Source organism: Cornus florida, unplaced genomic scaffold (genome assembly GCF_030987335.1).
Source record: "Cornus florida cultivar Cherokee Brave unplaced genomic scaffold, ASM3098733v1 CherokeeBrave_3.0.0_Hap2_Chr08, whole genome shotgun sequence".
NCBI classification, from domain to species: Eukaryota; Viridiplantae; Streptophyta; class Magnoliopsida; order Cornales; family Cornaceae; genus Cornus; species Cornus florida.
This window is the reverse complement of record NW_026775578.1, coordinates 80,929,003-81,001,091: the sequence shown is the minus strand read 5'-3', so window position 1 is coordinate 81,001,091 and position 72,089 is coordinate 80,929,003. Positions and strand designations below refer to the sequence as shown.

Below are 72,089 nucleotides of genomic sequence, written 5' to 3'. Positions count from 1 at the left end.
ATTCGTCTTTATGCCATATCCATTGTAATGAGTTACTTTGATTTTTGGGAGTGTGAGCCATTCTAGGTGATTGGGATTGATGATTATTGTGTTGATGGGCCCACAAACATGTTTGTGTGGGTCCTGTGCTCCCACAGTCACAGATCTATGACTTCTCATTTTTCACAGAACACAGTTCGATCTATCAAACTTGTGTCTCAGATCGATCGAAATTATGAGATCGATCTCACTTATTTTCGATCGATCCAACTTTTGTGATCGATCTCACTTCTTTTTCTGATCAATCGAATTTCACAGATCTCATACACACACTTCATTCATCATGTATTCACTTCATGCTATCATATCTATGCCCAATGCCTGTGATATTCCATATTGGTTGCCTTTCATCCTTATATTGCTTAGCATACTTCACATCCTATCACTTGTATAGATTCATGTCATATATGTTTTGTTTATCCTATTTAACAAACATGTTTCTATTGTGCCTTCAATTCATTATTCTAGCACTTAATCCCATTGCAAGATTTCCTTTTTGCAGACCATGACTAAGAATGACAGTTCTTCTACTTCAACCACACCTGAGGCTCATGATCAGATATGTCTCTTAGAGGAGCACCTTCAGAGTTTGGAGGATATGCTGGTTGCCCATAGAGCTGACATTAGTACCCTTCGTCTGAATATGATGGCTGCCATTAGAGCTGACATTGCTCACCTCCGTACGGAGATCTTGACTGCCATTGATGACTTAGCTAGGGAGATCTGCGGAGTTCCCTCTGCCTAAGACTCCCAGTCTCTTTATCTTTTTATGCTCTCTATCTATGTTATGTGTCTGCTACACTTGTGATACTATTATTTTTGCAGCTGGCTCTATCGGCTTTGACACTGGATGTATTGCACTTTATTGTTATTTTTATCTATGATGGATGTCCTATGCTTTTATTAATACATCTGTCCTTTTAACTCCATCAGGTGCATCGCAGTCACTTCAGTGACAGAGTGCTACCCGATTTTCAGGACCACCCTTATACCTCTCTCATCTCTTTATTAGTTTATCCCATTTACACTTGCATGCCCACTGTGCACTACTTATCCCAATTTGTTATCTTCTGAGTTTACCCACGTGCCACTTTTTAGGATCACAGTTCATCCCAAGTTTGGGGGGGCCATGCCACCCACTTCAGATACTTCAGTCCCGATCATTCTATGCCTTAGTTGCACTGGTATACTCTTTCCTTTGTTCTCTTTGCACATTAAGGACATTGTGCCATTTAAGTTTGGAGGGAATGGTGTTTTACAGTGTTAGTTTTAAATTTAAAATTTTGAGCATGACTTGTGTATTTGAGGGATATTTCTATGATTGGTCCATATCTAGCTATGATTTTGATCTTTTGAGGACTATATTGCTTAAAATTTAAAAATTGCTTGACTTGAGAGTCCAATACTCCTTGTATGCCTTATGAATGCCATTTAGGAGTAAATTTTTCGAAAGATTGATATCTTGCTTGCACTTGTGGTCCACATCATCTTGATTTTGTGATTATTTTGAGCTTCATTCTACGATTCTACACTAGCACCGGTGCACACTAGCATTCATTTATGGGGTACATGCTTTGTTGATTATTGAATTGGTTATATCCCAATTGAGCTAGTAGTGCATTGAAAGCTTTCATTCTTAATAAAGGTGGATAACAACCCCTTTTCACTAAGTAGCCGGGATTCTAGCCTCATCAAGAACTGAACTTCTCACGCCGAAAGGTGGAGGGCCCAAACTCTAGGTTAATAATTGAACTTATTTATTAAAAAAAAAAAAAGTTGCAAAAGCAATAAAAAGTGAGGACTTCTCCTAAAAGGTGAGAAGTGGGAAATGATTAGATGGTTGTTGTCTTGATTTGTAGCCTAGTTGATTTGAGCTTGTAAGTCCGTAGGGGAATTTGAATGCCTAATGCCCTAAAGCCATCTGGTTTGGGAGTCATTGACCTAACGCTCGACCTCATAAATCGCTAGAAAGCTTAATAGATCAACACATTGCACTATGCTTCCATCTTTGATCCTCAATAAAAAAAAATAAGAATAAAAAATTCGAGTGAAAAGAATAAGCGCACCTAGAACAATAAAGCTTTAATAAAAGGTCCACTTTTTGTCTTGATGATCGATACTAGATTTGTGCGCTAGTTTGAGGGTAAGGATGTGATTAATTCTTTAGTTGGCTTAGATAGCAACACATTTGATGCCGGTCCACTCAAAAAAGGATTCTAGAGTTGTTTTGATTTGCATGATCATTTTCTTGATGTGTGGAGGACCATACTTGCTTGCTTGATGTTGAAATTTTGGGAGATTGCTCGGAAATGTTTGAAAAATTGCATACTTGAGGTAGTTTTCTCCCAATGCTTGTTTGACATCTCTCACATGATTTGCAAAAATTGTAGACTTGACCCTCTATGTAAGGTTTCAACCTTTGACCATTAACTTTGAAAATGTTCCCCTTCTTCAAGTTTTTTATTTCAACCACCCCATGAGGTGCAACAGAGATGATTTCATAAGGACCCTCCCATTTGGTTCTCAGTTTCCGAGGAAAGAGTTTCATAAGGACCCTCCCATTTGGTTCCCATTCGTTCTTTGTAGATTTTGGCATTATCATAAGCATTGTGTCTCAACTCTTTTAACTCACCCAATTGAAGTAGCCTATTCTCTCCGGCTTTATCAAGGTCAAAATTGAGTTTTTTAACTGCCCATAAGGCTTTATGCTCTAGCTCAACCGGAAGATGACAAGGCTTTCCATATATAAGTCTATAAGGAGACATGCCAATGGGAGTCTTGTATGCCGTCCGATAAGCCCACAAAGCATCATTTAGCTTTCTTGACCAATCCTTACGGGTGTTGTTAACCGTTTTCTCAAGAATATGCTTAATTTCCCGGTTAAACACTTCAACTTGCCCACTTGTTTGAGGATGGTAGGGAGTGGCTACCTTGTAAGTGACGGAGTACTTAAGAAATAAGTGCCTCAAGAATTGATTGCAAAAATGTTTTCTTCCACCACTTATTATAGCCCTTGGCATACCAAAATGAGCAAAGATATTGGATTTGATGAATTGAATGACCACGGAAAACGAGCAAAGATATTGGATTTGATGAATTAAATGACCACGAAGTGGTCATTCATTTTGGTAGCACATGCTTCCACCCGCTTGGAAACATAATCGACGGCAAAAAGAATGTATTGAAAACCATAGGACATAAAAAATGGACCCATAAAATCAATGCCCCATATATCAAAGATCTCAACGACAAGTATATTGGTTAAGGGCATCATACCTCTTCTAGACATTGTCTCTATCTTTTGACATCTCTCACATGATTTGCAAAAATTGTAGGCATCTCTATGAATAGTGGGCCAAAAGAGCCCACTTTGAAAAACCTTCAAGGCGATCTTCTTTGCACTAAAATGCCCACCACATACAAGAATGTGGCAAAACACTAGGACACTTGGAATTTCACTCTCTGGAATACATCTTCTCACAATTTGATCTGGACAATATCGGTATAAGACAGGGTCTTCCCAATAGTAATTCCGGATGTTGGCAAAGAAACGATTCTTTTCGTTCTTCGACCAAGAAGTCGGTAGCTTGCCTACTGCCAAATAATTCACAATGTCGGCAAACCAAGGCATTTTTCCATTAGAAATTTGAAAGAGTTGTTCATCCGAAAAAGAGTCACAAATTGGTAGACTAGGGAAAGGCTCTATTGATAATCTAAAAAGATGATCGGCAACCACATTTTCGGTGCCTTTCTTGTCCTTGATTTCAAAATCGAATTCCTGAAGAAGCAAAATCCATCTAATTAGCCTAGGTTTTGTTTCCCTTTTTGTCAATAGATGCCTCAAGGCGGCATGATCAGAATAAACAACAACCTTGGACCCTAAGAGATAGGAACGAAATTTATCAAGAGCATATACTACGGCAAGTAATTCTCTCTCGGTAGTAGAGTAATTCAATTGAGCTCCCGAGAAGGTTTTACTTGCATAGTATATGGCATAAGGAAGCTTACCCACTCTTTGTCCCAAAACTGCCCCCATGGCATAATTAGAAACATCACACATAATTTCAAATGGCAATGACCAATTGGGAGGTTGCATGATAGGAGCAGATGATAATAATTCATGCAATTTATGAAAAACGTCTAGGCATGCTTGGTCAAAGACAAAAGGAGTTTCCTTGGCGAGAAGATTACACAAGGGTCGAGCAATTTTGCTAAAGTCTTTGATAAAACGATGGTAAAAACCAGCATGACCAAGAAAAGAGCGAACCTCTCTCACCGTTGAAGGTGGAGGCAATTCAGAAATAAGCACGACCTTCGCTTTATCAACCTCTATTCCTCTTCTTGAGATAATGTGACCCAAAACAATTCCCTGTTGAACCATGAAATGGCTATTTTCCCAGCTAAGTACAAGGTTGGTTTCACGACATCTCTTAAGCACTAGATCTAAGTTTTTGAGGCATGTATCAAATGAGGACCCAAAAACAAAAAAATCATCCATGAAGACCTCTAGATACTCTTCCACCATATCCGAGAAAATTAACATCATACACCTTTGGAATGTGGCTGGTGCATTGCACAAACCAAAAGGCATTCGTCTATAAGCAAATGTGCCAAATGGACATGTAAATGTGGTTTTCTCTTGGTCTAATGGGTCGAGGGCTACTTGATTGTACCCCGAATAGCCATCAAGGAAGCAATAATATTGTTGCCCGGCCAATTTCTCTAGAATTTGATCAATGAATGGCAAAGGGAAGTGATCCTTTCTAATTGCGACATTCAATTTGCGGTAATCAATGCATACACGCCACGAATTGGTGGTACGCTTAGAGATTTCCTCACCCTTTGCATTCTCAACCACCGTAATCCATGATTTTTTGGGAACTACTTGAGTTGGACTCACCCATTTGCTATCGGAGATTGGGTAAATGATTCTGGCATCTAAGAGTTTGACAACTTCCTTCTTAACTACCTCCTTCATGTTTGGATTAAGTCTCCTTTGGGCATCCCTAAAGGGTTTTGTATCATCTTCCATAAGTATGTGATGCATACAAATAGAAGGGTTAATTCCCTTAAGATCCACCACACTCCATCCTATGGCTTCCTTATTTTCTTTAAGCATACTTAAGAGAGTATCTTCTTGGTCTTTTTCAAGACTTGAAGAAATGATAACCGGAAGAGTCTCTTTTGGTCCTAAGAATGCATACTTGAGATTAGAAGGTAGAGTTTTAAGCTCAAGAATTGGTGGGGAGACTAAAGATGAGACCGGTGGAGTGCTAGAGAATGGAGGAAGAGGTTTTATTGGAGTTTTCCAAGATGGAAAATCTTGCTTACTTCATTTATTGAATTTTCATCATCAAATCCACAACTTCTATACATTTCAAGAACACAAGAAGCTAGAGGATCATTGGATAAAAGAGATGAAAGACTATCCTCAATTGGTTGTTTCATTAGCATCGTTAGAATCAATTCCTCAACAACCTCATTTAACACATCTACAAGGCAACACTGATCTTCATCTATGGGATGTCGACTTACATGGAAAACATTAAGTTTGATCATCATATTGCCAAAAGAGAGGTCCATTATCCCAGATCTACAATTAATTGTTGCATTTGCGGTGGCAAGGAATGGTCTTCCCAAGATGATTGGGATGTGGTTGGAGGGATTAGCAATCGGTTCGGTATCAAGAACTACGAAATCAACCGAAAAGTAGAATTTATCCACCTTGACAAGAATGTCTTCAACCATGCCCCTAGGTGTTTTGACGGATCTATTAGCCATTTGAAACACCACTGAGGTTGGCTTCAATTCATTCAACCCTAATTGGACATATATGGAGTAAGCAATCAAGTTGACACTTGCACCTAAGTCAAGAAGAGCTCTACGAATTTCATGAGTTCCAATTACACAAGAAATAGTCGGAGCACCGGGATCTTTGAACTTAAGTGGAGTGTTTTATTGAAGAATGTAGCTCACTTGCTTCGTGGGGAACACTTTTTTAGGGCTTGGTCCCTTGCTCTTCCTCTTTTGTGTGCAAAGATCTTTCAAGAAATTTGCATAAGGTGGAATTTGCTTAATGGCATACAAAAGAGGAAGATTGATGTTGACTTGCTTAAAAACTTCCATCATGCCATGTGTTTTCCCTTCTTACCTATCATAAGGCGAAGTTTCTTTTAAAGCATAAGGTAATGGAGCTTTTGGCTCACAAGACTTTGTAATTTAAGAGGATGATAGAGAAGATTGAGAATTCCGGTTAGGAACATTTTTATTCAAAGGAGTAGGAGTGGAATTGGGAATTAGATGGGTGACAACTTTAGGTTGCACCGGTTCACTATCTTCCTTTGGTAGTTCAACCCTATTGTCCACTTACTTGTCACTTTTCAAGGTGGTGATGGCTTACGCTTGAGCTTGGGATGAATACCCCGATGTAGGGTTTGCTTCCACACAAATTTAGGTCTTTGGATTCCTCTCATGTTGACTAGGTAATTTCCCAATTTCTCTTGCATTCAATGCATTAGCTATGGTCCCAATTTGGGATTCAAGCTTGGATATCGATTGAGAGTGGGAATGCAACAAGCTGGTATCCTTTTCTAAGCTACCCAAGGCCATCAAAACCTTGTCTTCAAATGTGGAATTACTAGAAAGTGCTTGAGGATAATGGAACCCAACTTGGGAATCATACATTTGAGGATGTGAGAAGTCATTCATTCTTTGATGACTGAAAGAAGAAGAGGCGAACCCTTGAGGACCTCTATTTCTTTTATGAGGTGGAATGTATTTTCTTTGAAGATTTTTAGCTTGATAAGGGCTTTCATTCCACAATGGAACATACGTTTTTGAATTAGGGTGAGTAAATGTGGCATTAACTTGTTCAAAGTGTTCATTAACAACATGTCCATGGGGACAATTGAAAGTAATATGCAAAACACTTGAACATGTCATGCAAGGCTCACAAAGATGAGTTGTATGATGAAAAGGAGATGCATTGATAGCTGGTTTTTGATTCAACAAAAATTGATCAAGTTTTTTAGAAAGAGTTTTAACCTCAGCTACAAATTCCCTTGAATTTTTAATTTGACACACTATTACACTTTTCTCCTTTTTAGTAAAACCATGATTAAGCCGAGAAGTGTAATATTTGTGTAAAGAGTTTTCACTCATTTTTTCAAAAAGGTGCCAAATGTCATCTTCATGTTTTCCAAAATATGAACCTCCACATGAGGTATCAACTATATCCTTTTGCATGTCGGATAGGCTTTCATAGAAGTATTGGACAACTTGCCATTTTGGAATACCATGGTGTGGACACTTTCTTAGCAAGTCATTCAATCTCTCCTAAGCCTCATGCAACAACTCTCCTTCCCTTTGAGAAAATTCTCTAATTGAAACACACATTACATTGGTCAAACTTACGGGGTAAAATTTTTTTAAAAACTCATTTTGCATTTGTGCCCAAGATGTTATTGAATTTACCCCTAAAGTGTTGAACCAATGCTTTGCTTTATTTTTAAGTGTGAAAGGGAAGAGGAGTAATTTAAGAACTTCCTCCGAAACATCCATGTACCTTATGGTGGAATATAGTTCAAGAAATTCATTAAAATGCCTATATGGTTCCTCTTCATCCAAGCCATAAAAGAGTGGACACATTTGAATGGTCTCAGGCTTTATTTCATATTGATTAGCCTCAAAATTAGGTAACACAATGTAAGTAGGTGCATGGTATGCATGAAGATTATAATGATCACGAAGGACCATTGGAGGAATTGGAGCCTGAACTCTGGGGTCATGTTGATTAAGAGGTAGGTTATGCATGAAACGTGGGCCTAAGTAGCCAAGATTACCCTCTAGATTTTCCATGCGAATGCCTAGAATGTATGATATGACAAGGTCTATACAAGACTACAAATGACACACAAATCACCACAAAAAAAGCAAGCACTTCTCCTTCGCAACAAACTTCCTCCACATACAATGTTCCCATACTCCCATGTTTTGATAACAGTGCAAAGAAAAGTAAATAGCCTCCACGCGGGCTCACGATTTATCTAAGAAATTAAAAACTAGCCTCCACGCGGGCCGACGATTAACTAAGGGATTGAGTAAGAAAGTCTCACAAAGGTCCTTTAGCACTTCAACTCCAAATTTAAAGCTTAGCTTAGCAAAAAAAAAAATTAAAATTTTAGCACTTTTCCTTGCTTGCTTAGCTCCTTTACTTGATGGCTCCTTTGCTTGATTCCTAGCTCAATGCTCCTTATCAAAGATGAACAAACACAATAAGTAATCTAAAAAAAAATAAAAATAAAGTAAAGACATGATCAAAAGAGTACTAATTCCTAATGAATTCCATAAATACGACGTTACCTAATCCCCTGCAACGGCGCCAAAAACTGATGGTGTTTAGCCGTCCTACACCATAAGCTTAAGACTGTGCATTAAGGCGAGGGCCAATAGTTTTACATTTATAGAAGCCACTACTACCTTTCACTATAAATATAGCTAGGGCGAGTAGGGATCGTCCCAAGGGATTGGAGTCGTACTTGATTGTGGAATCGCAATTAGGGTTAGTAGGTCGAGTGATCAAACAAATGGTTGGTTGGTTAATTAAAATAGAGAGCAACTAAATTAAACTAAGTAGTTGAATATAACAAAGAGTAAGTAAGAGAGAGAGAAATCTTGGGGTTTAGAGGTCACCACCAAGCAATGATTTTCTACACTTCTAACTAATGACTAATGAGGGTAACGTATGTTGCAATATTGGTGAGTGTGTGTGTTTGGTTGATTCAATTAGCAAAGGTGACCAATTAAGCATGCATTGTCTAATCAACATGTGAAAAACACAATATATCTCGCAATTAAGTATATATTGTCTAAATAGCATGTGAAAAGCACAACATATCTAGCAAGTCATTAATCCTTTCATTAAGCTCACAAGCCAAATACACCATAAGGTTAGAGACATATGTTAATTGCATTTAAAAGTATGGAACATCAAACAACTAGCATGGATTGTCCTCTCATCTAACAACTATGCTATCACTACACTACAATTAAGCTAATGACATGAAATTAAACTAATTAAGCTAAGGGAGAGGCATAATCTATCAGGAAATGAGTATGGACCATCTAGAAAATCACAAGAGCATTCTTTTAAGCACAGTGTTTTGACAATCTCTAAATCTATAGTATTAATACACATAGACATGCATCAATAATATAAGAAATAGAGGCAAACACATGAACATCTATTCTAGCATACATAGACATATGGATATAATGAAATGATCAATTAGAAACATTAAACCACATAAATCATTGAATAAACAAGATCTATATATATAGAAATGTCAAAACATGTATTACAACACTAATCCCTCAATAATACACAAGATTAAGACATATAAAGCATTGTTGGGGCTAACTCTAGCCCCAAGAGGATGTCTAGCCACTCATGGTGATGTTGCTCCAACCCTCAAGGGCTAACTCCATGGAAGAAATCTACTCCTTGTTGATGAAGAACTCCAATGGTGTCTCTAGCCTCCTCCTCCTCTAAACTTGCTCTCCAGGAGACGATACGAAAATGATATTGGCTCCCTTTGTAAAAAGTAATCCTTATCCTTATATTAGTAGGTCAAAATGACAACCAAAATGAGCTAGGGTCGTACACACAATATTCCCTAATGATTGGATAAAGGATAACTTTCAATGAGATAGAAATTTAAATTTTTCGTAGTAGAGGAAGTTCGATCAATCGAACCTTAGACTTGGATCGATTGAACTTGCTGAGATCCATCGAACTTAGGCTGGATCGATCCAACTGGTTGAGCTTTTTGGGAAAAGACAAATCCGAGATATTTTGAGAGATATTTTTGGGAAAAAGACAAAAGTGGTTAGTGGGTGGTACAGTTGTGGATAGGATCGATCATTTGAATAAGGACAAAAGTGTTCAATCGATCGAAGGGTGGTGTTAGATCGATTGAACTTTTGGACTTTATGCTTTTGGGCCAAGGCTTGGATCTATCTTGAAGTGCTGAGATCGATCATCGTTCGATCGATCGAACCTTGAAGTTGGATCGATTGAACTTTGCTGCTTCCCACCTTTGGCTTCATTTGCTTCTTTCTTTCTCCACTTTGCTCCTTTCTTTGTTTAATCCCAGAATTGCTTCAATTAAGCTCTTATTTAGCTGAGTTAGCTTATTTTCAGGATAAGTGCCTGAAAATGGAAATAATGCGAAATCAGTCAAAAATGGTAAAGTAAGATAGATAAAGGTACTAGAATGCCTAAACTTAAGGGGTTAAAATACTCACTTTTCAGCACTCATCACACCCCTAAACTTAAATATTGCTAGTCCCTAGCAATGAACTAGAAAGTAAAGGAATGAAATGAATAACTATACAACTACGAGCTAGAAAACAATAAATGGATAATGCCACTTTCGTAAGAAACACGATTGTACTTAGCATATGCAACAGCCTTTTAAACCCCTAGGTTACCCCTAGTGGACGAGTGAAGTCTCGTGAGGGTTTCCAGAAATGGTACCCACAAACATTAAGCTCATTCTTTCTAAAGAGGCACCAATATTGTAAATAAGTATTAGGAGAAAACTATCTCAAGTATGCAATTTTTTAAACATTTTTGAGCAATCTCCCAAAATCTCAACATCAAGTAAGCAAGTATGGTCCTCCACACATCAAGAAAATGATCATGAAAATCAAAACAACTCTAGAATCCTTTTTGAGTGGACCGGCATCAAATGTGTTGCTATCTAAGCCAACTAAAGAATTAATCACATCCTTACCCTCAAACTAGCACACAAATCTAGTACCGATCATTAAGATAAAAAGTGGACCTTTTATTAAAACTTTATTGTTCTAGGTGCGCTTATTCTTTTCACTCATTTATTTATTTATTTTTTTATTTATTGAGGATCAAAGATGGAAGCATAGTACAATGTGTTGATCTATTAAGCTTTCTAGCAATTCATGAGGTCGAGCATTAAGTCAATGACTCCCAAACCAGACGGTTTTAGGGCATTAGGCATTTAAATACCCCTACGGACTTACAAGCTTAAATCAACTAGGCTACAAATTAAGACAACAACCATCTAATCATTTCCCACTTCTCACCTTTTGGGAGAAGTCCTCACTTTTTATTGCTTTTTTTTATATATATATATATATTCAATTATTAACCTAGAGTTTGGGCCCTCTACCTTTCGGCGCGAGAAGTTCAGTGCTTGATGAGGCTAGAATCCCGGCTACTTAGTGAAAAGGGGTTGTTATCTACCTTTATCAAGAATGAAAGCTTTCAATGCACTACTAACCCAATTGGGATATAACCAATTCAATAATCAACAAAGCATGTACCCCATAAATGAATGCTAATGTGCACCGGTGCTAGTGTACAATCCTAGAATGAATCTCAAAGCAATTACAAAATCAAGATAATGTGGACCACTAGTGCAAACAAGATATCAATCTTTCGAAAAATTTACTCCTAAATGGCATTCATAAGGCATACAAGGAGTATTGGGCTCTCAAGTCAAGCAATTTTTAAATTTTAAGCAATATAGATTCAAAGTGTAAATGGCCCCCCTAAACTTGAGCAATTTTTAAGCAATTTTAAGCAATAAATTTTAAGCAATTTTAAGCAATTTTTAAATTTTTAAATTTTGACCGGGACTGAAGTATCCGAAGTGGGTGGCATGGCCCCCCTAAACTTGGGTTGAACTGTGGTCCTGAAAATTGGTACTTGGATAAACTTATCAGATAACAAAATGAGATAATTAGTGCACAGTGGACATGCAAGTGTAAATGGGATAAACAGATAAATAGATGAGAGAGGTATAAGGGTGGTCCTGAAAATTGGGTAGCACTCTCTCACTGAAGTTACTGTGATGCACCTAATAGATTCAAACATACAGATATGAGAATATAATCATATGACATCTATAGCAAAAACAAATATATATAAAACAAATAAAGTGCAGGTACAACAAAAATATCAAAGCCGACAGACCAACTGTAAAAATAATATTGTACAGTGACAAAAGTAAAGTGTCAATAGGAGAGAGGGATCATGAGATAGAAGGAACTGGGAACTCAGGAGGATGAGGTAGGACGGGCAGGTCGGGCTCCGTGGGTATCTCTGGATAGATCTTGGAACATAGTCGCGATATCCGTGTGGAAGGTAGCAAAATCAGCTCTATGGGCTGTGAGATCAGCTCATACGGCAACAACAGCATCCTCAAGTGTCTGCAGACGTACTCCAAAGCCGGGGGTCAGATCTGGAGCCTCAGGCATAGATGAATCAGAAGAAAGCTCTTGAGTTTGCTCCTGCTCGTGAATGGGCAACCTAGCTGGAGAGTACTACTTTGCGTCGTCTGCAGGGCACTCTAAGTCTATATCTATATGCTCGACAGCTAGATCGACTGGTTCGTCATCCGCTATGGGATCTGCTGCTGCTGCCTGTGCCTCTGCCTGGGCCTTTGCTTGTGCCTCATCCTCCTCTAACTCCGCTGTAGCCACTACTGCGTGGTCCTACAGGCGAGTAATGATGGCTCGGTAGCTCTTGTTCCAGTCCTTCTTCAGGAAGTGACAGGAACCTCTCTCGGGGTGCTCTCGAGGGTGAATAGGGTAGCACTGGTCTATGAGAATCTAGGTGATGAGGTGGCCGAAAGGGAGAGACTTAGCCCATCTGGGTGTCTCCTTGTTAATGTACTCGTCATAAAACTTCCTCATCACGCTCTAGATGAGCGCGGGAATGGACACCCAGTGCTCGGTGTAGAAGGCGTAGAGGGCTGTCAAATAATCGCCCCTCCTCTGAATCTTATGCCCGGCCATGTATATATTCCGGAAGAGCACGAAATCGATGAACCAAAGGTTATCTGGAAGGAATGTCCGAGTGGCGAAGGCCTCGCCACTAGCATGGTGACCTGTAAGAAAGACTGCCATGTCGGCGTATGAAGGCCTATATAGCCTCGGATATGTGTCCTGAAACTTCGTAGGACATCTGTATGGATAGCGGCAAGAGTGGGCTAGTGAGTCCACTGTGATGGTGATCGGATGGCCATCTACAGAAGTGACCAGCTCGGCTATGGTACGCAGGGATGGTCGGAGGTTCTGGTAGAACAACCGTACCAGCCGCGGGTAGACCGACTCTGTAATAGGGGCAAGAATAGTGGTCAGGCCCCTCTGAATGATGTCATAGTAAGCGAATCAGGTCAGCACCGATCTAGAGAAGAAGGCCATGTCGAACACTGACTCATAGTCGACCGTCATATGCACATATTTAGGCGCGGGCCTATCACGCTCTAGATGAGCTGGCTGAGTTGGCTGAGCTAGTATAGGTGAATGCTCAGCTCCAGTATGTGGTGGAGATGGTGATGGAGTGAATGCAGGATGAGCCGCAGAGGTGGATGGTATATGGTCATCCTCAGCCTCATGAGATGGTGACTGAGGTGGGGTAGCCTATACTGGCTCCTCCTGTACATAAGAGGGCTCTACTGGCTCCTCTGTCTGTGGTCTAATGTGTCGATGGGGCCCATGTTGCCTGTTGGCAATGGTCTTCCTCTTAACCATGGTCTGCAAAAAAAAAAAGAAAAACTTGCAATGGGAGTTAGTGCCAGAATAAGAAATTTGAAGCTCAATATAGAAACATGTATGTCAAATAAAAATAGACAAAATAGATATGACATGAATCTATACAAGTGGCAGGATATGAAATATGCTAAACAATGTAAGTATGAAATGCATCCAATGTGGAAAATCATAAGCATTGGGTATATATAAGATATCATGAACATAAGATATGATGAATGAAGTGTGTGTGTGAGATCTGTGAAGTTCGATCGATTAGAAAAAGAAGTGAGATCGATCACAAAAGTTGGATTGATCGAAAATAAGTGAGATTGATCTCACAACTTCGATCGATCTGAGATATGAGTTCGATCGATCTCTCAAGATCGATCTGAGATACAAGTTCGATCGATCGAACTGTGCGACGATGAAAACTCAAAGGTCACAGATCTGTGACTTTGGAAGCATGGGGCCCACATGAATGTGTTCGTGGGCCCTTCAACACAACAAATCAATCAATCCTAGCCACTGTTCAAAGCCCATACTCCCAAATCGAATCAAATCATCAAAAATATATACACATTTATATATATATAGACACAAATGCTTCAAGCTTCAACAATGGAGGATTTTGTCATGTACATAGCATGTATTCAACATATAAAGCATGTATGCACAAGATTGAAGGTTAAATCATGAGGGACATTCTCAGATCTTACCTCAAACGATGAGAGAAGTGGAGATGTGGAAGAGTGAAGATGAATTCGAGAAGGGAGAGAGAGATTAATGCTTAGATGCTCGCCGGAAAGTTCACCGGAGGTGGGAGAGGTGATGGCACAATGGCGATGGAGAAGGGGGTTAGGGTTTGCAGAGATGGTGAGATTGATCTAAGGTATCGATCTAGAAAACCCTCGGTTCTATTTTTAAAAACATTCCTGACAGAGTTCGATCGATCGAACTTCAACTGAGATTGATCGAATTTTGATGAACACTCTTCAAAGAATTTTTGGATTTTTGAAATTTTTGAAAATTGCAAAATTAAAATTAAAAATTGGAATTAAAATTAAAGATTGTAAAATAAAAATAAAGTAGAATAAATTTTTTTTTTTTAATTTAATTGAATAAACAATAATAATTAAAAACTAATTAAAATATTTTTGAATTGTTGAAAACTTTTTGAATTATAAAATGAAATAAAAATAAAATAAAAGTGAAAATATTTTTGGATTTTTGAAATTTTGAAAAGTCAAAACAAAGTCAAAATAATGAAATGAAGAACTGAGATCGATCGAAACAAGAGTTCGATCGATCAGACAGAGAGCAAAACTATGCAGGTTTTTGGCTTAGAAAATTGGCTAAGTGTTGGAACTTGAAGATCGATCGAACTTGGAAGTTGGATCGATCGAAGAACTTCAGATCGATCTTGGAATGTTTCGATCGATGAGACAGAGAGGTGAAATATGCAGGTTGATGCAGGCTCGAAATTTTTCCAAGTGTTGAATCATGAGATCGATCGAACTTGGAAGTTGGATCGATCGAAGGTCTCTTGATCGATCTAAGAGTTAGTTCGAACGATGAGACAGAGAGGTGATTTAGATGCAAGTTTCTGCAGGTCGAAATTTTTTCTAAGTGTTGAATGCAGAATGGAGTTCGATCGATCAAACTCAGGTTTGAGATCGATCGAACTACACAGAATGCTCAATAATGACATGAAAGCTCATGTAATCCTCACCAAAGTTCATTTCAATGCATTTGAGAACCAAAAACAAGTATCTAGACTTCGCAAGAAATGAAATTTAAAATAGAAATGAGGGAGGAATAGGGTTTTGACACCCTACGAATGCTTTTGCTAGTCTTTAACGTCTCTAGCAAGATATTGGGCTCTTTTAGCCTGGATCAAAGATCTTATAATGCATTCCCTCCTTGTTGGGGTGATAGATGCTTTGAACTCCACCCAATAAATGGTTCTTTGAAGAACTTGTTGGATTAAGCTCAAAAGAAACCTTTGGTCCCTTGTCTATGCAATCATAACCTTTGGGCTTCCATGCCCTTTCAAAGCAAGAATTTGAAACAAGATTTTGAGAATACAAGGTTGAAGATGATCCTTTGGAAGTTTTGGTCTTACATAAAAGCTCATTTCCTTGACATTGATGATCATGACATTTATCTACAACATTAACCTCTCCTTCATATCTATCAAATGAATTGGGTGGGCAATTAAAGATATTCAACTTCACCTTCATGTGGCCAAATGAGATCTTCATTATCCCCGTCCTACAATTGATGTTGGCATTAACGGTTGCCAAGAAAGGACGGCTAAGGATAATGGGAATTTGGCTCTTAGGATTGGGAACTAGTTCCGTGTCTATGATAACAAAATCAACGGGAAAGAAGAATTTGTCAATCTTAATCAATACATCCTCAATTATACCCCTAGGCTTCTTAATGGATCGGTCGGCAAGTTGCAAAACCTCAAGGGGTCCTTAAACTTTGGAAGAGTGTTATGTTACAAAATCGAGCTTACTTGCTTGGTCAAAACCACTTTTCCTGATGCTTGGCTCTTGTTCTTCCGTTTTTGGGTGCACAAGTCTTTCAAGAATTTGGTATAAGCTGAAATCTGCTTGATTGCATCCAATATTGGAAGATTAACTTTCACTTGCCTAAACATTTCCATAATTTCATTGGTTTTTGCCTTTTGCTTGTCTTTTGAAATGGATCATTTTAAGGCATCCGGAAATGGAACTTTTGGTTCAAACACTTTTTCAAAGTTTTCTTTTTAACTCTCTTCAACACAAGAAGTTTTTAAATCATTTTGTTCCAAATCATTTTTCAACAAAACCTTTTCAATATCATTTTTCAAAACTTCTTTTTCAAACACATTTTTCAAAACTTTCTCATTCACAAGATCATGTACATGCAATGAAGGAGGAATGGGATGTGAAACGGGACGGGTGACAACTTGAGATTGCACCAGTTCACTCTCTTTATTGAACATTCCAACTTGATTGTCCACAATCCTACCACTCCGCAAGGTAGTCACAGCAATTACATGTTCAATGGTGTGGCCTTCCGATGAGGAATGGGTTTCCACAACACATTGTTGCTTAGGTGGGGCATTAATAGGCATCTTTCCTTTCTCTCTTGCATTGAGAGTGCTTGCTATTTGCCCTACTTTGGTTTCTAGCTTCGCAATAGATTGAGAGTGAGAATAAGCAATTGAGTGTTAGCCTCTAAAGTGCCCAAAGTATTTAAAACTTTTTCTTCAAAGGTGGGACTTCTAGTATTACCTTGGGAATACGATTGGTTGGGAAAATGAGAATTAGCAAATTGATTTCCTTATGATTGATAAGGTCTGTAACCTTGGGATCCTTGGTTTTAAAGTGGAGGTGGAATGTACTTTCCTTGAAAACTGCCTTGGGAAGGGTTTGAGCCCTCTCATTGGTTTTTCCAAGAGAAATTCGGATGATTCCTCTAACTTGGATTATAGTGAGTACCATAAGGATTGTTCCCTTGGTTCACAAAAGCTGCATTGACTTATTCATTAGGTTCATTTTGCACTTGTCCGTGAGAAGGATGAGAAGTAGAATGAAGAACACTAGAATAAGTCATACATGTTTCATTTGATGCACGATGAGAATGGTTAGAGAAGGAAGATACTTGGTTCGCCGAGTTTTAGTTAATCAAAAATTGATCAAACCTTTGAGATAAAGACTTCAGGTCTACTTGATGTAAGCCAACACTCTTCCTACCTTGTGAATTTCTACCATTCTTGGATGATAGTGTTCTATGTAAAGAATTTTCACTCAAGCTCTCATAAAGACGCCACACGTCATCCTCATGCCTATCAATGTATGAGCCACCCATGGAAGCATTAACCATACCCTTATAGTTGTCCGTTAAGCTCTCAAAGAAATATTGAACTAATTGCCATTTGGGCATGTCATGATGTGGACACTTCCTAAGCAACTCATTGAAGCGTTCCCATGCCTCATGAAATGTTTCTCTATCCCCATGTGAAAATTCTCGAATTGAGGTTCTCATGGCATTGGTATTTGAAACCGGATAGTACTTCTTCAAGAATTCTTGTTGCATTTTTGCCCAAAAAGTGATTGAAAAAGGCCTAAGATTGTTAAACCAATACTTTGCCTTATCTTTTAAGGTGAATGGAAAAAGTTTGAGTCTTAAAACCTCTTCCGGCATGTCCGTATATTTTACGGTGGAACATACTTCAAGAAACTCATCCAAATGCTTGTAAGGTTCTTCACTTGGAAGTCCATGATAGTTAGGAAGCATTTGAATGGTTTGTGGCTTAATTTCATATTGATGTGCTCTAAATGGAGGCAATTGGATGCATGTAGGTGCATTATATTCATTAGGCACATAATGGTCTCTTAAAGCAAGAGGTAGATTAGCTACTTGAGGTGCAACATGAACACCTTGGTTTTGAATTCCTTGATTGATGATGGGAGGTTGTGGAGCATATATTGGCCTTGGCATTCCATATGGAACTTAGCCTTGTTGTTGTGGTGGTTGGTGAATGAATGGCCTAGGCATGCCTAATGGTACTTGTATGTTCTCATTGTGCACATTGGGATGAAGGATACCTTGTTGGTCTATGTGACCAAGGTCCTTAACATGATTATTATTATGGTCATCCATTGATAGATTGGTTCTATTTGACCTTCCTCTTCCCCTAAGATTTCTAATGATGGATTCAAGATGCAAATCAAGAAGGACAAGAGTTGGTCTCAATGAACGACGTCCACGCATGCACAATGTAAAATACAACAAACACAAAGAATGACAAACACTATGCCTTCACAATAATGCAATTAGACTTCTTCCACAAACACTTAATTCATACTCCCATGCTTTTACAACAATGATATAAGAACAATTAAAAATAAGCCTCCACGCGGGCCGACGATTTAACTAAGGGATTGAGTAAAGAAAATCTCACAAAGGTCCTTTAGCACTTCAACTCCAAATTTAAAGTTTAGCTTAGCAAATTTTTAGTTTTTTTCCTTGCTTGCTTAGCTTGAATGCTCCTTTGGTTGCTTCCTATCCAACAATGCACCTAGTTAAGTAAGAACAACATAATAAGTAACCAAAAAGAAAAATAAAAGTAAAGTAAATACACGATCAAAAGAGTACTAATCCTAATATATTTCACAAATCCGACGTTGCCTAATCAAATCAATCAAATCCCCGGCAACGGCGCCAAAAACTGATGGTGGTTAGCCGTCCTACACCATAAGCTTAAGAGTGTGCATTAAGGAGAGGGCCAAGAGTTTTACATTTATAGAAGCCACTACTACCTTTCACTATAAATATAGCTAGGGTGAGTAAGGATCATCCCAAGGGATTGTGAGGATCGAGCAATGTCGTGGAATAGTTATTAGGGCTAGTAGGTCGAGTGATCAAACAATTGGTTGGTTGGTTGATTAGAGAACAACTAAATTAAACTAAGTAATAACAAAATAATGCAATTAAGAGTAAGTAAGAGAGAGAGATCTTGGGGTTTAGAGATCACCACCAAGTAATGCACTTCTATACCATTAACAAGTGATTAATGAGGGCAAATGGTGTGTTGCAATATTGGTGTGTGTGTGTGTGTGTGTGTGTGTGTGTGTTTGGTTGATTAAACAAGCAAGGATGACTAGTTAAGCATGTATTGTCTAAACATCATGTGAAAGGCACAATATATCTAAGTAATGAAGTATATATTGTCTAAACAACATGTGAAAGGCACAATAGATCAAAATAAGTCATTAATCCTTTCATTAAGCTCACAGTCCAAATACAACACAAGGTTAGAGACATATGCTACTTGCATTCAAAAGCTTAGATCATCAAACAACAAGCATGGATTGTCCTCCCATTTAACACTACACTACAACTACATTACATCAACACTACTAGCATGAAAATAAACTAGGAGAGAGGCACAATCCATCAAGGAATAAGTATGAACCATCAAGAGAATCACAAGACCATTCCTTTAAGCACTATGTTTTGACAATCTCCAAATCTATAGCATCAATACACATAGACATGCATCAATAACACAAAATCTAGAGACAAGCATATGAACATCTACTCTAGCATATATACACATATGGATAGAATGAAATGATCAGTTAGAAGCATTAAACCTCATAAATCATTGAATAAATAAGATCTATATATATCAAAGTATCAAAACATCAATTACAACACTAATCCCTCAATAATACACAAGATTAAGATATAAAAAGCATGCTTGGGGCTAACTCTAGCCCTAAGAGGATGTCTACCCACTCATGGTGATGTTGCTCCAACCCTCAAGGGCTAACTCCATGGAAGAAATCTGCTCCTTGTTGATGAAGAACTCCAATGGTATCTCTAGCCTCCTCCTCCTCTAAGCTTGCTCTCCAAGAGATGATATGAAAATGATATTGGCTTCTTTTGTAAAAATTAATCCTTATCCTTATATAGGTAGGTCAAAATGACACCCAAAATGAACTGGCGTCGTGCACACAATCTTCCTAAATGATTGGATAAAGGACAATTTTCAATGAGATGGAAATTTAACTTTTTCACACTGGAGGAAGTTCGATCGATCGAACCTTGGACTTGGATCGATCGAACTGGCTGAGATCCACCAAACTTAGGCTGGATCGATCCAACTGGTTGAGCTTTTTGGGAAAAGACAAATCTGAGATATTTTGAGAGATATTTTTGGGAAAAGGACATAAGTGGTTAGTGGGTGGTACAGCTGTGGATAGGATCAATCATTTGAATAAGGACAAAAGTGTTCGATCGATTGAAGGGTGGTGTTAGATCGATTGAACTTTTGGACTTTATGCTTTTGGGCCAAGGCTTGGATTTATCTTGAAGTGCTGAGATCGATCATCGTTCGATCGATCGAACCTTGAAGTTGGATCGATCGAACTTTGCTGCTTCCCACCTTTGGCTTCATTTGCTTCTTTCTTTCTCCACTTTGTTCCTTTCTTTGTTTAATCCCAGAATTGCTTCAATTAAGCTCTTATTTGGCTGAGTTAGCTTATTTTCGGGATAAGCGCCTGAAAATGGAAATAATACGAAATCAATCTAAAATGGTAAAGTAAGATAGATAAAGGTACTAGAATGCCTAAGCTTAAGGGGTTAAAATACGCACTTTTCATCGCTCATCACCTTCTTGCATAGTGATGCCAAACATCGATGCAGCCCAATATGAGATCAAATCTAGTACAATTCAAATGCTTCCTTCCTTTCATAACTTAGAACATGAGGACCCCTGTAAGCACCTTGATGAATTCCTTGAAATATATTCTACCATCAAGCTGAGGGGCTTCCCTGAAAATGCTCTCCATTTGCATCTCTTCCCATTTGCGTTAAAAGATAGGGCAAAATATTGGTTGAACTCCCTTGTTGCAAATTCCATCACTACATGGGCTCAATTACAACAAGAATTTTTAAAAAAGTACTCTCCAGTGAGTAAAACCAACCTAATGAGGCGTTCCATTCTTAGCTTTTCACAAAGCGATGGGTAACAACTCCATGAGATTTGGGAAAACTACAAGATCTCCTTAGGAAATGTCCGCACCACCTAATTCCAAAATGGCAATTGGTGCAAGCTTTCTATGCTGCATTAACTGACCCACATAGATTCATGGTTGACTCGTCATGTGTAGGGATGTTCATATCTAAAAGTGCGGATGAGGCGTGGACCTTAATTAAGAATTTGAGTGAAAACTCATTGCAACATAATTCTCGTAGTGCTCCAACCTCAACCAACGCAAAGAACACCAACCTATGTTAACCGAAGACAATGAGGGAAGAGTCTTCTCAAGTGGATGCCATAGCTCATAAATTCTATCAACTGATGACACCACATCTCTCTCCTTCCTTGCCTCAAAATTCAGCCAGTGCGGTGTGTGCATCATGCACTATTCCTTTCCATCTCTCAGAAGATTGCCCCACACCAGAGCAATTTCCTAGTCCCAATCAAGAGCAAGCAAATGCGATGTTTTCCAGGCCTGGAAACAATCCTTAATCTAATACCTATAATCCGGATGGAGAGATCATCAAAATTTCTCGTGGAGGCAATAAGCCCCACAAATTTCGCAATTTCAAAATCAAGGGCAGCAAAATCAGCCTTCTTCTCAATTTCAAAATAGGCAATTTCAGGCCTCTTCGAGTTACTGTCCACTTTATAATCCAAATGTCTCTAATCAACCTTCTGTGTTTCCAACTGATGAGATTGTCGCTGCAAATAAGAAAATGATGGAATCTCTAAACAAGCAAATGTTGGAATCTAACAAGCAACTCTTGACATCATTGCAGCCCACTCTCCAAATGGTTCATTCTCACACTCAGTCTATAGCTAAACTTGAGAATCAAGTAGGACAAATAGCTACTTCAATGAACCAACTTCTTCAAAGAGATAAGGGAAAGCTTCCCGCTCAACCGTTTGAGAATCCTAGAGGGATGCATGTGATTGACGAAGCTCCTCCTCCGAGTGGGCCTACTCATGAACAAGTCCAAGCAATCACCACCCTTTGGAGTGGTCGAGTTGTGGGCAACAAGATTGATGGAAGAAACAATGACAAAGTTCTTCCTCCCAAAAATCCAAATCTCCTTTCTTCTAATCCAAAGTTCACTCTTGAAAATCCACGTTCTAGCACTGAAAATTCCAAGCTTGTCAACCCAAATGTGGAGACTTCTTATGAGCCTAAGGCTCTGTTTCCCCAATGTCTCCAAGAGTCGACACATTTTAGGAATAAAAATTGTAAAATTCAAGACATGTGGAAAGTCTTCAAGCAAGTAAAAATCAACTTGCCTCTCTTGGATGTTATCAAATAAATCCCTCCCTATGTAAAATTTCTCAAGGATTTGTGCACTCAAAAGCGCACTTCCAAAAATCATTTGCCAAAGAAGGTAAGATTAACTGAAATATGAGTACAATCATTCAACACAGTGCTCCTCCAAAGTATAAGGATCCGGTCGCCTCAACAATCTCGTGTGTCATTGGCGACAACAAGATAGAGATGGCCCTCCTTAACTTAGGAGCTAGTATAAATTTGATTCCATATTCAGTTTACTTACAACTAGGGTTGGGAGATTTAAAGCCAACCTTCGTGGTCTTACAGCTTTCCCACAGATCGGTCAAGCACCCACGAGGCATTCTTGAAGATGTCATAATCAAAGTGGACAAATTCTACTTCCCTGTAGACTTTGTGGTTCTTGATACAGAACCGGTCCATGACCCAAAGAAACATATTCTCGTGATCCTCGGTCGGCCTTTCTTAGCTACGGCTAATGCTTCGATAAATTGCCGAACCGGGGTGATGGATATCACCTTTGGAAATATGCAAGTCAAACTTCACATTTTCCATGCAACTCAACATCCTTCCGAAGAGGATGATTGTTTCCTTATCAATGTGGTAGATGAAGTGGTCAAAAAATCTCTCCCCTTCATTCTAAGCAAAGATCCTTTGGAAACTTTCATGTCCCACTTTGACTTCTCGAACTTTGATATTGACCAAGCCATCCAAGAAGTGAATTCGTTGCTCGACATTGGTGCTATCATGGACTTTCCTCCTTGGAAGGTGCCAAGAGAACCACTTCCTCAACTTTCCACTACTCCTCCAGTCCCTTCCTTGAAATCTCCACCACAACTTGAGTTAAAGCAAATCAAACTCTTCCCGTCATCATTGCATCGGACCTTTTAAAGGACCAAGAAAACAGCCTTTTAGCGGTGCTACAGGAGCACAAAGAAGCTATTGGCTGGGCAGTGGTTGATTTAAAAGGAATCGACCCTTCTATTTATATGCATAGCATTCATATGGAGGATGACGTTAAACCTCCTAGAGAGGTGCAGCGTCGGTTGAATCCCAACATGAAGGAAGTGGTCATGAAAGAAGTGATCAATCTACTAGATGTGGGAATCATCTACCCCGTCTTTGATAGCAAGTGGGTAAGCCCCACTCAAGTTGTTCCTAAGAAATCCAGTCTCATCGTTGTTGAAAATTCAGTGGGCGAGCTCGTGCCACAACGCATAACCACTGGGTGGCATGTGTGCATTGACTACCGAAAGCTAAATTCTACCACTAGGAAAGATCATTTCCCATTCCCATTCATTGATCAAATCCTAGAGAGGTTAGCCCGCCAAAGCTACTACTATTTCCTTGATGGTTATTCTGGCTATAACTAAGTGGCAATTGATCCATAAGATCAAAAGAATACCACATTCACGTGTCCCTTTGGAACATTTGCATATAGGCGCATGCCCTTTGGGCTATGTAATGCACCGGCAACTTTCCAAAGGTGCATGATGTCCATATTTTCCGATATGGTTGAAAAGTTTTTAGAAGTATTCATGGATGATTTTTCCGTCTTTGGATCTTCCTTTGACTCCTATATCCACAATCTATCCCTTGTGCTTCAAAGATGCAAGGAGACAAATTTGATTCTAAGTTGGGAAAAGAGTCATTTTATGGTCCAAGAAAGCATTGTCTTGGGACATGTCATTTCTAAAAGGGGAATCGAGGTTGGCCAAAGTCAAATTGATCTCTAATCTTCCTCCTCCAAATTCTGTCCGACAAATCCGTTCCTTTCTTGATCATGCCGTCTTTTATTGCCGCTTTATCAAAGATTTTAGCAAAATATCCCGGCCTTTGTGTAATCTACTTGCCAAGGATATTCCCTTTAATTTTGATGAAGCCTATTTGGAAGCTTTCAAGAAGCTCCGTACTCTTCTCTCATCAGCCCCAATCATGAAACCGCCCAATTGGTTTCTTCCATTTGAGATCATATGTGATGCATCCGATTATACATTGGGTGTACTTTTGGGCCAGTATGTAGACAAGCTACCGCATGCTATCTATTATACTAGCAAGACTCTTTGAGATACTCAGTTAAATTATACCACCATTGAAAAAGAATTGCTAGCTATGGTGTATGCCTTGGATAAATTCCGCTCTTACCTTCTTGGATCCAAGGTCATTGTCTTTTCAGACCATGCCGCTCTAAGGCATTTGCTGGCTAAAAAAGAGAACAAACCTTGCATAATTCGATGGATACTTTTAATCCAAGAGTTTGAAATTGAAATCCAGGACAAAAAAGGGACAGACAATGTTGTTGCAGACTATCTCTCTCGCTTACTCATAGAGAAATCTTCTGAATTTGCTGCAGTTCGTGATTCCTTTCCGGATGAGCAATTGTTTCAGATTTCTCATTCAAATCTCCCATGGTTTGCTGATATTGTCAATTACCTTGTAGTAGGAAAAATCCCGTCCAAATGGTCCAAACAAGAGAAAAACCGTTTCTTCTCCCAAGTCAAAAATTTCTTTTGGAAAGATCCGGAGTTGTTCAAGTATTGCCCAGATCAAATCATCCAGCGATACATTCTCGAATCTGAATTCACAAGTGTCCTAAATTTCTGCCACACTCTTGCTTGTGGGGGTCACTTCAGTGCCAAAAAAACCGCTGACAAAGTCCTTCAAAGCGGATTCTATTAGCCTTTTTTTGTTTCGGGATACTTACAACTTCTGCAAATCTTGTGAGCGTTGCCAAAAGCTCAGGTCCATGTCGAGAAGAGACATGATGCCCCTTACTCCCATCTTAATCATATAAATTTTTGATGTGTGAGGGATTGACTTCATGGGACCATTTCTATCTTTTTATGGCTATGAGTATATTCTTGTAACGGTGGATTATGTGTCTAAATGGGTTGAGGCCGAGGCTACCAAAACCAATGATCATAAAGTTATGGTCAAGTTCATTCAATCAAACATTTTCAGTCGTTCTGGTACACCCCGAGCACTCATCAGTGACGACGGATCTCATTTTCGAAATTGCTACCTCAAATCCGTCCTTCTTAAATACTCTGTCATTCATAAGGTTGCCACACCTTACCACCCTCAAACGAGTGGTCAAGTGGAAGTATATAATCATGAGATTAAGCATATTCTGGAAAAGACGATTCGTTCGGACCGCAAAGATTGGTCATTAAGACTAAACGATGTACTTTGGGCCTACCGGACAGCGTATAAGACGCCCATTGGCATGTCGCTATATTAACTTGTCTTTGGCAAAGCTTGTCATCTCCCAATCAAATTAGAGCACCGCACTTATTGGCCATAAAAAGGTTCAACTTTGATCTTAAACAAGCCGGCTCTAATCGCAAATTGCAGCTCAATGAGCTTGAGGAAATTCGCAATGATACATATGAAAGCGCCAAAATCTATAAGGCAAAGACTAAAGCATTCCATGACAAGCACATTGTCAATAAGTCTTTTGCCCCTGGACAGAAGGTTTGGCTTTTCAATTCTAGATTGAGACTCTTTCCCGGTAAACTCCGTTTACAGTGGGATGGTCCATATGTCATCACCTCCGTCTTTCCTCATGGTGCAATCGAACTCCAAGATCCTACCGATGGATCTCTCTTTAAGGTTAATGGCCAACAGCTTAAGCCTTATGTTGATGGCATAGTCCCGATCCGAAAAGTCAAGAAAGTCCTATTGATAGACCCAATTTATGAAGACTAACGCAAAATTATGGTTCGTCTAGCTATCGACGTTAAATTTAGCACTAATGGAAAGCAATTCTTCCAATTTCCAAGCTTTCCTCCTTCAAGTTGCCTTAGCCAAGAATTTTTCGGAAATTAGCTAAGTATAACCAAAATGTGACCTCTTTCAGAATTGTCTCGAATTGCATTCCAAAAGTCACATGCAGTTTTCTTAGTCATTTTAAGTTCTCGGTACCATTTTCGAAATTTTTCAAGGTCCTTACTGCAATTTTCTCGTCTAATCCAACAATCATGGGAAATTCGGGCATCAACAATACCGCTTTGGTAATTGAGCGTCGATTCTCATTCCAGGGGTCTTATATGGTATCTAGGATCCATAAAAGCCTGAGTTTTAAAATTTAAGGATTTTTCGATCCTGTCCCGGCCCCCGTTTGGCCATAAACAATCATTGAAGGAATTTGCCTAAGTTTTTGAGGGCACCCGCCCAGAAGCCGCGGGCGCCCACCCAAATGGGCAGTGGAGGTTTAAATATTCGTGGGGCCCCGCCTTACAGCCACGGGCCCCTGCCAGTTGTTTTCGTCCAAGCCGCGGGCGCCCGCTAATTTCCTGAGCCAGTGGGTTTGTGAACCGCGGGCGCCCACCCCCCTCCGCGGCATCTTTAAAATAGGCTTACAAGCCCATGTTTTCATTCTAAACCTCTCTCTCCCTCTCTCTCCTGCGACCCCAATCCTTTCCTTCACCTCTCAACCTTTCACTCTCACTTCAATCTCTCTATTATACATCCATCTCCATCCTTCATCCATCTTCATCATCCTCATCTTCTCATCTCATCTTCCATCACCAAGTTCAAGGGGCTTTTGGGTTCCTCTATTGTTGATAAGTTCTCTACTCTCTTTTTCTCTAAATTCTTGATCAATGGAGGACGGGATTGCATATTTGGAGTATTGGTGATTATTTTAAGGTTGTAGATTGTCATTTACAGGGTCAAAATTTTGGGGTTTTCACATCTCTAATCCACTCTTGTCTCTCTTCCTAATTTTTGTGCATGCCAGGTGTTCGATAAATTGCCCGAACCAACTTTTTCACTCAAATGGCGCCCAAAGTCTCTTCCAAGCGTGCTCGCTCATCAGAGGGACCTTCCAATGAACCTCCCATGCCAAATTAGGCTGATTGGCCCATCGAAACCAAGGCCAAATTTGACATCGAAGATGGCTTCAAAAATAATCCAGAAACAGCGTGGGCAGTCAGAGAATTGACAGAGTGTGGCCTCGAATCTCTATTTAGGCCACACGCTAGTGCTTACTATCCGCGTGTGGTCCACCTGTTTTACGCGAACATGTTTCATTCATGTAAAAACCCAGACATCATTAAGTCCAATATTGATGGCGTCACTTTTAAGTTCAAACTTAAGGACCTTGCCATGGCCTTGGCATGTCCATTGGCATCTCCAGTGGATGAAGTAGGCCTGCCTCTGTACATTGATCCTCCAGCTGGGCTAACATTGTCTGACATTATGGAAGAAATATGTCACAACCAGTATACCGGCAATCACACAACAAGCACAAATAAGTCATTCCTCCCATGCTGGCTCTGGTTCGTGGACTCTGTCCTTGCGAAGAATGTCCTCCCCATCCCTAAGCATTCTGAACGTAAAGGGGCTTTTTTGAGCACCCTTTATGCCGCTGAGACGGAACAGTGGTTTTGCGTCCCACAACTTGTCTAGACCAATTTCTCAAGGTCTACAATAACCTAATTGTGATGCAGAAGAGCAATGCCACCACCTGGGCACTTCCTTTTCCATACTTGATCACCAGGTTGCTCAAGAACATGGGGTTCAAAGCACCCCGTAATGAGGAGAAGTTGACGGATGTGTTTCTTTTTGACCTTGGGACGTGCAAGTCGAGCACCATCCATCTCAAGATGTCTCGGCAGGCACGCATTGGTGATGTGCTAGATTAGGGAGCTCCGGCTATCCCTGCTACCCCAGCCCCTATTGCTCCTGGTGCACCGCCTCTATATGCTATGCCCGAGGCCGCTTATGACTCGCTTAGCACTCGTCTTGATACAATCCAACTGCGAGTTGAGGCATCAAGGGCACCCTTACGGACTTCCGTAAAGAGACTCTGGAGAGGCTGAAAGCTACTCAGGATATACAGCAGACACTGTAGGCTATGCTCCAGACTCTGATTGACCGCGCCCCAGGCGGCGCCGGTGGTTCATCCTCCACTCCGATGGAGTGATTTTATGCTTTCCTTATCTATTTTGCTTCTAGTAGTACTATTTGGATTTATTTTGGGCCGCGTTTGGTATTTACTTTCTAGTTCCTATTTTGAACTTATAACTACAATTCTTTTACTGCTTTGCATGGATATTTGGTTTTTAGATAAATAAAATTACAGTTATTTCTATACATCTTTGTTTGGATTTATTTGATACTTGCTATGTATAGATGTCTTTTGACAGGTTTTTGAAATCAAGTTTGAGGGCATGCTCTTGGAATTCACAAGGTGGCTTATTTTTGCACTGCCACTGAATTTCCTCCTACACTTGGTATTATTGCACTTTGTACCCTCTTTTCATTTCCCTTTTCATTCTTTGTCTTTTCCCATTGAGGACAATGTGACATTCAAGTTTGGGGGTGCATTTTTGGTATTATTATATTTTTGCTTGCATGTTTAACTTGATTCAATTAAGTTAATAAAAATCACTTTTGAGAAGCAATGATCTTGTAATCTTGGAATTTGTTGGAGATTGAAGCATGTGTTTAAGACTTTGTGTATAGAGGTAAATGATAGTTTTGAAAAAAAAAAAAAAAAATTCTGAAATGATCATGTTGATTCAAATTGGTTTGTATAAATGCTTCAATTAGATTTTCGTCGGATTTCATACTCTTCTATGCTTCGCACTGCATAGATGCACACCGGAAACTCAATTGTGAAACATGCAACTTGATTGACCTTGACTTTGACTCAGTTGATTTGAATTAATGACCCTAATGAATGGATATATTTGGCATTTAATCTAAAAAAAAAAAATGATGAAAAAAATGAATAAGGATAATGACTAATTTAAGTTCGTAGCCTTGCTAACTCGAGTTACTAAGCCTTTGGAGTGTCTTTACACTTAGCACCCTAAAGCCATCCGGTTTGGGAGTTACTGGCCTAACGCTTGTTACATGAGTTGGTTAGAAAGCTTGAAGGACTTCAGCATTGCACGACCATAATATGTATCATAGTTAAAAAAAAAAAAAAAAAAAAAAAAAAAAAAAAAAAAAAAGGCTATGTTCTAAATAAATTCATGCCTTAGAGACCTTATTTAGAAAGGAAATTCAACGATTTGAAGACTTGTGTTTTGAAATTGGAAAAAGAAGGTAAAAGCCACATATTGGGAATCCGGTTCACTTTCACTGAAGTTAGAGTTGATTTCTATTAAGGAGATGATAATTGAAGTATTTATATAGACTATGATGTTGATGCATGAGAGATGAAATATGTTTAGCTATTTTGTATATCAAGGCTTCATATACGCAAGGTAGTCTGCAATATGATTCCATCTCCAATATTCTATCTGTTCCAAGTTACTAGTAAGTTGTGTGTGTTTTTTCTTGTACCATGATTGATGCATGTTGATAGCATTTCAAATGTTGTTATTTTGTCAAGAGTTTCATTTTTGGTTTTGCTATGTGACTAGCAAAATGTAAGTTTAGGGGTGTGATAAGCGCCGAATATTGCATATTCAAGCGCCCTTATTTGCATTAGTTAAGTCCATTAGTTGGTTATACTACATATATTAGTTTTATTTGCATGCTTTTGTCTATTTTCAAGTTGGTTCCCTAAAGAAAGTTAAAAGTGATGCTTTGATAAGTGTTTGAAGATCAAAGTACGCCGTTGCCGGGGACCGTCATTTTGGCCAAGTCAAATGATCTATGGAATCCATGACGCTATTTGCACAATGTTCTAGGAAGAAGAGTTGTGTCATCAATCCGCGTAAAGGAGGTTCAAAAGCAAAAATTTCAGAGTAGAAGCCCAGACATCGCGGGTGCCCGCCCAAAAGCTACTAGCGCCCGCCCATTTGACCAGTGAGCACAAGGCATCGCGGGCGCCCGCCCAGAATCTGCTGTCACCCGCCAAAAAGGGTAGTGCCCTCATGCACCGCAGGCGTTCTCCAATCTGCAGATAGCAGATCAACCACTCCATGGATTTGCTGAAAGTTGTCCCCTTTGACCCTATTATGTGGTTCTGCTGCTTCTAGGCCTTTAGGACCACGAATTTGGAGTAGATGAAAGGCTAAGGTTGATATATTAAGAGACTTAAAGCATGTATTAGGATCTCTCACATTTTTACAAGTTCTAGAGAGAGAAATATTGTGAGGAAGAGGGTTTGTGTGTCTTGTAGCCTTGAGGTGCGAAAATGGTGGGGATGATCATCTCTTCTCCTTCCTTCATTACTCCTATGGGTAACTAACTCCCTTTCTAAGGAGGTGATGAAGCCCTTCTTTGTAAGCATGCCTTAGTTTCATTTAATTTGGGGAATGATTCATGTATATGGTAGTTTCATGATTTAGAGCACTTACATTTGTTGTAATGGACTTTAATGCCTATAAATGATCATGTTGAGTTCATTATCTTGTCTTAGATTTTATCCTCTTATGATTATATAACTTGCATCTTCATATAGTGAGAATGGAAATAAAATTGTGAAATGGGTTTAATCGCACGTTGTATGAGAAACTTAATATTCCATAGCTTAGGGCTTTCCTTTGATGGATTACTCTTGATTTTTGACTTCATGTGCTATTATCATTTGATTGAGGGTTTGATAATCCCTAGCTTAGTGAGCATGTCATGGCTACACCCTAGTTTAGGTAGTTTAAGCATGTGGAACTTTGAGGGGTTATACTTAAGTCTTAATCCTATGAACTTCTTGAAGATAATGTAGCAATCAAGTATTGCTACATATGATTGCCATACATTGACATTGTTTCCCAAGTTAATTGCAATCTAGCATGTTTATGTGGAAGGTAGTGGATTCACTTCCCTAGTCCCCTCTACATTATTTTTATCTCTTCAATTCCTTGCAAGTATTGTTTTATGCAATCTTTAATCCCTGGTTATAAGTGGCAAATCAAACAAAACTCTATACCTCTTTCATCAAGCTAAAAGTGATTTTAAAGACCTTGGTTGCCATAAACTAGCAATCTCTGTGGTTCGACTTACCCAAACAATAGCCCTATTTTACAATGATTTGTGCTATTGCAAAGGGTTGATTATTGTTGATAGTCGACGAGACCCATCAAGAGGCTATTATTCTGACTTGGTGCCTACTCCAAGAGTTTTGTATATAAAGGGAATTTAACCATTTTTTGTAGGAGAGCTTTTTATCATTTTATTTTTAAATTGTAATTTTTATTTTCTCTCTCTAGAAAAGTTAGAGATTGGGGTTAGAAGAAAAGAGAAGAGTGGAGGCACCAAGAACACATCTCTAGATCTACACACACTCTCTCTCTAGAATTCAACAAAGAAGAAGAGGAAAAAGATGGAGCCATGTTTGGGGATTGCCCTTGATGGTTCCAAGATCACACCCAACTCCTCCATGATTGGCTAGACTTCTGCTTGGGGTTTGGATGAACCCCAAGCTTATAAATTAAACCCTTTCTCTTGACTTTTTGGGGAATTTATCTTGTGACTAGTGCTATAGCCTTGTGAATAAAATGAATCTTGGTATATTTCTATTATTTCTATGGCTTAATTCTTCCTATTAATTCTCTAGTTTATTTACATGTCTATGTGTGATTAAATTGGGAATTATATCTTACATGATTCATATGGTTTAATTCTTCCTATTGATTCTCTTTGTGATTACATGTTGTCTTATGTGTGATTATTTGGAAATTGATCTCTACACTAGTTTCTCTATGTTGGTTGCATGTCTGTGTGTGATTAATTAAGGATCTAGTGATGGCTATGCATGGTATTCATTGAATGGGTTTGTCAATTAATTTGATGAATTATTGTTATGCTTGATGTGTTGTTCTACAATTTAATTCATGTTTGTAGGTAGGTAGACAATCTATACTTGATTTGATATTCCATGGCTTATTATTGCAAATTCCATGATTCTCTAGATTGATGTGTACTACAATTGTAACTAGTTTGATGGGTCATGCTTAGAATTGATGGGTTGTTCTACACTTAGTTTATTTGTCGGTTAGGTAGACGATTCATACATGAATTTGATGGTCCATACTTAATATTGCAATTGGTAACGCATTTTGTTCACAAAAAGGTTTTCCCCAAATTAGTTGAAAGTGTGTGGTTTAGTGAACAAGCTTGGTGGCAATTCCAATACACCCCAAGACCTCACTTCTCATCTCTTAAATCCCTAACTCAACTTAGTTTATTTTAATTGCATTTTAGTTAATTGAATTTTAGTGTAATCAAACAATCAATCTCTCCTTTGCACTCTTATGATCCACTAGAGTCGAAGTTAAATTCCGACACGTGTAATCCCTTGGGACAATCCTTACTCACTCTTGCTACGTTAGTAGTAGTGGTTTTTATAAATTTAAACTTGAAGTAAGATTTTTTTCTTGAACCACACATTCACTATATTATTTTGGCATATACAAGCGGCCATCGTCATTCCTCGTCATACTCTTTGGAAGATGACTCTATTGCCGTGTTGATTCAATAGGATTAAGATGAATGATTATGAATTCAGTGTGGCCGAAGATAGTTGAGCAAGTATTTCAAGTCCGTAATAAGAAATGATACATTTATCGTGACCGAGAGGGAAGTCACTGTCAGCTAATGAAAGATGACTTCGACGAGAATTGCACATATCCACCGAAGTACTTCATAGACAATTTAAGATGCGACGAGAACTTTTTCTTCATATATATCCTTAATGATGTTAAAGGTTATGATGACTACTTTGTCCAAAAAAAGGATACGACTGGTCGTTTGGGGTTGTCTTCTATACAGAAGATGACAACTATTGTTCGTATACTCACATATTGTTGTGTAACCGATCACTATTATAAGTACATTAAAATCGGCAAGAGCACTGCCATTAAATTCTTGAAGGCATTTTGTAATGCTATTGTTGCTGTGTATGCAGAGGAGTATATGTGCCCACCCAATAAAGCCGACATAGCACGGCTACTTGAAGAAGGGGAGCATAGAGGATTCCAGGGTATGCTTGGTTCTATCGACTGTATGCACTGGGAGTGAAAGAATTGCCCAGTGGAGTGGCACGACACACATAGGGGACGCTTTAGTAAGAATACTCTCATATTAGAAGCAGTTGTCTCACAAGATTTGTGAATCTGGCATGTATTCTTTGGAATAACGGGTTCACATAATGATATAAATGTGTTGGATCATTCCCCTGTATTCAACGGTATCGTCAATGGCCAATTACCTCTGGTTAATTATATAGTGACTGGACATCACTATAGAATGGGGTATTACCTATCTGATAATATATACCCTAAGTGGGAAACTTTGATGCAGATCATCCCGTACCCAACAACTGGAAAAGAAAAATTATTTGCTCAGTGACAAGAGGCATATAGGAAAGATGTGGAACGGGCTTTTGGGGTATTACAACTCAAGTGGGCAATAACGCAAGGACCAGTGCGTTACTAGGAGAAAGATAACTTGTACCTCATAATGAAAACGTGCATCATCCTTCACAATATGATCGTTGAAGATGAGCGTCATGCAAATGTTGGAAGATGGAGTGTACCACTGGAAGATGCAATCCCGATTCCCACTTTAAGTCAATGCCCATCAGTTTTAGCGGTGTACATATTCTCTCACCAACTTCAGATTCGCAATAGAGAGACAAATGCGCAGTTGAGAAATGATTTGATGGAAAATTTGTGGAACCGCTATGGTGATGAAGATGTTTAATTTATGTTGCATTTTGTTTGCTTTTAGGATGTTATGACATTTCGTGTACTAGAATTTTTATTATGTAATGATTTTTTAAGATTAAAAATAACGAATTGGAATAAGAAAATAAGGAATACAAAATCCTATGGTAATAAGTAAATGAATTTTTAATTTTAATTGTTTTTTTTAAAAAAAAAAAGTTTTATAAAATTGAATTTTTAAACATTTTTTTAAAAAAATTATAGCCGTTAAGGCACTATTTGTGTCAGCTAAACAGTGCCTTAACGGCCAAATGCATTATTTGTGGCAGAAAATTTAAATTTAAAGCAATTTTTTAAATTAAAAAAAAAAAAAAAAAAAAAAACAAATTTTAAGGGAAAAAAAAGTTTTTAAATTTATTTTTAGCCCAAATAATTTTTTTTAAACAAACAGTGCCTAAACAATATATTTTTTATTTAATGAATTTTATTTTATTTATTTTTAAATAAATGAGCTCAAAATAACTTATTTTTGGATTTGAAAAAAAAAAAAAAAAATACGTTCACGCAAAAAGTCGCCTTTTTGCAAAAGGAAAAAAAAAAAAAATCACGATCAAGCTTGGGCTCGTGGTATTCCGCAGGCTGATATGGGCCCCACCCATTTCCGCTAGCCCGTTGCACTACATTTGGGCCTGCAAATCGCCAAAAATGGGCTTTAGCTAAGTGCGGTGCAGATGCTCTAACAGAGACGTCGTCAACTTCGTTAAAATAAATAAATAAATAAAAACTTATTTTAAATTTTAAAATAAAGATTGAAACCTAATTCAGCCTCCATCCCACTTTCTTTCTCTCTCCTTATTACCCTAACTAAAATTTTATAAAGCACTTCTGAGACGACGATGGCGGCTTGAAAGGGCGGTGAGTCAGCCATTGCGACGGACTATTTTGATGGGCTTTTCGATGTCTGAAGAGGATGGTGGTCAGGCAATGTGAATGCTGATGATGATGACTAGACTAAAACCCATAAGCACAACGAGGATATATGGTAATGATGGTTCATGGTGATTCCGTCAGTGGAGGAATCGAGCATTTTTTGAGCGACGACAGACACGTCTGACGCGTAGGAGAGGAGGCTTAGATCTACGCACAAGCACTTCTCAGACAAGCATAGACGTGTGAGAGTGCGATATACCATGCACAGAACTTCAAGTGGCGCGTGTGCGCGCGGTGGCACGTGGATTTCAACAGATATGTAAACATCGCCGCAACACCTTCTATTATCATCTTGTGTGTTTAATTGCAGGATCTGATGACCAGTCTTACAAAAAAAAAAATTTCTTTCATTTATTTTTACTGTTTATACATTCTAATATTTGGAATTCTAGTGATGGTAGGCCAAAAAAATTTCTAGTAATTGTCTATTGATTTTTAAGAAATTTGATCATAATTTCATATGATGGTATGTATATGCCAAGTGTATTGATTTACTTTGCGTCATACATGATAGATGTATAATTTAAATACCCACGGATAGAGGAAGGTTGTTAAATTGACGCACTATCTCATAAGATTGAGATAGGCTCTACAGATTACGATAAGGATTAAGCCTTATGTTACATCCTAACCTAAGCCCTATAAATAAATAGGCTAATCGATGTTTTAAGGTATGCAATAAATTCCAACTCAGTTTCTTGATTTCTCCAGAGAGATTATTTTGTATCCTGACTTATTCGTCGGAGCCTACTCCACCGACAACACACCGGTGCCTGTAGGGTCACTTTTTCTTCTATTTGTTCAGGAAGTTAGATCAGATCTGGGTTGCGCAGAATCCATCATCAACAATACATATAAATTCCAAGCTTATTGATTTGCAGATGGCGTTCATGTTTATTCACAACCTTTTTTTTTTCCTTCCCTTTTTTAACTTTAATTTTAGAACAATTTTTTTTTTTTTTTTCAAAAAAACAAAAAAATTCTATGTCACATGATTTCCGAAAATTTATATATATATATATATATTCACCTAATTCATCACTGAAAAATAAGTAAATGCATGTCAAAAATCAAGGAAGAGGAAGATGATATTAATCTTGTTTGATTTTCTTAAAATTGTTAATCCAGGTGTTATACTTAAAATTGTTGGATTTTTTATAAACACAACTAAATTTTGTTGTGATTTAAGTTATGCAAAACCATGGTGTGTCTCAGATCCTCAATGATTGATATCAACATAATATGAAAACTTAAAGACATTACATTCCTATACTTAATAACACTATTTACACTGAAAATTTAAGTCCTGGTATTATACTTGTTTATACTAGAAATTTAATTTAAAGTGCTAATGAAATAATGTTATTATGAGCCAAAAATACAAATTGCATTGATAGGCCAAAAATACAAAAATCACCCTCATGAGTCAAAAAAAAAAAAAAATTGTATTGATAAGCCAAAAAAACAAAAATCTCTGTTAGTGAGGGTACCCAATATTCTCTGTTTATATAGATTCATGTATCTAGAAGACAAATCCCACGTGAAATGAATAGAAACCATTATCTCAGTTATAATTACATTTGCTGAGAGAAGCTTTTTAAAATTAAAGTTGATTAAATCTTATCTACAATTGATGATATGTTAGAGAAACCTAATTGGAGTACTTTAATTGACGATTTTACAGCTAAAAATGCAAGATGATCACATTTATTTTAAATCACCTAAAACCTTTCAAAATTTTAAAAGTTTTAGGGCGGGCCCTGCGGACATGGGTTTAAAGTGCACTGTTTCAATTCATTGGTTTTTGGGTATATAAGATCAGAGTGGGTTAATAAACTTAATATATTTGGGGGTTGGGCAAAACAAACAAAAAATCACATAGAGCTTTAAAGGTCAAAAGGTCAAAGGATACTAAGAGAGCCTTAAGGTGGATATATCATCGATAGATCATCACCGACGTTGATCAATAAACCCAACAAAGAGTCTCCGGCCAAGCCTCAAACTCCATAAAACACATGCGGCAATAATCAATTCATTTTTTATGGTGTTATGAAAAAGTCATAGGGATAATAATTTTTTAAAAGTGTTATTATGTGAGATTTGTCCGTGTCAATAAAATTAAATTAAAAAATTAAATGCCCACTATCATCGGTCCCCTTTCAACATGTCACGCCCAAAAAATTCTAACACAAGAACTATTGTCTTATACTAAAATTTGGTGTGTGACTCACATCATACATCCTCCAAAAACCATAATTAAATCAATAAGAATACATTTAATTTATAAATCCATCAATCCAAAGGAAATTTATTACATCCCCCAACTAATTAAAATTTCACCAACTAAATGAATCTTATTACAAAGTGTTTGCTATGACATAATAATAAAATCAAAATGTGGAAATCCGGAAAATCTCCATCTCCCATTGAACCTCCTTTGCAAGCCAAATCCATGTGCACCTGAAAGTAATAAAGAGGTGAGCTCACAAGCTCAGCAAGAAATTGCTAAACACTATCATCGTTCAGCAAATCAATCCTTACTTAATCCGTATAAATATACATATATAAGTGACCCCGAAAATTTCTACTATTCATCGTTATTCTATAACATCAACTCAAACTGTGAACTTGTAACCCATCTATGTTTAGGTTGATTGAACCTTGCATGGTATTGGCAATGTGAATTGTAGAACCAGAATCAATCCACCAAGTATCATTAAATGTATTAACTACATTTGATTCATAACACATAAAGGAAAAGAGATTACCCTTTTTAAGCAGCCAAACCTTATACTTAGGGCATTCCTTTTTCATGTGCCATTTCTTTTTGCAGAAAAAGCATTTGATGGTACCCTTATTGCTAACCTTGTTAGTTGACGCATTCTCATTCTTCTTAAATTGCACACTTTTTTTCTTAATATGTCACTTTCCATGAGTCGCTAGATGAGCACTTTCTAGCTTCTCCTGATTCAATCTCCCCTATCCTTGAACACACATGATAAGCAATTCATTAACTGACCATTTTTCCTTATGTGTGTTATAAGAAATCTTGAATTGCCCATATTCAGCAGACAGGGAATTGAGTATGAATTGGACAAGGAATGTCTCTGAAAATGTGAACTCCAATGAATTCATTTCGGCAGCTATAGCTCTCATTTTCATAATATGTTCACAGACCCCTTTATCACCCATATGCTTCATTGATGATAATTTAGTCATTAAGGTGCTAGCCAATGCTTTATCGAAACTTATAAACTGTTGTTCAATTGCTGCCATGTATTCTTTTGCCTTAGTGCATTCAGGAATTGAACTCCTTATGCTTTTTCCAACATGACTTTTAATAAGACACAAACTTAAGCGATTTGATCACTCCCACCTCTCATAAGAGCCTTTTTCACTTGGCTTACTTGATTCCGTGGGGATGGGTGGTTCATCCACACGAAGTGCCAAATCAATGTCCATGCACCCCAATGTTAGAAGGATTTTCTCCTTCCAATCCGAATAATTATCACCAGTTAAAAATGGGATATGAGATGAACCAATATTGACAGAACCAGATGGAATTGCTATAAAAAGAAAACATGCCAAACATTACTTTACTATACACATAAACTTTATTGAAAAAAATTTAACCCGCTTAAAAAACTTCATATCAAAACAATGTGTTATTATAACCTTCCTATGGGTAAAAGTTTTAAAACAATAATATTTTAAAAATATAACCATAATGGGATAAAATATTCTTTAATGATATTAAACTGATAATGATACACTCCTGTGGGCATTTGTATTCATTGTTAGTTTAATTCCAAAATCATTTTTATTCACATTTATTCATAAACAATGATTATTTTCCTGTAGGGCAGAATAAAACATTTTTTATGAATGAACTATAACCTTTTAATGCATAAACTTTATGTGATATAAATATCATATATTAAAACTTTATTTTATATCAGAGAACCAAACAACTAAAGATGATGTGGCTACTCTCTGGTTAAAAATATGCATTAAAATAACAATCATACTCATACTACATGTATGAGAGTATACTGGATAAAAAAAGATTTAATATGCAATAACTGTACAACTCTAGAGTATCCTTCATTTGTATAGAAATTTACAAAACTATACAACTCCATAGTATACTGCATAACTAAAAAATCATCATAAAACAATTCTTTATGGTTTTATGATGACATTCTCCCATATTTAAAGCAGTCGTTAAACCGCTCGAGTCTGAATACTTTATTCATCGCAGCCTGTTTGGGTGTACTATTTCATTATTACTTCATTCTGTAACCTAAACACTTTACCGGCCAAATAACCAAAACAATAAAGCAATACCAGAAAAGTATTACAGACAGAAACACACCCACCAAAAATAATACAGAATAAACAGAACACAAAGGAAATATTACAGGCCAAAAAGACAACGTAGCCGCTAAACAAATATTACAGGCTAGAAAAAAGAACGGCAACACAGTCGCTAAACAAATATTACAGACATATAAACCGAAGGATAACATAGCCAAAAGGTATGGCTCTGATACCAAAAGAAAGAAACTATCAAGCCCAAAGAGATCGCATTACCTCAAGCCATGAAATCAGATTGGTTAATGCCTGCAAAACAAAGTGAGAAATCCTAATGATGTTCACGCTTATACAAAACTTTATGTGTGTACTTGATGGAGATAACACAAACTGCTTTTGTTAGGCATAGGACCTCTGCAAGGATACTATATGAATAAAACAAGAGAGAGAGCAATACATCATGCAAACCCAATGGTTTTATTCTAATCAAAATCGTGACCACCTTCAACTTCCCACAACCACACTGCTGTAACTTCCCGAAACATAAACTGTTATGTCAGACATAGTGGATCAGAATATGAATGTATTGTGGCAATATAGGCTATACACGTGTTATAAATACACATGTCTAACAACTAATTCTTAATTTTTTTCTCTTGACATTTTTGAAGAAATTGGAATTGGATTGCTGGTTTTTTGGAGCGGGTCAAGCAACCTTCCATTCATACAATCAATGACACAGAGGAATTTTAGAGAAAATATAATATATTTTCTTATAGAAAAAGAGTTATAGGAATGGAAGGAAAATATATATAATTTATAGAATTAGAAAAGAATATTTGCAAGAAATATTATGTTTATATATATATATATATATAAACATATATATTCTTTTCTAATTCTATAAATTATTTTCTAATTCTATAAATTATTTTCTTGCAAATATTCTTTTCTAATTCTATAAATTATATATATTTTCCTTCCATTCCTATAAATATTCTTTAAATATATATATATATATATATATATATATATATATATAAATAAATAATATTCTAAAAAATTAAAAATGATGTATAAATTCCAGAATCTTTCTTGACAAACTAAATGAAATAAAGTATCATAAAAAAAATAATAATAATAAAAAGGATGTCTTCTTGGTAACAGATTGCTAAATGGCAACCAAGAAATATTTTAGAAAGAGAAAAAATATATTAGAGAGAGATTTTCATGGATAGGCCTTCAGCTACATCCAAACAAACCCGTTCACGGTTCATTAATAATACAATTGTTATATAAGAATAAGATAGAAGGAATCATTAAGTGCTTTAATGAGATATGGATCATTAGATACTTTAATGATATTTTTTATTAAAAAATAAATAAATTATTCAAATATGTTAAAAAAAATTCCTTACACTTTTAAAATAGTATAGATAGATATAAAAATAGAAGATTCTAATGTACTAAGTTCTTAATCACTCATCTCATTCCTTTCTTTGCAAAAAAAAAAGGGAAATATGCATCGGTATACTATGCAAATTATGAACATATATTGGATAATGCTATGCCTGTTAAAATTTCAGGATAGCACTGTGGTTTTATACTGATAATAATTAGTCGAGATTTACGAATTATTGTAGATTACTGTCGTGTCTGAACAGGTCTATATCAGTCCGGCTGTTTTCTCCACTCTTGGGCTTAATCGTGTATTGTCATGTACTGTGTCGTGTATTGTGTCAGTGTATTGTGTGGGAGCAAATCCTTTATCCTTTCTATATCCTTTCTTTCGTCTTCCATTTTGCTTCCAACTTCCTCATCATTCATTTCACGTGGGATTTGTCTTCTAAGAATGCGTTGGAAGATGTTTTCTCTTTGCAGAAATCGTGTATTGTCCTGTATTGTGTGGGTGCAAATCCTTTATCCTTTCTATATCCTTTCTTTGGTCTTCCATTTTGCTGCCAACTTCCCATTTTGTATATATTTGAACCGTGAATGGGTTTGTTTGGATGTAGCTGAAAGCCTGTCCATGAAAATCTCTCTCTAATATATGTTTTTTTCTTTCTAAAATATTTCGTAGTTGCCGTTTAGCAATATGTTACCAAGAAGACATCCTTTTTAATTTTTTAATTTTTTTTATGATACTTTATTTCATTTAGTTTATCAAGAAAGATTATGGAATTTATACATCATTTTTAATTTTTTAGAATATTATTTATTTAAATATATATATATATATATATATATATATATATATATATATAAACATAATCTTTCTTGCAAATATTCTTTTCTAATTCTATAAATTTTATATATTTTCTTTCCACTCCTATAACTCTCTTTCTATAACTCAAAAATTTCTCTTTGTCGTTGATTGTATTTCTCTGCTCCAAAAAATCAGCAATTCAATTCCAATTTCTTCAAAAATATCAAGAGAAAAATTTAAGAATCAGTTACAAAATTACTGTATAGAAATCATAAAAAAGTGATATATGAATAATAGAAGGAAAATTAGATAATAAAAATTATTTCTTTTAGTTAGAGGAGGCCACATCAATACAATATTAGAAAATTTGAATTAATTCTAGGAGTATTTTCATTTATGTGGGTTTATAAATAGTTGGATTTATATATAGTTATCGAATAAAAGATAAGGCTGATGGGTGTGTGAATAAAGTGAACATATATTAGAAAGATTGTGAGACATGAGAATTGAGATTGAAGAGAGATATATCAAAGAGAGAGAAAGTGTGTGTGTGGGTGTGTGTATATATATATAATTATATAGAGTTTTGTTAAGTTCAGGTAGGCGGAAAAGGAAAATCATATATGAATTTAAGGATAATTTTGATATTTTACTGCCAAAATTATGACTTGTCCTTATTTGCACAAATTGAAAAAAATAGGGGGGTTTTTCGAACAATAGGGGGTAATTGCACATTTTGTATTTAATGATAGGGTTTTTTTTTTTTTTTTTTTTTCACTTAACCCTAAAAATAATCAATAAATTAAACATAATCGAATCCAATAAAGTGCCTTGGTTTTTCTTTTTCTTTTTTTCTTTTTTTTTTTCTTTTTTGTCTTTTTTTTTTTCTTTCTTTGGAACATATAATATATAGTTATGCAAAATTTTTAGATCTTTATAATAAAATTTTCAAAATTGTTAAATGTTAATCCAATGCAAATTAAGTTTAAATGGTGTTATTTTTAGGAATTTCATTGAATTGCAATACAATAAAAGTTAAGCACTTAGTTGCGCATCTTTTGTAATCTTTGAGTTGTTATGATTTTTATTTTATTTTTCGATTCTAGAATTTTCATTAAATTACAATACAATACCAAGTAAGCACTTTGTTTTGCCTATTTTGTAACCTTTGAATACAAAGAGATGAAAAAGTGCTTATTTTGTAATCTTTGAATACAAAGAGATGGAGCATCTGTTTTTTTTTTTTTTCATTGTGTCTCTTTTATTTTTAATCATTTCTTCATAATCTATTCACATTGTCACTAAAATAAATTTGGTGAAAACACATTTATCGGCCTTTGGATGTTGTTTGGAATTTGGGTTGCATTGTTAGATATAATCCGTTGTCGGACAACTTAATTTATATATATATATATATTTTAGATTTGTACATGTCTATATTTATTTGGTCAATAAAATTATATTTTTATATATTTATTTTGAATTTACAAATTCATTTACATTCAATAAATTTTTTTACTTTTCTCGCAATTATAACCATTGTGAAATTTGCGAATCAAATTAGTTTATGAATTGTCTTTAAACATATTTTATTTAATTTAGTTTTTCTTTGTTGAAAATATGCTTGATGAAACCAAAATTCATTCTCATTGCATTTTTCACATCTTAATTATAAAATATTTGTATTAAATAGGTCAAGTCAAATTTCCTTGAAAAAAGAAAGTAATTTTTTTCTCTTAGTATCAAAAAGGTTTACTAATTATCTTATTCATTTCATTTCATTTCGTTTAATTATTTTTATTTGTGCAGTATGTTATTATTTATTATTTGTGTTAATATAAATATAATTTTTCGCAAAGATTTTCATCATCCAATTTTAAATTTTTAATTATGAATAAGTAAGTGAATCAATAAGTGTGTCATTATATTTAGCACACCAAGAGATATCCTTATAATACGAAGGGGCACAAATTATATTCATTTGGTTCCAAACATTATTTAAAAATACAAATATTAATATGTTGTAGACTTTCACTTCATTGCAACAATTTTACCATTGCATGCTACTATTTTTGTGGGAACCAATACAAATATTAATATGTTGTAGACTTTCAATTCATTGCAACAATTTTACCATTGCATGTTGTTGTTTTCGTGGGAACTAACACTTCATTTTATTTGCTCAACAATGTTAAAGGTCCAGTTCACTTAATCGTCATTCCTAGCGTTAACTATTATGATTATTTTTTGATTTTTTATTAATTAATATGGTGGACCTCATTTTTCTTTTTGTATTTTGTTAGGATAGATGTAAGAAAGACATATAAAAATGTATATATTTTTTCAATTTAGTGACAAATTATTCTTTTTCTACTTGCTTCAGATGCACGTACACTTTGACTAGTAGACTAAAATATATAAGGAATTTTTAATTAAATTTATGCTCATTAAAATTTGATTGAATATTTCAAACCATGACTACATCATATGAACAAGGTTTGGATATTAACTTCTTTTTTGAATGCCACATTCTTTTATTTTTAGCTTTATTCTTAAATTTGTAACGTAGATCAACCTCGCAATATATAAAATATCCATTATAGTATTTGACATTATGTTCATTTGGCTCTAGATGACTCAATTTTGTGTCCCCACAGTGCAACATATAAATGTTTTCAACCTTTTTATTTCTTTTTCAAATAAATGTTTATGATGAATCTGAAGTGTACATGTACAATTGTACATAAATGCAGTGAAAATAAGAAATAATTATGTGATATTCAACAATAATTCTAGTGGAGGAATATTCGAATAAACTCTAAAAAGAAATTAATTATTGAATAAAAAAATGAAAGGGAGAGATCAAAAATCCACTGTAGCCGAAAAAATTGGTTATTCGGCTCTCTCACCAGAGTCCCTGGTTTGAGTCTGGGCGGCGGAATTAATTTTTCGCAGGATTGGGCCTAAGGTTTGAAGAAATTACACACTAATAAAGTGTTTTGACTTTTATTACTTTGACCTCTTCTAAAAGTATGAAATACCTTTTATATCCTTATCTAATTTCATAATAATAATAAAAATTGTTAAACCAAAAAGGCTCTATTACCCTTTTTTTTTTTTTTTTTCCCTTCCCTATCTTGTAAACACTATATTACCCTACTTAATTTTTTTTTTTTTGAAAAAAAGAAACCCAATCAAACCCAAAAAAGAAACCTAATCAAATGTGGTTAGCATACATATATATATATATATATATATATATATATATATATATATATATATATATATATATATATATATATATATATATATATTATAAAATTTAATAATAATAATATAACTAGAAAAAAAAAAAAAAATCAATGCCATTTCATGGTATTTTTGTCCGTTCATGTCAAAATATAAAGTTATTGAAATCTTTTAACACGATGAAAGAGCAACTTAGTTATTTTTTGAATTTGTATTAACGGCAGGGTGTCATTGAGCACACACGCCAAATCTCAGGAGAGGTCAAGTAATAAAGGTCAAAGCTCTACTTCTGTGTAATAAACTTCAAGGAATGCCACTATAAATTATCCTAAATTTTTATTTTTGGACTAATTTAATCTAAAACTAACTCAAGATTACATCAAGTTTCAGCGTGGAAATTGACCATAAACAACCCAATTTTAAAGATAGATTGGGCTCGGGTTAGGTAGTTAGGGTTTGAGATCGAGTTAGGGTTGAATTAAGATTAAACATTTTACATGTCAAATTGAGCCCGAGTTGTATCTCAAACTTACCCGAGTTGTAGCCATATGCATCGCCACATTCTGGGTCTCTTAATGCAATGAGGATGTTCGGGTTGAGTGAATTCGTCCTGAGAAACAATTTTGGCCATGTTATACAAGGCATCAAGATATAGATTCTCAAAGTTATGAACTTGAAATCTAAAAGTGCGAAATCAACTAAAGTGGGTCATGCCACTTAACATCTATATTCCAAATGAATCTATAGGATCATTCCTAAGCTACATTTGAACAACAAAACGCGAATCACAATATCTATGCAATTTAACCAACATAAAAGCATGTTATACCAAGCAACAAGATATAGATTCTCAAAGTTATCAACTTGAAATCTAAAAGTGCGAAATCAACTAAATATAGCAATTTAGTATAATTAGAATATCTAATACCATACATCAAGACATAGATTCTCTAGGTTATCAACTAGAAATTTAAAAGTGCGAAATCAATTAGTGGAACACTTGGACATCTAAGCTCAGAATTCTACCGAGACCTCAATGGCTATTACGGGGACTAACCCGCTGGTAATACTACCCCTAGTGCGCACTATCTCGACGGGGATAACTCATACCTCCCGCACTAGAGCCAAACTCTAGCCACATCATAGTAACCATGTCCCAAGTGACTCCAAAATAAATAAGTTAACAACTTATACACGTATAAAATGGTACACAAAACTACCTTCATGCACAAGTAGGTTGGAACCACACAATACATGCTCTAAATCCACAACTACTATAGGATGACGAATGTCGAATCTTCAGAGCGCGATTCGTTACGTGCTATAATAACATCACATGTCGAATCTTCAGTGTGCGATTCGTTACACGCTATAACAATATAATTCAATATTGAAACATAATCGCATAAATCCATTACAAGCCTAGAATCATGCTTCAAACATAATATCAATGTTAAACACATGATTTAATCAATAATGCAATAGAAATAGAAATTAATTATATAACTTAATTAATTTCTCTAAGTTTCATATCTCAATCAAATGAACCCTAATTAACACATGTCAATAACATAACTTATTCATTACATGAATCAAGTTAAAAGCTTACTTAGGTCATTAGATCAATAGGATATAATTTAATTAAAACGTGATAATTAAATCCCTAAATTCTAAAACAACATCAAATGGTCCCAAATTAATATGTGCTAGTATACAAGTCTTAGTCCTCACAATTATCAAGTCAAAAACTTAATTAAACCAATGGAACCTTTAAATAGATTTTAATTTATCATTTTAATTAAGATTTCTAGATTTTTATACTTATCCAAATGCTCTCAAATTATAGTATGTTAAGGAACATGCCAAGACTTAATTTAAAAGCATATTATAAGTTCATTTCATGTAAGGTATGACCATGGAAATTAATCTTTTACAAAAGAAAAATATTAAAGAAAAAGTACAATTCTTATTCAATTAATTTCAATTTAATATATGTTAACAAACATATTAAATCCAAACTTTTTAGCATGCCACAATTTAATTCCAAGTTATAAATCATCATCAGAATTAAATTCTAACCATAAAAATTAATTAAATTAAATTCTAGGACTTAAACAAAAGCATGCATACAAGTTGTATAATTATGGAAAACACTCCATACAACACATATAAAATCCTAAAACATCCCCTACCTCAATTTGAGATGAAAATCTCAAAAGTCCACCGAAATAAAAGTGCTCCGAATCCGACGATACCGAAGGGTTTTGTCAAGGACAACACGATGAACAAGAATCCTAAGGAAGCCCCATGAAAATCACAACTTGACTTCAAACCCAAACTTAAGAAATGGTCAAAAATGGATTCTAATAAGGGGAAAAGGTAGAACTCGTCGAGGGGAACAATATACGTGAAGGCCGAAGACTTTTCACTAAGGAAATCAAGTGGAGGAGAAGAAGAAAAGGTGGCAACTCAAGGAGCTCCCATGGCTGCCGGCCAAGAGGGGGAGGAAGATTATAAAAATTTGATTTTTCTTCTTTAAGTCCCCTATTTATAGAAAATATCAAAAAATGCCCCAAAAAGGCCCCGCCGGGTACAGAAAAGTGGATTTTGAGTAGACGCGCTCAAACGGTGAAACTCTGTGAACAAAAAAGATTCAAAATGGGAAAACATAAACAACAGAAGAAATAACGTCAAAAACTGAGTCCCGAGCAGAGAGATAAGCCCCGAACAAGTTCGGCAGCAACCGGGGTCAGAAACTCTAAAACTGGAGAAAAACGGCCAGAACGGAATTCTAAGAGTACATGATTTGACGAAATGTGAAAATGAATCCCGTACAAGGATCCACGCTCCATACGAGGTATTTTTGCAATAACTTTCGTTAATTGCACAATGGCCCCTCCAAAAAGTGAAAATTGCACTAATGTCCTAGAATGAAAATATCTTCCAAAAATATTTTCTTAAAAAACCCTGAAATAAAATATCTTCAAAAGATATTTATGAAAAACACCCCAAGAAAAGAAAAATATTCTAAAAAACTATGCATCCATGCCCCTATGGACACCGGGAGCAACCAGAGTACTTTCTTACAAAAGTAAAGATACGTATTTCGTTGAAACCACTTAGAATGAAGATATGTGAAGTCAAAAACCAACTCTGAACACAAGAAGTGTGGTTATGTAAACAAAGTGACAAACGGGGAAAAGACAAAATAGGGAAAATGACGGAATAGGGAAAATGACGAAAAGTGAATAGTGTCGAAAAACGAAAAATGTGGAAATGACTCGGTCCTCAAAGGAAGTTGTCAATCCAAATGAAAAAGTCTCAGAAACCATTTCCGAGCAATCGAGATGACACTAAATGACGAGAAACTGAACTCAAAAAGTGAAAGATCAACGGAAAAAAAAATATCCGTGAAAATCTGAGAAAAGGAAAAGAAATGAAAATGACCGGGTCATCACAACCTTCCCACCTTAAAGGGATTTCGTCCTCGAAATCCAGCCCCAAATAAAACAAAAGGCGAAACCAGGATAACTACGGAGTACATCTCCGAGTACCCCACACAACACGCCACACCAGCGACCTCAAAGCTGAAAGGAACATATAAACCAGTGTCATTTGCACACACGTGCTCATAACAAGACAACCTCTCAGAGGAAAAGTGACCACATGGCCACACGACAAGTCGAAGCTCACACACAGAACTCAAGGTCAGACAAAGGAACGGAAGACAACAATCGTGAACGTCCCTCCAAATGAACCATCACACCGACCACCAAAAGAACTCCAAAATCACCACAGATCAAATTAAAGTGCTAAAACAAGACAACGTGGCAGTACGAATAGCGACCAGAACCCGCCCACAACGTACTCAAATGTGTGGTAGCAATGACAGTGCCTAGTGCCTGCCTACACTTACTCGTCAGTAAGGTAGTATCGACGGCAACTAGCACTCACCCACAGCACACAACTTTGTGCGGTAGCATGACAGTATAAGGCATTAGTTCATAACCTGCCCCCACTAAGGCTACCCATGAACCTCTCGATACAAATGACATCAATGTTAAAAATGATCATGACCAAATGCAATATGGGAACCAGGCATCTGTGAGAGTTGGAATATGGTCCAAGGACGTTTCATACCATCCTGGCCAATCCCAAACTCTGACAACAATGTCATAGGCACCATTATGCTTAAGGCTCCAAATCCTTAATACAACAAAACCAACATCTTTAACATCTTAAAATACTTCCATAACAACATCAATCAAGAGTCCTAAGCCTGAAAAACAAGTCAAAACTTTCAAAAATCAAAATGAACCTCATTACAAGACATTTCATCGAAAGTCCTACATATCTCCCTGAAACAGATCAATTATGAGACCAATCACCTTAATTCAAAGATTGGATCCACATTCCTATCATGGATAACTAAATCCTCAAAATACAAGTCCACCACGTGGCACACACATCAATATCTCGACAATCAAAATCACCAAATGATTCTTTCAAAATCATACTTGGCAACACCAAGTTAAATCAAAATTCCTCAATTTCAATCCATAAACAATTACTGGAACTACAATTCCTCAAAACTATGCCTAGTCATAACTAGGACGAGAAAACTCCACAAACAAGCCATATCCAACAACGATCCTCCAAAACTTCTCCTAAGAGTCAACCACATCTAGATCTCTAAAACCAAGGCAAGTTTCCAAAAGACATCCTCAAAAGCGCATCGAGCTCACCTCACGAATCAAAAAATTCCTCAATGATATGGACATAAGTCCCCGTAAAAATGATCTCACACCAATCCACTCACTCTGAGCACCACAACCCGTTAACAACCATGGCAAAACTCCCCAAGGGAAGACACGAAGAAAAGGAACCGTCAGTCCTAAGAAGGACAACACCACAACTTCATCTCTGAAATAAAAGACAACAAGGTCAAAGACTTCACCCCCTACATAGAAGTAAGTCGACCAAAATCCATCAAATCCTCACCAAAGACTCAAGACAACGATAGTGGTCCTTACGGACCAGCCAACCCCAAAGCTGTGCACAACGTAACGAAAAGAAGAGACTCACTCCTTGTGAAGTCCTTACTTGAACCAAGAAAAGAGAAAAAATCCTATCTTCCCACAAGTGTCAATATGACAAGCGCGAAAATGGAGTATTCTCCCCACCTTAGGGAAGTGGAAAGCTCAAGACAAAACAAATGTGACAACTCCACTACGAGGAATTTCATAATGAAACCATCGTGGAAACCAGCATGCACACTACGTGCGACCGAAGGAAACAAAAGGGAAAATTGAACTTGGAAGTCATGCATATGACAAGGAATGCAACTACCAAGAAGGTAAATCTACTCATATAGATAGAATCAAGGGTACATGCAACACGTCTCCACGTAAGCACAAAATCGGGTCGCTAAAATATAATAACAACATGGCATCTCTAAGTATATAAAGAAGGCATGCTAATGCCACACAATAGGAAGGCAAATGTGGATAGACCTCCACCTACTCACGCCTCACAATAACATAAATCTTACTACTAACATGGTAGTAAACGAAACTGCATAGGATAAAAATGAAGCAACAATGAACCCTATGGACATTGTGTCCTAGAGTGTCTAGGTAGAAGGAAAGACCAATCCTAGCCATAAACTGACTCCAAAAACCAATGCGACAACAACCTGTCTCAAAACATATGTGAGCCCTTACCACAATGGTAAGACTCTAACAATCCATCTCTGAATCTAAAGGTGACACTACAAGTGACACTAACAGTGCGATGCTCTCTCTACCCGAAGCATCAATTAATCGACTTAATCCCAAAAGCATCATCATGCAAGGAGAACTCAAAGAAAATGGTAACTATAGCCATACCATCAATAACCAATTCAATCACTACGACTGATCCCTAAAACAACCATCACCATCATTGATCAAAAGGACAACGCCTATTAAAACAAAACCAATATCGATTCCATCCGAACTGCACTTGTGGCTAGCCAGTACGGTAGCATGACAGTGCCATGCACCCGCCCACAAACGTACCCGCCCCCGAAAATTGCAATCCCAGAGGAATTATTTCGAACAACCAAGGATTCTAAGAGGCCCATAACCTCATCATGGCTCAAAACTAACAAGTCCTGTACTACAGCAACGCCAAATGACTCACCTCACGAGAGCTGAAACAAAAGGTGTCTCACCACCTACACTACCATAAAACTATATGGAGAATCACCAACAACCTCAAGGAAGGGTACCTAAACAAAACCAAACACATCAACCATCGTACTAAATGAAAACTCACCAAACAGCTCAACCTCAACTCGAACATCCCATGACTAGTCCCAAGTCCTGCCAAATATGCAAAACAACTATGCATATACAAATCAAATCTAGCATACATCACATGTCATGCTCTTTATATAAGAATTAATGCTTAAACAAACTGCATACTATATATACCACATAAGCACATAAACATGTTATCAAACCACAACATATTATCAAGAAGCATATAAACACATAGAGCATGGCAACATAAGCATGATATGCACCTAAACCCATTGTCCAAGGTATTCAAACCTAGGAGCTCTGATACCACTTTTGATGGCCCAAGTTTTTCAACCTGGTGCATCAGTGATGAACCGAAAGTTGACCCAATAACGGATCCGAAATGCAGAAGCGAAAGATAAAACCATAGTCTATAGAGATATAAACCATCCCCAAGACACCAATGTGACCTTCCATAAAGTCATAGAGCTCAAAGAAATAACCGGAAGTGAAAACTAACATGAAAAGGGTCAAATGGTACCCTATGGCACCAATGACAACCAAAGGGACAAAATCTAGTTCAAACTAGACCACGTACACCAAAACTGAAAAAGAGACTTTAAGCCTCACTTGAATCCCTCATTGCATGATCAAACTTAATTATATGCAAGTGTGTGATGATGTGAACATACACGCAAGTGTAAAACAACATTTTAAACATGCTGAAATGGCTTATGGCCTTATTACAATTCAATTACAACATTTAACATGTCAAACTTCTAAGTTGGAAAAATTATATTTCATAGGAAAAACTTAAACATGCTAACACTTGCATGTGAACAAGAATGCTTCTAAAGAAACTTCAATTCTGCAAATCACCAAAGCAAGTGCAAATCTCCAATCTTGTATCCTGTACCTGAAATATGCCCCAGTAACTTTGGGGTGAGCAACATAATGCTACTCGTAGGAAATAAGCATGCATCGACTTACATTTTACAATTTTATCACCTTAAGGTGAAACATGTTAAATGGTTTATACCACCTAACGTCTATACCAAGATGAGACTCGGGGAGCATCCTAAACTACCTAGATCATTGCTAGCATAAATCATATCACTCATACAATTTCAATAACATAAGAACATGTTATACAAGGCATCAAGATATAGATTCTCAAAGTTATGAACTTGAAATCTAAAAGTGCAAAATCAACTAAAGTGGGTCATGCCACCTAACGTCTAAGTTCCAAATGAATCTATAGGATCATTCCTAAGCTACATTTGAACAACAAAACGTGAATCACAATATCTATGTAATTTAACCAACATAGTAGCATGTTATACCAAGTAACAAGATACAGATTCTCAAAGTTATTAACTTGAAATCTAAAAATGCGAAATCAACTAAATATAATAATTTAGTATAATTAGAATATCTAATACCACACATCAAGACATAGATTCTCCAGGTTATCAACTAGAAATCTAAAAGTGCGAAATCAATTAGTGGAACACTTTGACATCTAAGCTCAGAATTCTACCGAGACCTCAATGGCTATTACGGGGACTAACCCGCTGGTAATACCACCCTTAGTGCACACTATCTCGACGGGGAGAACTCATACCTCCCGCACTAGAGCCAAATTCTAGCCACATCATAGTAACCATGTCCCAAGTGACTTTAAAATAAATAAGTTAACAACTTATATACGTATAAAATGGTACACAAGACTACCTTCACGCACAAGTAGGTCTGAACCACACAATACATGCTTTAAATCCACAACTATTATAGGATGAAAAATGTCGAATCTTCAGAGCGCGATTCGTTACGCGCTATAACAACATCACATGTCAAATCTTTAGTGTGCGATTCGTTACATGCTATAATAATATAATTCAATATTGAAACATAATCGCATAAATCCATTACAAGTTTAGAATCATACTTCAAACATAATATCAATGTTAAACACATGATTTAATCAATAATGCAATAGAAATAAAAATTAATTATATAACCTAATTAATTTCTCTAAGTTTTATATCTCAATCAAATGAACTCTAATTAACACATGTTAATAACATAACTTATTCATTATATGAATCAAGTCAAAAGCTTACTTAGCTCATTGGATCAATAGGATAGAATTTAATTAAAACATGATAATTAAATCCCTAAATTCTAAAACATCAAATGGTCCCAAATTAATATGTGCTAGTTTAGTATGTTAATTAAGATCTCTAGATTTTTATACTTATCCAAATGCTCTCAAATTATAGTATGTTAAGGAACATGCCAAGACTTAGCTTAAAAGCATATTACAAGTTCATTTCATGTAAGGTATGACCATGGAAATTAATCTTTCACAAAAGAAAAATATTAAATAAAAAGTGCAATTCTTATTCAATGAATTTTAATTTAATATATGTTAACAAACATATTAAATCCAAACTTTCTAGCATGCCACAATTTAATTCTAAGTTATACATCATCATTAGAATTAAATTCTAACCATAGAAATTAATTAAATTAAATTCTAGGACTTAAACAAAAGCATGCATACAAGTTGTATAATCATGGAAAACACTCCATACAACACATATAAAATCCTAAAACATCCCCTACCTCAATTTGAGATGAAAATCTCAAAAGCGCACCGAAATAAAAGTGCTCCGAATCCGACGATACCGAAGGGTTTTGTCGGGGACAACACGATGAACAAGAATCCGAAGGAAGCCCCATGAAAATCACAACTTGACTTCAAACCCGAGCTTAAGAAATGGTCAGAAATGGATTTTAATAAGGGGAAAAGGTAGAGCTCGTCGAGGGCAACAATAAATGTGAAGGCCGAAGACTTTTCACTTAGGAATTCAAGTGGTGGAGAAGAAGAAAAGGTGGCAGCCAAAGGAGCTCCCATGGCTGCCATCCAAGACGGGGAGGAAGATTATCACAATCTGACTTTTCTTCTTTAAGTCCCCTATTTATAGAAAATCTCAAAAAGAGCCCCAAAAGGGCCCCGCCAGGTCCAGAAAAGTGGATTTTGAGAAGACGCGCTCAAACGGTGAAACTCCATAAACAAAAAAATATTCAAAATGAGAAAATATGAACAACGGAAGAAACGGTGTCGAAAACTGAGTCCCGAGCAGAGAGATATGCCCCTAACAAGTTCGGCGACAACTGGGGTCAGAAACTCTGAAAGTGGAGAAAAACGACCAAAACGGAATTCTAAGAATACATGATTCGAAGAAATGTGAAAATGAATCCTGTATGAGGATCCATGCTCCAGACGAGGTATTTTTGCAATAACTTTCGTTAATTGCACAATGGCCCCTTCAAAAAGTGAAAACTGCACTAATGCCCCAGAATGAAAATATCTTCCAAAAATATTTTCTTAAAAACCCCTAAAATAAAATATCTTCAAAAGATATTTACGAAAAATACCCCAAAAAAAGAAAAAGATTCTAAAAAACTATACATCCATGCCTCTATGGACACCGGGAGCAACCATAGTACTTTCTTACAAAAGTAAAGATATGTATTTTGTGGAAACCACTTAGAATGAAGATATGTGAAGTTAAAAACCAACTCCGAACACAAGAAGTGTGGTTATGCAAATAAAGTGACAAACGGGGAAAAGACAAAATAAGGAAAATGATGGAATAGGGAAAATGACGAAAAGTGAATAGTGTCAAAAAACCGAAAAATGTGGAAATGACTCGGTCCTCAAAGGAAGTTGTCAATCCAAATGAAAGAGTCTTAGAAACCATTTCCAAGCACTCGAGACGACACTAAATGACGAGAAATTGAACTCAAAAAGGGAAGGATCAACGGAAAAAAAATATCCGTGAAAATATGACAAAAAGAAAAGGAATGAAAATAACCGAGTCATCATATCATCATCCTCCGCAACTTCCATTTCTTCATCAAGAGAAGTAATATTGGAAGATGAACCACCTACCATACTTTTATTTGAGCTTGACTTGTTTTGGTACTCGAAAAGTAAATCAACACAAATTTGTTGAACTCTTTGAACTTCAACCAATGCTTCTTTTCCATAAATTTTATTAAAATAATATTCAACTAGCTTCATCTTGTATCGTGGATCTAAAACCATCGCCACCGCCATCACCTCATGACAAACATTCCAATATTTCTCATATTTAACTAACATTTTTGATGCCATCACTCTAATGATCTCAAGTGGACTTTCAAGCCAAGTAGACAATGCAATTTTGATTTCACAAACTTTTTGGAAATAAAAATTTGAAGTAGGATAAGAAGACCTTGAAAACAACTCTGTAGCAGAGTGGGATAATTTCAACTTCGCACAAATTTCTTTCCCCCTTTCCCAATCTTTATTAGTTGGAACATTAGTGTAAAGCCTATCGCGTTGCTTTGCCGGTGGAAACACATCTTTATACATTAAAGCGACTTGAAGCATAAGATATGCTGAGTTCCAACGGGTTTTACAATCCGTGGCTAACTTTTTCTTATATGGAATCTTCAATTGGCGAGCTGCCTCTTCAAATTTTTCATGTCTACTTGGTGTTGCAGTCCAAAAATACACACTATCACGTATCCTTTCAATTCCATCCCCCATTTCTTCTAACCCATCTTTCACAATCAAGTTCAAGATGTGTGCACAACATCTCATGTGAAGAATCTTCCCATCAAGTAAAAATGTACTTGAATCAACCTTGTCTAAGTTAGAATCAATGATGGCATCATTTGTGATGCAATTATCTAAGGTAATGGTGGACACATTTCTATCAAAATTCCAATCTAACATTGTATCAATAAGAAACTGAGAAAGAACTTCCTTATTGTGTGGAGCAGGTACATTGGTAAATCTAAAACATATTAAAATAAAAATATGCATAATTAATAAACATATATGGAGTGAAACAAAAAATTGCATTATATGAAATAAACAATAAATTTATTAAAAATAAAAATAAAATTACCTCAAAATTCTTCGTTGCAATCTCTATGAGTCATCGATAAAGTGAGTTGTTACTGCCATGAAACCTTTCTTTGAGTAGTTATAAGTCCACATATCAGAAGTGATGGCAACCCTACATTTAAGATTCTCCATAAATGCCAATGTTTTAGCCTTCTCGAAATTGTAGATTTTTAATATATCACTCTTGATTGTGTTTCGAGAAACCATGTTAAACATAGGTTGAAGGCTATTAACAAAACTTCGAAAGCGACAATGGTTAACCATGGCAAAGGGATACTCATGCACTATGATCATGAAAGCAAGCTCATGTCGGGAGATATTTTGATCAAACACAAAATTACAATATTCCACTTGATTCATTTGACCTTCACTCTTTTTAACATTGCCTTGCAGAACATATTGTCTCAAGTCACCATCTTTTTTATGTTTCTTACATCTTGATAAATGATCACGCAAGCTACTTATTCCATAACTAGCCGGTGCTTTCAACTTTTTTTTATAATGGTTGCAAACACCAAATTGTACACGATTAATTGTTTGCTTAGTAAAGTCATTCCAAACAAGTTATGTCAATTTTCTCTTCCTATTTGTATCATCTGGTACATCTTCATCAGGGACACTAGATGAGGAGACAACTGGAGTTACATTAACATTTGTTGAAGGTGGTTGAGAACTCACAGATCAAAATATAAAAAATGCAATTTACTGTTTTTAGATATAAAAAAATGCAAATCAAAATATAAAAGTAGTAGAAAGATATAAAAATCCCACAGACATACACACAAATAAATAAACAATACAAATGAAAAAGGAATTAGTATATAAGAACGTGGAATATATAACTGGAAAGTAAACCAAAAAAAAAAAAAAAAATCACTTTAAGCAATGAAGAACACTACTATAAAAAGAACTATTATTGTAGATTTTGAATCAATCTAATTTTTATTTTTGTAAAAGAAAGAGAAGTTGGTATAAAAAACTTGACAATGATTATGGGTCTATAATTGATGATTCTTTTACAATTTCTGGTGACTTCTACACACCACAACTTTTCAGTGATGTGTAGTACCATACACCTTGCAAAAGAGAGAAAAAAAAATCCGGATTCAATGCATGTTACTGACTCAACCACAACCACAACCACAACTCCAGTGTGAATCATATTAAAACCCAAACCAAACTGTCTCTCCTATCTATCTACCATTCTTCTAATCTTTTCACTATCATTTTATACATTAGCAACATCACTTTCAGTTACTTAGCTAAGTTTTGCCAAAAGTCTTTTTCGTATGACCCATAGCCACATTTTTTACAAAATTATCTCTATGGAGATGTCACCATGCATTGAGAGGTAGAAGAGATTTTGTGCTTCTGTGATATATATATATATATATATATATATATATATATATATATAATATGAATGAGTTTTGCTATGGGGAAGGTGCTCTCACGATGAACAATTAATATAAATCATCACGACAGTTGAGAGTTAAGACTATGATTTTCCATTATTTGTGTGTATGTCTGTGCGAAGTTGAAAGTAATAAAATCAGCCATAAAATAAATAAAAAAAAGAAACCCCTAAGTTGTCATAGATTGAGAAAGAAAATGGAAATCAATTCATAAAATGGAAACAATATTCAGAAACCCCAACTTACCGGGAAAAAAAAAAAAGAAGACGGTATGTTCTGTCGAATCTGTCAAACTATTTTAGATAGAGATATCAACAAGAAGAAGCAAACATATTTACAAAAATAAAAATATAAAAAAAAATAAAAAAAAATAAAAAAATATAGAACTATTGGATCTCTGTGTATAGAGAGAGAAAGAAATACGCAACAGCTAGATGAAGACAAAGGTGGAAAACACTGAATCAAACCCATCAAATCCATGTAGGTAAGTTCAATCTTTATTACAGATACAAACCAAAAAAGGAGAGACACATAAATTCTATGTATAAAAATTACCAATCTATGAAGCCAAGACCTAAAAAGAGTAACAAATCTGAGGGAATCTTAGAGGAATACCTTTTGGGATAAGCTTCGACAACTTAGAAACCACAGATATTGGGATTTTGTGAAGAATCGATGGTTAGATGACTCAGATCTATCAGTGCCCACTGCCGCCTCACTATCAGAATATAGCGTTTGAAAGTGAAGTCTGAAACTGAAAGTGAAATCTAGGGTTTCAAGATATATATATATATATATATATATATATATATATATATATATATATATATATATATAGTGAAGGTTAATTTTGTAAATATATTAACATGGAAGGGTATAGTAGTAATTTAATATATTAATCGGGGCCGGTTTCGGGGCGGATGCGGGGCGGGGATTTGAGTCCCCCGCAACCGACCGGTTTTTTTTTACCCCTCATCTCCACCCCATTTAAGTAAACGGTTCTCCAAACCCGCTTTAAATGGGGCGGGGGCGGGGGCGGGGCGGTTCCCCACCGGGTTGGGGATTTTTGCCACACCTATCCATGGCTGCCGGCCAAGAGGGAGGAAGAAGATGTAAAAAGTGATTTTTCACCTTAAGACATTCTATTTATAGTAAAACCTTAAAAGTGCCCCAAAAGGGCCCCGCCGGGTCCAGAAAAGTGGAATTCGTGTAGACGCACTCAAATGGCAAAACTTCATGAACAAAAAAGAACTGAAATTAGAAAATATGAACAACGGAAAAAACGATGTCGAAAACCGAGCACCGAGCAAAGAGATATGCCCCGAACAAGTTCGGGGGCAACCGGGCCAAAAACCCTGAAACTGGAGAAAAACAACCAGAAGAAAATTCTATGAGTACATGATGAGCACTGAAAAGTGCGTATTTAAACCCCTTAAGCTTAGACATTCTAGTACCTTTATCTATCTTACTTTACCGTTTTGGATTGATTTCGTATTATTTCCATTTTCAGGCACTTATCTCGAAAATAAGCTAACTCAGCCAAATAAGAGCTTAATTGAAGCAATTATGAGATTAAACAAAGAAAAGAGCAAAGTGGAGGAAGAAAGAAGTAAAATGAAGCAATGCAGCAAGTTCGATCGATCCAAGTCCAAGGTTTGATCGATCGAACATTAATCGATCTCAGCACTTCAAGATAGATCCAAGCCTTGACCCAAAGCACTTAAGTCCAAAAGTTCGATCAATCCAACATCATTCTTCGATCGATCGAACACCTTTGTCCTTATCCAAATGATTGATCCCATCCACAGCTGTACCTCCCACCAACCGCTTTTGTCCTTTTCCTATAAATATCTTGAATTTGTCTTTTTCCAAAAAGCTCAGCCAATTGGATCGATCCAGCCTAAGTTCGATCGATCTCACTTACTTTTGATCGATCGAACTACCTCCAGTGCGAAAAAGTTAAAATTCCATCCCATTGAAAGTTGTCCTTTATCCAATCATTAGGGAATATTGTGTGCACGACACCAGCTCATTTTGGGTGTCATTTTGACCTACCTATATAAGGATAAGGATTGCTTTTTCAAGTGGGAGCCAACATTATTTTTCATATCATCTCTTGGAGAGGAAGTTTAGAGGAGGAAGAGGCTAGAGACACTATTGGAGATCTTCATCAACAATGAGCAAACCTCTTCCATGGAGTTAACCCTTAAGGGTTGGAGCATCCTCACCATGAGTGGCTAGACATCTTCTTGGGGCTAGAGTTAGCCCCAAGCATACTTTCTATATCTTAATCTTGTGTATTATTGAGGGATTAGTGTTGTAATTAATGTTTTGATACTTTGATATATATAGATCTTATTTATTCAATGATTTGTGTGGTTTAAGGCTTCCAATTGATCATTTCATTCTATTCATATGTCTATGTATGCTAAAATTGATGTTCATGTTCTTGTTTCTAGATTTTGTGTTATTGATGCATGTCTATGTGTATTGATGCCATAAATCTAGAGGTTATCAAAACATAGTGCTTAAAGGAATGTTCTTGTGATTCTCTAGATGGTTCATGCTCATATCTTGATGGATTGTGTCTTCTTCTTAGCTAAATTAGTTTAATTTCAATGGCTTAATTGTAGTTTAGTGATAGTATAATATTAGATGGGAAGACAATCCATGCTAGTTGTTTGATGCTCCATACTTTTAAATGCAAGTAGCATATGTCTCTAATTTTGTGTTATGCATGGTTGTGCGTTCAATGAAAAGGATCAATGATTTGCTAGATATGTTGTGCTTTTCATATGCTATTTAGACAATATATACTTAATTGCTAGATATATTGTGCTTTTCACATGTTGGTTAGACAATGTATGCTTAATTAGTCATCCTTGCTTGTTGAATCAACTAAATACACACACACACCAATATTGCAACACCCTAATTGCCCTCATTAATCACTTGTCAATAAAATAGAAATGCATTGCTTGGTGGTGATCTCTAAACCCCAAGACTCTTCTCTCTCGTTTACTTACTCTCTATTGCATTCAATTACTTAGTCTAATTTAGTTGCTCTCTAATCTAATCAACCAACCAATCAATTGTTTAATCACTCGACCTACTAACCCTAATAGCGATTCCACAATCAACTCTGACTCTAATCCCTTGGGACGATCCCTACTCGCCCTAGCTATATTTATAGTGAAAGGTAGTAGTGGCTTTTACAAATGTAAAACTTGGCCCTCACCTAAATTGCACGCTTCTCCAAGCTTGTGGTCATCGCGACCTACAATAAAAGGACCAACAAGTTTTTGGCGCCGTTGCCGGGGATTAGACAACGTCGTAGTTGTGGAATCAATTAGGAATTAGTACTCTTTTGATCGTGTCTTTACTTGTTAAATTTTTTTTTGGTTACTTATTGTGTTTGTTCATATTTGACAAGGAGCATTGAGCAAGAAGGCAAGCAAAGGAGCATCCAAGTAAAGAAGCTAAGCAAAGAAAGGAAAAATGCTAAAAATTTAAAAATTGCCAAGCTAAGCTTTAAATTTGGAGTTGAAGTGCTAAAGGACCTTTGTGAGACTTTCTTTACTCAATCCCTTAGTTAAATCGTCGGCCCATGTGGAGGTAAGTTTTTAAATTCTTAGATAGATCGTGAGCCCGCGTGGAGGCAATTTACTTTTTTTTGCATGTTGTTCAAGCATAGGAGTGTGGGTACAATGTATGTGGAAGAAGTTTGTTGATGGTTGATTTATTGCAAAAGGGGGGAGTGCTTGCTTGTTTTGTGGTGATTTGTGTGTCATTTGTAATCTTGTGTAAACCTCGCCATACCATTCATGCTAGGCATTCACATGGAAAATCTAGAGGGTAATCGTGGCTACTTAGACCCACGTTTCATACAAAACCCACCACTTAATCAACATGGCCCCGGAGTCCAAGCTCCAATTCCTCAAATGGTCCTTCATGATCATTATAATCTTCATGCATACCATACACCTGCTTGCATTGTGTTGCCTAATTTTGAGGCTAATCAATATGAAATCAAGCCCGAGACCATTCAAATGTGTCCACTCTTTTATGGCTTAGATGAAGAGGAACCATATAGGCATCTTAATGAATTTCTTGAACTATGTTCCACCGTGAGGTACATGAATGTCCCGGAAGAAGTTCTTAAACTACTCCTTCTCCCTTTCACACTTAAAAACAAAGCAAAGCATTGGTTCAATACTTTAAGGGTAAATTCAATCACATCTTGGGCGCAAATGCAAAATGAGTTTTTTAAAAAAATTTACCCCGTAAGTTTGACCAATGTAATGTGTGCTTCAACTATAGAATTTTCTCAAAGGGAAGGAGAGTTGTTGCATGAGGCTTGGGAGAGATTGAATGACTTGCTAAGAAAGTGTCCACATCATGGCATTCCAAAATGACAAGTGGTCTAATACTTCTATGAAAGCCTATCTGATATGCAAAAGGACATTGTTGATACCTCATGTGGAGGCTCATATTTTGGGAAACATGAAGACGACATTTGGCACCTCTTTGAGAAAATGAGTGAGAATTCTTTGTACAAACATTATATTTCTCGGTTCGATCATCATTCTAAGGAGGAAAGTGAAAAAGTTTGCCAAATTGAAAGTTCAAGGGAAATTGTAGCCGAAGTTAAAACTCTTTCTCAAAAACTTGATCAATTCTTGCTAAGTCAAAGACCGGCTACCAATTCATTCCCTCTTCATCATTTTTCGCAATCTTGTGAGCCTTGCATGACATGTTCAAGTGTTCTACATACTACATCCAATTGTCCCCATGGATATGTGTTTAATGAACATTTTGAACAAGTCAATGCTACATTTGCTCGACCTTATTCAAGTGCATATGTTCCAAAGTGGAATAAGAGTCCCAGTTCTAGTCCTTACCCAATCAAAAATTTTCAAAGCAAATACATTCCACCTCATAAGAGGAATGGAGGGTCCCAAGGAATTGTTTCTTCTTCTCATCACCAAAGAATGAACCACTTTTCACATCCTCAAATGTATGACTCCCAAGTTGACACTGATTATCCTCATGCATTCTCTAGCAATTCAACATTTGAAGATAAGGTTTTGGTGGCTTTAGACAGCTTAGAAATGAATACCAACTTGTTGCATTCCCATTCTCAATCAATTTCAAAGCTTGAATCCCAAATCGGGACCATAGCTAATGCATTGAATGCAAAAGAGGTTGGGAAATTACCTAGTCAACCTGAGAGGAATCCAAAGGCCCAATTTTGTGTGGAAGCAAACCCTACATCGGGGTGTTCTTCCCAAGCTCAAGTGCAAGCCATCACCACTTTAAGAAGTGGCAAGCAAGTGGATAATAGGGTTGAACTACTGAAGGAAGATAGTGAATCGGTGCAACCTAAAGTTGTCACCCATCCAATTCCCAATTTCACTCCTACTTCCTTGAATGAAACTGTTCCTAACCGGAATTCTCAATCTTCTCTATTATCCTCTCAAATTACAAAGTCTTGTGAGCCAAAAGCTCCATTCCCTTATGCTTTAAAAGAAACTTCACCTTTAGGGAGGTAAGAAGGGAAAACACATGACATGATGGAAGTTTTTAAGCAAGTCAACATCAATCTTCCTCTTTTGGATGCCATTAAGCAAATCCCACCTTATGCAAAATTCTTGAAGGATCTTTGCACACAAAAGAGGAAGAGCAAGGGTCCAAGCCCTAAAAAAGTGTTCCTCACGGAGCAAGTGAGCTCCATTCTTCAACAAAACACTCCACTTAAGTTCAAAGATCCCGGTGCTCCGACTATTTCTTGTGTAATTGGAACACATGAAATTCGTAAAGCTCTTCTTGACTTAGGTGCAAGTGTCAACTTGATTCCTTACTCCGTATATGTCCAATTTGGGTTGAATGATTTGAAGCCAACCTCGGTGGTACTTCAAATGGCCGATAGATCCGTCAAAACACCTAGGGGCATGGTAGAGGACATCCTTATAAAAGTGGATAAATTCTACTTTCCGGTTGATTTTGTAGTTCTTGATACCGAGCCGGTTGCCAATCCTTCCACCCACATCCCAATTATTTTGGGAAGACCATTCCTTGCCACCGCAAATGCAATAATTAATTGTAGATCCGAGATCATGGATCTTTCTTTTGGCAATATGATGGTCAAACTCAATGTTTTCCATGCAAGTCGACATCCCACGGATGAAGAAAAGTGTTGTCTTGTTGATGTGTTAGATGAGGTTGTTGCGGAGTCAATTCCAACAATGATTATGAAGCAACTAATTGAGGATAGTCTTTCATCTCTTTTATCCAATAATCCTCTTGCTTCTTGTCTTCTTGAAATGTATGGAAATTGTGGATTTGATGATGAAAAATCAATGAATGAAGTAAGCAATCTCATGGAATCGGTTGCAAGCTTAGATTGTCCATCTTGGAGAACTCCAATAGAACCCCTTCCTCCACTCTCTAGCACTCCACCGGTCTCATCTTTAATCTCTCCACCAACTCTTGAGCTTTAAACTCTACCTTCCAATCTCAAGTATGCATTCTTAGGTCCAAAAGAGACTCTTCCGGTTATCATTTCTTCAAGTCTTGAAAAAGACCAAGAAGATGCTCTCTTAAGTGTGCTTAAAGAAAATAAGGAAGCCATAGGATGGAGTGTAGCGGATCTTAAGGGAATTGACCTTTCTATTTGTATGCATCGCATACTTATGGAGGATGAGACAAAACCCTTTAGGGACGCCCAAAGAAGACTTAATCCAAACATGAAGGAGGTAGTCAAGAAAGAAGTAGTCAAACTCTTAGATGCCGGAATCATTTATTCAATCTCCGATAGCAAGTGAGTGAGTCTAACTCAAGTAGTTCCCAAAAAATCAGGGATTGCGGTGGTTAAGAATGCAAAAGGTGAGGAAATCTCTAAGCGTACCACCAATTCATGGCGTGTATACATTGATTACCGTAAATTGAATGCCGCTACTAGAAAGGATCACTTTCCTTTGCCATTCATTGATCAAATTCTAGAAAGATTGGCCGGGCAACAATATTATTACTTCCTTGATGGCTATTCGGGGTACAATCAAGTAGCCCTTGACCGATTAGACCAAGAGAAAACCACATTTACATATCCATTCGGCACATTTGCTTATAGACGGATGCCTTTTGGTTTGTGCAATGCACCTGCCACATTCCAAAAGTGTATGATGTCAATTTTCTCGGACATGGTGGAAGAGTATCTAGAGGTCTTCATGGATGATTTTTCTATTTTTGGGTCCTCATTTGATGCATGCTTTAAAAATCTAGATTTGGTGCTTAAAAGATGTCGAGAGACAAACCTTGTTCTTAGTCAACGGTGAGAGAAGTTCGCTCATTTCTAGGTCATGCCGGCTTCTATCGCCGTTTCATTAAGGACTTTAGCAAAATTGCTCAACCCTTGTGCAATCTTCTTGCCAAGGAAACTCCTTTCGTCTTTGATCAAGCATACCTAGACGCTTTTCATAAATTATGTGAATTATTATCATCTGCCCCTATCATGCAACCTCCCAATTGGTCATTGCCATTTGAAATCATGTGTGATGCTTCTGATTATGCTATGGGGGCAGTTTTGGGACAAAGAGTGGGTAAGCTTCCTTGTGCCATATACTATGCAAGTAAAACTTTCTCGGGAGCTCAATTGAATTACTCCACTACCGAGAAGGAATTACTTGCCGTAGTATATGCTCTTGATAAATTTTGTTCCTACCTCTTAGGGTCAAAAGTTGTTGTTTATTCTGATCATGCTGCTTTAAGGCATCTTTTGACAAAAAGAGAAAACAAAACCTAGGTTGATTAGATGGATTCTGCGTCTTCAGGAATTTGATTTTAAAATCAAGGACAAGAAAGGCATCGAGAATGTGGTTGCCGATCATCTTTCTAGGTTATCGATAGAGCCTTTCCCTAGTCTACCAATTTGTGACTCATTTCCGGATGAACAACTCTTTCAAATTTCCAATGGGAAAATACCTTGGTTTGTCGACATTGTGAATTATTTGGCAGTAGGCAAGCTACCAACTTCTTGGTCGAAGAACGAAAAGAATCGTTTCTTCGCCAATATTCGGAATTACTATTGGGAGGACCCTCTCCTAGACCGATATTATCCGGATCAAATTGTGAGAAGATGTATTCCAGAGAGTGAGATTCCAAGTGTCCTAGTGTTTTGTCACACTCTCGCATGTGGTGGGTATTTTAGTGCAAAGAAGACCGCCTTAAAGGTTCTTCAAAGTGGGCTCTTTTGGCCCACTATTCATAGAGATGCCTACAATTTTTGCAAATCATGTGAGAGATGTCAAAAGATGGGAACAATGTCTAGAAGAGATATGATGCCCTTGACCAATATACTTGTTGTTGAGATCTTTGATATATGCGGCATTGATTTTATGGGTCCATTTCCTATGTCCTATGGTTTTCAATACATTCTTCTTGCCATTGATTATGTTTCCAAATGGGTGGAAGCATGTGCTACCAAAACAAATGACCACTCCGTGGTCATTCAATTCATCAAATCCAATATCTTTGCTCGTTTTGGTATGCCAAGGGCTATAATAAGTGATGGGGGAAAACATTTTTGCAATCAATTCTTGAGGCACTTATTTCTTAAGTACTCCGTCACTCATAAGGTAGCCACTCCCTACCATCCTCAAACAAGTGGGCAAGTTGAAGTGTCTAACCGGAAAATTAAGCATATTCTTGAGAAAATGGTTAACACTACCCGAAAGGATTGGTCAAGGAAGTAAAATGATGCTTTGTTGGCTTATCAGACGGCATATAAGACCCCCATTGGCATGTCTCCTTATAGGCTTGTATATGGAAAGCCTTGTCATCTCCCGGTTGACTTAGAACACAAAGCCTTTTGGGCGGTTAAAAAGCTTAATTTTGACCTTGATAAAGCCGGAGAGAATAGGCTTCTTCAATTGAGTGAGTTAGAAGAATTGAGACACAATGCCTATGATAATGCCAAACTCTACAAAGAGAGAACCAAAACCTTTCATGACAAGCATATTGTGAAAAAGACTTTGGAACCCGGTCAAAAAGCTTGGCTTTTCAACTCTAGACTTAAACTCTTTCCGAGGAAATTGAGAACAAAATGGGAAGGTCCTTATGAAATCATCTCTGTTGCACCTCATGGGGCGGTTGAAATCAAAAATTTGAAAAAGGGAAACATTTTTAAGGTTAATGGGCAGAGGTTGAAACCTTACATTGAGGGTCAAGTCTTTCAAAGACATTTTGAAGTTGCACATTTAGTTAACCCGGTGTATGAGCATATAGAACATTGCATTGACAAGGATCAAAAGCCTCTTTTGAGCTTGATCCAACAAGTTCTTCAAAGGACCATTTATTGGGTGGAGTTCAAAGCATTTATCACCCTAACAAGGAGGGGATGCATTATAAGATCTTTGATCCGAGCTAAAAGAGCCCAATGTCTTGCTAGAGACGTTAAAGACTAGCAAAAGTATTCGTAGGGTGTCAAAACCCTATTCCTCCCCCATTTCTATCTTTCATTTCATTTCTTGTGAAGTCTAGATACTTGTTCTTGGTTCATATGCATTTCAAGGAACTTTGGTGAGGATTGCATGAGCTTTTATGTCATAATTGAGCATTTGGCAAAGTTCGATCTATCTCATATTGGAGTTCGATCGATCGAACTGTGGATTGTACTCAACACTTAGAAAATTTTTCAACCTGCAGAAACCTGCATCCAAATCACCTCTTTATCCCATCGTTCGAACCAACTCCAAGATCGATCAAGAGACCTTTGATCGATCCAACTTTCAAGTTCGATCGATCTAAGGACTCAACACTTAGAAAAATTTTGAGCCTGCAAAAACCTGCATGTTTCAACTCTCTGTCTGATCGTTCGAAACATTCCAAGATCGATCAAGAAGTTCTTCGATCGATCTAACTTCCCAGTTCGATCTATCTCATGTTCCAACACTTAGCCAAATTTTTGAACCAAAAACCTGCATATTTTTGCTCTCTATCTGATCGATCGAACTCTTGTTTTGATCGATCACAAATCTTCATTTCATTATTTTAACTTTAGTTTGACTTTTCAACTTTTCAAAAACCCAAAAAAATCTTCATTTTTATTTTATTCTATTTTCACTCTCATTTTATTTTGTTTCAATTTTCAACAAGTTTTCAAAAATTCAAAAATACTTTAATTTATTTAGTTTTTAATTAATTTAATAATAATAATAAATAAAAAATAAAAAAATTCAAAAATACTTTGAAAGGAGTTCATCAAAGTTCGATCGATCACAACTCATCTTTGATCGATCGAACTAGTCGGGAAATGTTTTTAAAAACAGAACCAAGGGTCTTGAGATTGATCATTTGGATCGATCTCAACACATCAAACCCTAACCTCTCATTCCCTTCTACTGCAAATCATCTTCCCTAGCTCAGGCACCACTCCAGTGAGATCCAAACACCTTGAATCTCAGTTCATCTTCATCTTCTTCATCTCAGTTCTTCAAAAGTTCGTTCTCCACTTCTTTCATTCTTTTGAGGTAAGTTTCGACACACCCTCCGCGGATTTGAACTATCATGCATCAATAGCTATTTCTAAATGACATAATCGTGTTGCTTTCATGTTAAATCTGCTATTCTCCAAGCTTGAGCATCCATGTCTTTGTATATATATATATGTGTATATATGTGTATATGTTTTGGGGATTTTGGTTAGATTTAGATGTTGGGCCATGTTTGGGATAGATTTAGGATTCATTTGTGTTGTTGGAGGGTCCACGAACTTACTCGTGTGAGCCCCATGCTTCAAAAGTCACAGATATGTGACTATCAGATTTCATCGTCGCACTGTTCGATCGATCGAACAAATTTATGATCGATCGAATATTTGCGATCGACCCAACTCAACCTTCGATCGATCCAAATTTTGTGATCGATCTCATTTCTTTTTATGATCGATCGAATTTCACAGATCTCATATACACACTCCATTCATCTTATCTTATGTTCATGCTACCTTATATATGCCCAATGCCTGTGATATTCCATATTTGATGCATTTCATACTTACATTGTTTGGCATGTTTCATATTCTGCCACTTGCATAGAATCATGCGATGTTTTGTTTTGTCTATCTTATTTGACATACATGTTTCTATATTGTGCCTTATATTCTATATATGCTGACACTTACTCTTAAATTTCTATTTGCAGACTATGGCTTGCGTCAAGACTGTAGCACGTAGACACTGTCACGGCACCAGACGCAGACTTGACGACGGAGCCAGTCCATCTCATATCCGGGATCCTAGCACCGACCATACACAGAGGAGAGTCAGACAGCGGACTGGGGAGACTGTGCAGCCCTCTCATACAGAGGAGCCATTACACCCTACTCCACCCCAGTCACCAGCGCGTCCAGCATTCACTCCATCACCATCTCCACCGCATAGAGGCGCTGAGCAGCCAGCTCAGCTGGCTCCACCTGTTCAGCCACCTCATCACCCAGATTCTCATTGACTAGCGCTATCCCATCAACCCGCAGGAGGACCCCGAGAGAGGTTCCTATCACTTCCTCAAGAAGGACTGGGGCAAGAGCTACAGAGCTATTATCACTCGCCTGCAGATCCATGCCGTACTGGCGGCTGCAAAGCTGGAGTTAGAGGAGGAGGCAGCAGCACAGGCAGCCCCCGCACTAGCAGAGCCAGCAGCAGCAGCTCCCGCAGTGGACGATGCACCAGTCGATCCAACTGTCGAGCATGATGACATTGATAGACATTGATTTGGAGCATTCAGCGAATGACGCAGTTTAGTATTCTCCAGCTGGGTCACCTATCCACGAGTATGAGCAAACCCAGGAGCTGTCTTCTGACTCATCCATACCAGACTTGACCCCCGGCTTCGGAGTGCGTCTGCAGACGCTCGAGGATGCTATTGTTGCCATCAGAGCTGACCTCATAGCCCACAGAGCGGAGTTCGCTACCTTCCGCACGGATTTCACGACCATGTTCAGAGATTTATCTAGAGACATCCGCGAAGCCAGACCTGCCCGTCCTACCTCATCTTCCTGAGCTCCTAGTCTTTTCTATCTTCTGATCCCTCTCTCCTTTTGATATTTTATTATTGTAACTGTATTATTTTTATAGCCGGTCTGTCGGCTTTGATATTTTTGTTGTACCTGCACTTTCTCTATTTTATATATCTATTTTTGTTATGGATGCCATATGATTGTATTCTCATATCTGTATGTTTGACTCCATCAGGTGCATCACAGTGACTTTAGTGAGAGAGTGCTACCCAATTTTCAGGACTACCCTTATATCTCTCTCATTTTGTTATCTGTTTATCCCATTTACACTTGCATGACCACTGTGTACAGATTACCCCATTTTGTTATCTGATAAATTTATCCAAGTGCCAATTTTCAGGACCACAGTTCATTCCAAGTTTGGGGGGGCTATGCCACCCACTTCGAATACTTCAGTCCCGATCATTCTTGCTTAGTTGCACTAGTATACTATTTCCTTTGTTCTCTTGCACATTGAGGACATTGTGTCATTTAAGTTTGGGGGGAATGGTGCTCTACAGTGATAGTTTTAAATCCAAACTTTTAGCATGACTTATGTATTTGAGGGATATTTCTATGAGTGGTCCATACCTAGCTATGATTTTGAACTTCTGAGGACTATATTGCTTAAAATTTAAAAATTGCTTGACTTGAGAGTCCAATACTCCTTGTATGCCTTGTGGATGCCATTTAGGAGTAAATTTTTCGAAAGATTGATATCTTGCTTACACTTGTGGTCCACATCATCTTGATTTTGTGATTGTTTTGAGATTCACTCTAGTCTTCTACACTAGCACAGGCGCACACTAGCATTCATTTGTGGGGTACATGCTTTGTTAATTATTGAATTGGTTATATCCCAATTGAGCTAGTAGTGCATTGAAAGCTTTCATTCTTGATAAAGGTGGATAACAACCCCTTTTCACTAAGTAACCGGGATTCTAGCCTCATCAAGCACTGAACTTCTCGCGCCGAAAGGTGGAAGGCCCAAACTCTAGGTTAATAATTGAACTTGTTTATTAAAAAATAATAATAATAATAATAAAATAAAAATAAATAAAAAAGCAACAAAAGTGAGGACTTCTCTCAAAAATTAAAAAGTATGAAATGATTAGATGGAGGTTGTCTTGATTTGTAGCTTAGTTGATTTGCGCTTGTAAGTCCATAGGGGTATTTGAATGCCTAATGCCCTAAAGCCGTCTGGTTTGGGAGTCATTGACCTAACGCTCGACCTCATGAATCGTTAGAAAGCGTAATAGATCAATACATTGCACTATGCTTCCATCTTTGATCCTATAAAAAAAAAATATCGAGTGAAAAGAATAAGCGCACCTAGAACAATAAAGCTTTAATAAAAGGTCCACTTTTTGTCTTGATGATTGGGACTAGATTTGTGTGCTAGTTTGAGGGTAAGGATGTGATTAATTCTTTAGTTGGCTAAGATAGCAACACATTGATGCCGGTCCACTCAAAAGAATTCTAGAGCTGTTTTGATTTGCATGATCATTTTCTTGATGTGTGGAGGACCATACTTGCTTGCTTGATGTTGAGATTTTGGGAGATTGCTTGGAAAGGGTTGAAAAATTGTATACTTGAGGTAGTTTTCTCCCAATGCTTGTTTGCAATATTGTTACCTCTTTTGAAAAAAATGAGTCTAATGTTTGTGGGTACCATTTCTGGAAACCCTCACGAGACTTCACTCGTCCACTAGGGGTAACCTAGGGGTTTAAAAGGCTTGTTGCATATGCTAAATGCAATCATGCTCCTTACGAAAGTGGCGTTATCCATTTATTGTTTTCTAGTTTAATACTTGTATAGTTATTCATTTCATTCCTTTTCTTTTTAGTTTATTGCTAGGGATTAGCAATATTTAAGTTTGTGGGTGTGATAAGCACTGAAAAGTGTGTATTTAAACCCCTTAAGCTTAGGCATTCTAGTACCTTTATCTATCTTACTTTACCATTTTGGATTGATTTCGTATTATTTCCATTTTCAGGCACTTATCCCGAAAATAAGCTAACTCAGCTAAATAAGAGCTTACTTGAAGCAATTCTGAGATTAAACAAAGAAAAGAGCAAAGTGGAGGAAGAAAGAAGCAAAATGAAGCAAAGCAGCAAGTTCGATCGATCCAAGTCCAAGGTTCGATCGATCGAACATTGATCGATCTCAGCACTTCAAGATAGATCCAAGCCTTGACCCAAAACACTTAAGTTCAAAAGTTCGATCGATCCAACATCATTCTTCGATCGATCAAACACCTTTGTCCTTATCCAAATGATTGATCCTATCCACTAAGGTCAGCTCTGATATGTGAAATTGACCTCCTTAATCTCCTTGGTAATAGCAAGTGGCTTTATCATACATGCTATAAATTTAATTGATTTCTCAACAAATACCCGAAGGTTTAATTACCATATCGGTTGTTAAGAGTATCCACTTCCATATTTACTTCCACCAGGCGGAACTTAATGTAAAGTATGAATCACCACTTCTATCCATCTAAACTGTCTCGTGATCCATTTTATTTATATGAACTAATATCTTACCAATTCTAAATAGACAAAATGAAACTGATTTAATTTATTAGTCCACCTATCTCCCAACCAG

General features: G+C 36.8%; 1 protein-coding gene and 1 pseudogene across 1 annotated transcript; one reads left to right on the top strand and one right to left on the bottom strand.

The window, feature by feature from the left end:
* The first annotated feature begins 17,551 nt into the window (after nucleotides 1-17,551).
* LOC132272155 (small nucleolar RNA R71) lies at nucleotides 17,552-17,650 on the top strand (annotated as a pseudogene).
* A 20,712-nt stretch (nucleotides 17,651-38,362) lies between these two features.
* Nucleotides 38,363-55,841, bottom strand: LOC132270512 (zinc finger BED domain-containing protein RICESLEEPER 2-like). The gene is made up of 3 exons (XM_059771691.1): nucleotides 54,934-55,841; nucleotides 45,299-45,375; nucleotides 38,363-38,562 (listed from the first exon to the last, which is right to left on the bottom strand). The coding sequence occupies exons 1-3, from the start codon at nucleotides 55,839-55,841 to the stop codon at nucleotides 38,363-38,365; spliced, it is 1,185 nt and encodes a 394-aa protein (XP_059627674.1).
* Nucleotides 55,842-72,089: the final 16,248 nt, after the last annotated feature.

What these genes read in the sequence shown, in the direction of transcription:
- LOC132270512 (XM_059771691.1), bottom strand. Translation starts at nt 55,841, where the DNA reads ATGTTAGATTGGAATTTTGATAGAAATGTGTCCACCATTACCTTAGAT. An exon ending in GATGATGATATGATGACTCG is followed by an intron (nt 45,376 to 54,933) that starts GTTATTTTCATT and finishes ATTGTTTCTCAG; the next exon opens with GACGAATTCACTCAACCCGA. An exon ending in TGCATATGGCTACAACTCGG is followed by an intron (nt 38,563 to 45,298) that starts GTAAGTTTGAGA and finishes TTCTTTTTATAG; the next exon opens with CAATTCCATCTGGTTCTGTC.